This window comes from Lepisma saccharinum, unplaced genomic scaffold (genome assembly GCF_977018435.1).
Source record: "Lepisma saccharinum unplaced genomic scaffold, izLepSacc3.1 HAP1_SCAFFOLD_770, whole genome shotgun sequence".
Classification (NCBI taxonomy): Eukaryota; Metazoa; Arthropoda; class Insecta; order Zygentoma; family Lepismatidae; genus Lepisma; species Lepisma saccharinum.
In genome coordinates, this window is record NW_028143433.1 from 1 (window position 1) to 53,926 (window position 53,926).

At 36.9% G+C, this 53,926-nt stretch overlaps 1 protein-coding gene across 1 annotated transcript; it reads left to right on the plus strand.

Moving 5' to 3' along the window:
- The first annotated feature begins 2,633 nt into the window (after positions 1-2,633).
- On the plus strand, positions 2,634-45,312 carry LOC145983312 (uncharacterized protein C05D11.1-like). Its single transcript, XM_083116457.1, has 6 exons — positions 2,634-2,696; positions 3,628-3,882; positions 7,929-8,183; positions 28,637-28,810; positions 33,099-33,335; positions 45,238-45,312. Exons 1-6 carry the CDS (start codon positions 2,634-2,636, stop codon positions 45,310-45,312), a joined length of 1,059 nt encoding a protein of 352 aa, XP_082972583.1.
- The last annotated feature ends 8,614 nt before the right edge of the window (positions 45,313-53,926 follow it).

The following is a 53,926-nucleotide window of genomic DNA, read 5'->3' on the forward strand; positions in this document are numbered from 1 at the left end:
GGAAATGCATCAACAAAACCCCAGTCTTTATGCAATAATATGGTGATATGCATTAATGGAAAAGAAGTCAGGGTTGCTGTCTGGAAAACAGGGAAACTTCAGGGAATTTGACTTGACTCTCCCCTGCTTATACATTTATGAATGCTTAATTTATATAAAGCGAAATATTTCTAATTTTGTCACAAAATAGGATATACGAGGGGCATGTCAAGAAAAGAGCCGATTGGTTATTACAGAGAATAAAATCAAGCGTGAAAATTTTTATTTTGATTCTTTACAATTGCATACCCTGGCTATTTTTTTACATAGTCACCATGACACTCCAAGCATTTTTGGTACCGTGGAACAAGTTTACGTAGACAATCTGCCACTTGGGATCTCAGCCAGTCGAGAACTGATGTCTATGGGAACTTTACTATCATCAAAACGTTGCAAAGCAAGCCACTTTTTGAGGTGAACAGAAAGTAATCACTTGGGGCAAGATTGGCACTGTATAGTGGGTGTTTAAAACGTCCCCATCGGAATTTTTGAATTGTCACAACAGTACGGTCAGCTGTTTCTGGGCGGGCGTTGCCATGAATAAGCAGAATTCCAGACGTTATCGTTCCTCTTCCCTGGTTTTGATGGCACATTGCAGATTAGACAGTGTTTGGCAATACACATCTGCTGTGATGGATCGTCCTGGTTCCAGGAATTCCAGGAGGATTACACATTTTTGGTTCCAAATCACGGTTGCCATGATTTTGTGATGTGATGGTGTTTGCTTGAATTTCTTCGGTTTCAGTGAACCATTGCATGGATTGATTGCTGCTTCAACTCACCAGTAATGTACAATATCCAGGTTTCGTCTCCAGTCACTATGTGAGAAAACAGGTCATCCCCATCCTTCTCCCAGCAGGCTGATTTCATTCTTTCATCTTTGTTTTTGTCAAAATTTTTGGCACCCACCTCACGCACAGTTTACGATAACCCAGATTGTCCATTACAATTCAGTGCAATGTTTTATCAGACACTTCAGGAAACTCCTTGCCTAGATCAGTAATGGTGAAACGGCGATTGGATCGCACTTTCTCATCAACACGTTGAACACTAAGCCTGCCGCTCCGCTCGTCATCATGAACATTTGAACGTCCCTCCCAAAAAGCATGGCACCATTGTCTTACCTTTCCTTCACTCATTATTGTTGGTCTGTAAATGGCACACAATTCCTGATGAATGTCAGCTGCACTCAGCCCTTTTGCGTTGAGAAATCTAATCACCAACCACCTCGCATTTGGCGGGATTTTCTATTACAGCAGCCATTTCAACTTCCTGCTATTCGCACATACGCACCTCCACACTGAGAAATATACCTCTGTTGCAGGCACAGAATACTAAGGCATGCTTCTGTGAACGTGCAGCTTCATCAGTGTTGCCATTCCCAAGGGAAAAAAGTATCGGCTTTTTTTTTTTTTTTTTAACATGTGCCTTGTACATTGCCTAAACACAAGAAATAAGAACAAACTTCACATAAAACACCATTGCCTTAACTTACATGAGAAAGGTCCCTTGGTCTCTATAATAAACTACCACAAGATGTGAGGAAAGAACCAAAATTGAAATGTATTTTGTATTTGCCTGTGTAATATAGTCGTAACTAGCAGGGGGGGAGGGTCCAGACCCCCCCTCCTTGGTAAGTTTCGGACTGTCCCTACATTCAAAGGCGGGCTAACAAAATCTAGCCAAGGAAATAACCTGAAGAAGGGAGCAGTTTACTCCCGTAGTTTGGTAAACTGTGTATACTCACAAATCGTAATTAAATTAATTACTTTTGGTATTTTTAAATATTTTTTAAATACATATTACACATGCCTGCATGGGTTTGGATGACTCACAGATGACTGTTGCCCCTGAATAATTTGCTGATTACAAAACTGAAATCCATTTTTACCCAGCATGTGTAGTTTTTTCAGAAAATAGCAATATATTAACTGCCTTAATTTCACAATAAAATGTGTAGTTCCATGATTTCCTCAATAGATGGCTCTGTTTAGATGATGGGAAAATATTGGCTTTCTACAATACAAATCCTACAATTTCAAACTATAAATGCACCTAGAATAGTAAGCATTTAATCCACCTTCCATCTTCACAAGACACATTGATATGAAAATTGTAAACTTTGATTACGTAAATTCCATTTTTGAAATCCCTCATAAAAAGTTCCTTCACAAAATGTCCAAAACTCGATGTTATAATGTAGAGTGTTGATTGAATGTAATGACGTGGAGAAAAAGCTTGATCTAGGGAGAAATCCTGACGTGATGGGAAGAAATATATGTCATGTGCATGATCAGCATTCAAAATACTTCCAGAATCACCTAATGGTTTGTAAACATTCGAAATTTCCTTTGTTTAAATTTTTTTTTGCATTCTGTAATGGACGTGATGGAATTGCGTATATGATAATTTTCATTGTAAAATTGTGAAAAATCCTGACGTGGTGGGGGAAAATGGATATCATTTGCATGATCAGCATTGTAAACATCCAAAATTTCCTTTGTTTAAATTTATTTTATTGCATTCTGTAATATACGTAATGGAATGGAGAATATAAGAATTTTAGTTGTGAAATTGTGAAAAATCCTGACGTGATGGGGAAAAAAGAATATCATGTGCATGATCAGCAAGCAAAATACTTCCAGAATCACTTATTGGTTTGTAAGCAACCTAAATTTTGCTTGCTTAAATTTATTTTCTTGTGTTTTGTAATAGGTGTAATGGAATGGCGAATATGATAATTTTGATTGTGAAATTGTGAAAAACCCTGACGTGATTGGAAAAAAAGGATGTAATTTTCGTGATCAGCACTAAAAATACTTCCAGCATCACCTATTGATTTCAGATCATCTGATTTTTTTTTTAAAAAAATGCAGGGTGGTGATCAAACTTTTTATTTCAGTTTCATCAACCAAAATATTGTTAGTTTTGCATGGGTAAAAATTGATAAAATTGTGTAAATACCTGCTCTATAACAGAGAAAGAAATGTGTTTGGGAATATGCATAAGCGTAGCAATTGTTTACCAAGCAAAAATGAACATAATAACAAATAAACATAACCGACCTCAATGGCAGAGTTGTAGCATTGTGTGCTACGATGCCAGGGACCCAGAGTTATAATCCCATCCTGGGCATGTGTGTTCTCTGTAAGTGTCCCTTCATCAGTTTCATTATATCATCACTCATCCTCATCGTAGCAATCAATCATGTTTAGTTTTCTTAAAAAGGAAAAGCCAGATGTGGTTCACAACAAATATTGTGGGATCCCAAATGTTGAATCCAGCAAGTTTTCCTAGGGGGGAGGGGATATCAAACTTCCCGGGGGGGAATGTCATAGGCTCCAAATTATAACACTATTTAAAAAATACTAATATTATTAAATTGCTGCGTACTTGTGATATGTAATTAAATTTTATTTTCCCTTCATCCATCTTATCCTACAACCTTTCATTGTTCCCCTTCCCCTTCATTGAATGAGAAGGGGAAGGGGATTCCTCCACACTCTTCTGCAAACATCTCGGTTCTGTATGCTTATGCTCTCCCAGTGTTACAGTGGAATTTTTTATTGACACTGCATTTTCTTACAGGTGGAGTCTTCAATTTTTCAGTATTCAGAGTCATTATTGAAACTGAAGTTCTCACATGTTCCTGTCCAGAAGCTGGCTCTCGTAAAACCAAGTTTTGTAAACTTTATAAGGTCTCATGATATAGACATGTCACAGATAACAAGAGTTCTCCATCAAATGATTTTGGAAAACATAAACAGGCTAGAAATAAATCCCTATAAGACAATTGCGGAAGATGTTATAGTTGACATGCTATATGGAAACTCAAGTGATGACGTAAGTAGCTCATTATTTGTTTGAATATTATATCTTATGGCAGAGATGAGACAGTTTATATACAGTAGAACCTCGATTTTACATTTTTCAAGACAGAGTTAAACAATAACTTAAAACGTGAGAAAATATAGAACCAAGAAATTTTTTTTAATGTATTACTTGATTGCCAATGTTCAATGGTAATTGTTCTGATAATTATACCACTCTCAATGTAATTCATATTTTATAGAAATAGAAATTTGTGCTGAATAAATTAACTTTTCAGTGCAAAAACAGTGTAATCTTGTGCTTTACCACTGGTTGATCAATCTTGAAACACACTTGAAACGCACACTGCACCATAATTACAGACTGAGTCTTGCTGAATTGGAGAACACAAAATGCCTTCTGTTGCATATATGCCATCTTGTGAACAACTAAGGTTACCATCTATTTGGGTGCTACTAGTGGTATCTAGCAGCAGTCATTTAAAACTTTAGACCATGGTGATTCAAGTAGTGCAAGTTTCATTCACTGGCACCCTGGTTGCAGAGATATAAAGTTTTAAAACTGGGTCATTCTTTTCGAAATGCACTGTATTTTATTCACTTTTGCGTTCTTGCACATTTCACAGCTATTAAATGAAGCTAATTGTGATGTACAGTATATTAGAATGTAGAACCTTCTATACAAGAAGCATGTTTCGGTTGAAGGGCTGCTCTTGTCAATTACATATTGCAATTGATCTTTTACACAATACTCTGAAAATCAGTTTTGCCGTTGAAAAGTTAAAATATAGAAAAATGATAGATATATACAGGCCCGTGGCCAGGAATTCTTTGTAGGGGGGGCGAATTCAATCCTAGAGGGGGCAAATTTTTAATATATTGTCTCGCATTGGCAGATATAGCAGAGTACACAGAGACACTTGCTCCCTCCCCGAAAAGAGATAAGTAACAGAAAAGGGATGATATCTTGAAACTGCAACGAACAAAAAAAAACTTCAAGCAACATCAAATAGCAATATTTTGATAATGACCTTTCCAGATTGCCAAAGAATATATAGTTTAACATAAATAGGGTAATAGGGACTGTATCTATATGATATTTTCAGATCAATAATGTTAATAGACGATTAATATGTACCAACAGCTTTGGGTGTGTGTGCAGAACTGATTAAGGGAGCTATTTACAAATCATGCTTCATAATGATTCCCTCTACTTTCCAGTATGTAAGATTTTTACACACAAAGGAATCTAACGAGAATCCAACAACACCATTGTGTTGTGTTATGCAAGAAAAATCAAATTAATTACATAATAATGGTTACACATTATCTACACTTCGAATTGTGTAAAAATTTGTAATACACTTTTTTGTACTTGCTAGAACATTAAAACGTGGGTCCCTTAGTCCACCACGGATTCTAATTGCTTCAAATGAAAGACTTGCACCACTACAGACAATGTTTGCCTACTGGTTACGTTAACCAAGTTGCAAAATATTGTGTTGTTGAAATACATGTTTGATACCCGGCAATCAAATAGGAATCCCTTGATTGATCAATGACTTCTTGGATTAGTGTCTCATCATTAATATTTCATATTAAGTTTCATAGAATTAAATTGTTTTAATAGGACACAAATAATTCTAAGGGGCGCCATGGCATCCTCTTTATTTTTTCTTTTCTTTTCTTCATATAGATTGTTTGGCTCCAAGGGCTAACTCCCGCCGCCCCATAGCTATGGCTCTTAACTTTGACTATAAGAAATTTTACGAAAAGTATTTTTATTTGTATAAAATTGGAAATCTAGTGGGGCCAATTGCCCGTCTGTGCCCCTTGCAAGTGCCCTTGGCTGTCTGGAAGAAAAATGCAAGGAACACCTGAAAACTAATTCCATTAAGAGTATCCAATTGTCCTGCTATTCTTAGATTCTCCTAGTCTTGTTTTTTACTTCAATGTTTGCTTCCCCTAGAATGGACTTCGTCCAAGGTTGGTGAGGGGGGGGGGGGGGGCAATGCCCCCTGCTGTTGAGGCACTGTTTATGAGTGTCTCTTCATCAGTTTCACGTCATCACTCATTGTTGCGATTAGTTAGAAGTGGCACAAAAGCAATGCTAAGAAACAAAAATCAAATATCCAGCCCCTCTCTCTACCACATGTATCACTATTACCAAAAGGTAGACTTGGGGAACAAAAATTCAAGCAGTTCCAAGTTCATAGCAACACATCCAAGAAAAACATCCGAACACATTAGGTACCTTTAATACAAGACTATCTACTCAAAATGTCAACTGTTCTAGATACTGGAAATTGCGAAATCATTTCCTGAAGTCTGAATCTGGAAGGGAACCCCCCCCCCCCCCAATCCTGATACAACATCATACAGAATCCCATACACCCTAATAAATCACAAAATCAATAAGTGTCTTTGTTATGTTGCTAGAGTAACACGTAATATAATTGTAAAGATTAGTGAGAATTCCAGGTAGGAATGTGTTCCGTATTTTTCTCAATGGGGGCAAATCTGTCACTCAGGGGGCAGTTTCCCCCTGCCCCTCCTCTAGCTACAGGCCTGGATATATACTTAGAAATATAAATTGTTAATGTACTGATTACACAGAGAAAAATATAAAGCCACAATTACTGTAATATTATTACAAAGGGAAAATTAAAATTAAAGCCAATACCTCATTCCTGCACCTTACAGGAAAGACAAAGCCAGGCACTATTGTTTGGACAGTAGATGTTTCTTTAAGTTTATTTTATGTTCTAGGTTGGAGCTCCCCTGAGGTCAGTGGTGGGGGAAATCCCTTCCATTCTTTTATCACAGTGATTGTGAAAGAGTTTCTGTGAAGTGCTGTTTTGTGTATGGGAATCGTGAATTTAGTTTTCTGACAAAGGTTTATCGTTCTTCCTGTATGGGGCAATTTGGTCATATAAATAATTAGGTTCCTTGGTGTTCATAATCCTGTATAGTAAAGATAATGCCAAAAATGTTCTATTTTTAACGAATTAGGTCCTTCAAGTATGGGGAAATAGGTTTTTCTGGACACTGAAAAAAAAACAAAAAAAAAACAGCAACCTGTTGCTGCAGACACACACTCTGTGTGATTGATGCATATGAACTCCTACGCACTTCCAAGGGGACACTGACCACACCGAAACCGGTCCTTCCCTTTACCCCCGCACCCCATCTTCCCTCGTTTGGGGATCTTCTCGCGAGCTGACTGCTGTACTTATTATCTAGTTGTGCAAAGTTTTCTTCTGTGTATTAGTTTAAAAGAGGCAGCTTGAGACTAGTGCAAACACACTTCATATGGATGTTAAGATGTCAGATCCTAGCAGTAGTGCCAACTCCCTTACTTTGAATATACATTGTCACAGACTACTTACCTTGACCCTTTTGTACATTAGAAAATACTTTTTTTAATGTAAATTTATACATAACTGGTTGTAATGCAAAATGTTAATTAAAAAATGACTTTTGTTACATTGACAAACATGAGTTTAATTTATGTAGCTTAGAAAAAATATTCACTTAAGAAGCATCAACTAGGCTATGACATCATGTTTTTCAGACTTTTTTGTATGGAGAGTTTGTAACACTTGCGGTCACCTAAACTGAATTCAGAATTAAATGTAAAGCTGCTGTAACCACTTTTTTGTAGCAAAAAATTATCTGAACTTAAAAGTAAGCAGTTTTCACCTGAAAATGGTGGAAATTACCAAAATTGTCTCCCGTAAAACAAGCAAATTGAAAACTAGAATTCTCGATATTAAATTTTCATTTTCACCTCAGCCATTGAACACTGTCAATAGATTAATTGAGCATAAAACTTCTATCTCTTGGACCATAGCACCAATATTGAAGAAATTTTGGATTTATATGTTTCATAACATGACAAACGAGATGAAATATGACTTCTTACAAAAATCAAGATTAATCACTAGCTAAATAAATACTATACCTTATGACTGTGATACAATGGTCACACTAGCACAGAGTTCACAATTTGTTGCACTTTATACTCCTTAAAAATTACATCTTATTTTTGTTTTTCAGTTCAATAAGAGAGTGAATTCCATACAACTATTGGAGGAGATGCAAACTGAAGAGAGAAAATTTTGGCAAGAGTTATTGCAAAGGTATATAGTTGATTCACCATCGGTTACAGTACGAGGGTTGCCAAGCCTTGAGTTAGGTAAGAAAGTATCCGATGTTGAAGAGGCCCGTGTAAAAGAACAGAGGAAAAAACTGGGACAAACTGGCTTGCAGAGGAAAGCAGCAGAACTGAAGGAAGCAATTATGGAAAATGAGGTTTGTCTTAACAAAATTAATAATTGTGAATTTACTTCATGGTTATCAGATAATAATAATATTCAGGGTGGCGACAGACCTGGAAAACCTGGAAAACCGGGAAATGTCAGGGGATTGGAGGTGAGAAAAAAAGTCAGGGAAATGTCAGGGAATATCGTCTTCATTGACTTCAAACACTCTTTTGACGAAAATTGTTATAACTCGGGCACTATGGGAACAATCTACTTCGGATAACTTTTGTTTTGCAGCTAAAACATCAACGCATGCAACGTGTACAATTTAGAACACCGGACCGAGGAAGGGGGCTTGGGGGGGGCACGTCCCCCGAATTTCAATGGAAAAACAAAAATCTGGAGTTTGCCCCCTCTTCTCCCGCTATTTTGGGGAGAAGGCGCAAACGTTAGTATTCTTTTCAAACAATGGACATTTCTCAAGAGAATGAAACATGTTTCATGTTCTTAGGTGCCATACAAGTTGAATAATAAGCCAAAATGTGTTTTTTTTATTTTTAAAAAAAAATAGGTAATTAGCATTTTTGGAGGAAAATTGTTAGAACTCGGGCACTATGGGAACAATCTACTTCGGATAAGTTTTGTTTTTCAGCTAAAACATCATAGCATGCAACCGTGTACAATTCAGAACGCCGAACCGAGGAAGGGGGTTTGGGGGGCGCGACCCCCAAATTTCAATAAAAAAAACATAAAAATCTGGAGGTTGCCACGTCTTCTCCCACTATTTGGGAAGGAGGCGCGAACTTTAGTATTCTTTTCAAAGAATGGACATTTCTGAAGAGAATGAAACATGTTTCATGTTCTTAGGTGCCATACAAGTTGAATAATAAGCCAAAATGTGTTTTTTTATTTTTAAAGAAAAATAGGTAATTTGCATTTTTGGAGGAAAATTGTTATAACTCGGGCACTATGGGAACAATCTACTTCGGATAAGTTTTGTTTTGCAGCTAAAACATCATAGCATCAAACCATGTACAATTCAGAACGCCGAACCGAGGAAGGGGGTTTGGGGGGCGCGACCCCCGAATTTCAATGAAAAAACCATAAAAATCTGGAGGTTGCCACGTCTTCTCCCATTATTTGGGAAGGAGGCGCGAACTTTAGTATTCTTTTCAAAGAATGGACATTTCTGAAGAGAATGAAACATGTTTCATGTTCTTAGGTGCCATACAAGTTGAATAATAAGCCAAAATGTGTTTTTTTATTTTTAAAGAAAAATAGGTAATTTGCATTTTTGGAGGAAAATTGTTATAACTCGGGCACTATGGGAGAAATCTACTTCGGATAAGTTTTGTTTTGCAGCTAAAACATCATAGCATGCAACCGTGTACAATTAGGATCGCCAAACCGAGGAAGGGGGTTTTGGGGCGTGACCACCGAATTTCAATAAAAAAAAACAACATAAAAATCTGGAGTTTGCCCCCCTCTTCTCTCGCTATTTTCGGGAGAAGGCGCAAACCTTAATATTATCTTCAATGAAGATTGAAACTTGTTTCCAAACGATTCCAAAGAGATTGAAACTTGTTTCATGTTCCTGGGTGCCATACAAGTTGAATAATGAGCCAAAATGTGAAACTATTCGGAAATGTGTCATGGATATGTTGCGGAGAGGGGGGAGGTTGGTCATCAATATGAAGTTCCCAGGCTTGCTCCAGACCTGTGTCAGAATTTCCACCCAAACATAAGAGTATGAAGGTCCAAAAAGCACATTCATATCGTAATCAGCACTATGATACCATATGGTATCATCGGGCGAGTACGACCTTACTCTGATGATACCATATGGTATCATCGGGGGAGTAAAGGTTAAGCCTCTAAATATTATTTTTTCTTGTCCGTATGGGAGTAGTAAGGAGACAGAACTGTCAACAGATGGAGGGGATAAGAGCGGGTGACGCCGTCCGATAGTTGTCGGACGTAGTAAGGCATTTTGTTGGGCAAACTGAAGGAACATGGAAACAAATAGGTTCCATTGATACATACGATTTTTGTCTAATATCGCCACCCGACAAAGTATCTATCTCACTACAACATGTGACAGAATCGCCACCCGACAAAGTATCTATCTCACTACAACATGTGACAGAAATTGCATGCATGGGACTCTTATGATTTTTGTTGGATGTCTTCGGACTGCAACATTCAACAAAAATCGTATGCATAAACAAGAAGAGCTTTAGACTGCAAATATGCTGCTGGAATTTTATTATTATTCTGGCTCACTTCACCTCATTTAATGTAGCAGTGCTTACGAAGGTTTTCTTTCATCATCCTGACGTATTACTGGTTTTGCACAAGTTAACATACGTTTACAATGACATTGCACTATTCTTAGATATCAAGAAGAATCCATCAAAACTGGATATATATTGAATACTATCACGAAAAAGTGAAACATAAATCTGCATTGGTGAACGTTATAAAAATTGGCAAGTGCATGCTCCCAACCTCAAATTTACTGCAACACTAGTATTGCAATGAAATTAACACCACTCTCTGTCCTGTCTGTTTAAACTCGTGAGAGATGGTCATTAATCTTTCACTGAGTAAGGTTAATGTCCAATATTATGAAATAAAATACTAATAATAAATACGTAAATATTTTAATGTCATATTTACTCGAATCATTCAATCATAAAAGCAAATCACTTTCTTCAAGAATTGACTTTTTTCTGCCAGCCCTGCTAAATTTTCACTTTCCATCTACTGATTTATACGAGGGGTGGCCAGAAAGTAATTTCCGATTGATTTTTCGCAAACGCCAAAACCGTGAAAAATGGTAATTGCTACGAAGTTATGTTTAGAAATGTGCAGTGATGTCTGGACACATTTTTCGCCCTTTCTAAATACCGAAATAATGCGAATTTGGCATAAAATGTGAATTGTTGGCGTTTTTAGCGATTTTTTTTTAAAGAAATGACCTAAAACAACGGAAAATTTCCATGAAATCCAACATTCTTGTCTTTTCTAGGCCTGTTTGTGTACATAGAACAAGAGTAAACTATAGAGTTATACGTACATGGAATAATTCCGACAGCCACATTAAATCATGTATTTCCCACGATTTTTTCAACTTCTATCAAAACCATTTGCATCACAGAGCAAAGTGGCAGGGTTCTAACAGGAGATCGAGTGCGTATCTACCGTCACATGGGAGCCACCACATCTTCGTATTTGTCGCACGAGATATGTTTTGAATTACCAAGCTAAGTGCGCTCCATCGGCATTTGTCGAGCGAGTAATAATGGAGCCCAGTCGCTAGGGCGTCTGACTACTATGCAAGAGACTGGGGTCGATTCCCTGCGGGGGAGAACCAGGATCTTTTCCACCAATTCAAACTGCTCCGGCACCCACCCAGCATCATATGAAGCGGGTACCTTAAAGAAACTTTGAGGGATAAAGGTAGCCAGGAGCGTGGTGCTGATCACATCACCCCCACCTTTAGCCGTGATCCACACCCTTATACACCTTCATGGAAAAGTGCAGGGGAGCACTTTACTTTTACTTCCTCAAAAATCTGTTCCAACATATCAAACTGTCACGAAAATACGTAGACCATGTGATCTACAATTTAAAATAATAGTTTAAAAGCACAATGGAGTATTAAGTTTTGGTATATTTGGCATATAAATGTTCTAAAACAAAAACGCGAATATTGGGAAACGTAATACTGACAAGTCAAAAAAAGTTAATGCTAATTTTTGGTGCCATAATATATCGGTATCTGTCACGTGAGATTGATTGATTTTAATTTTTTGGGTATGTCGCCACTTATGGTCATTATGCACCCTTCAGTATATACGGGGAAAATTCCATTATCTAAAATCCTTACCTTAAAATTAAAAAAAAGGGGTATGGAAAATAACTTTCCCAAAAGAACTTTCAAGATAACAAACTCTCACGAAGAGGCGTATGCCATGTGACTTACAATTTGAAACAGTAGTTTAAAAACATCATGAAGGAATAATTTCAGATATTTGCTCGAAAATGCGCTAAAATGAAAATGTGAATTTTGAGAAAAATAACACCGTATAGTAAGAAATAAAAAAATACACCAATTTGAAAAAAAAATAACATAATATCAAGGTCCCTACCGATTAGGCATACATAAAACATGAATATCAGTTGTAATTTATTGAGTTAGTAACAGTGAGTCTTAACCTAATTTTCGGCATAATCACCACCGTTATTCTGGCATTTGTAGTAGCATGGCACTAAATTTTGTATGCCCATGGTATATGTGTCGGACACAAAGACTGGAACTATCTCTACCGCAGTGTAGCTGTCAAATCCTTGCCCTGCCAGAAACCGCTTCAGTTAAACAAAGAGATGAAAGTCGGTACATGCAAGGCCAGGGCTGTACAGGGAGTGGGCCAAGATTTCTCACCTGAAGTGATGCAAAGGGCCCTTCATGTACTCAGCTGTATGGGGTTGTGCACTAGGGTGATGACTTTTTCATTTTTTTTCTCAAAAAATATTTCCTGTAGCACAAATGGATGAACTTTTGCCTATTAATGACTAAAATGAGGTATATTCCACTGAAATATTAAAAAAGGTCACGCACAAACCATTTTTAAATTTTATGTATGCCATTTTACCATTTCATAAAATTGTATTAACAATATTTATATATAATATAATTCAGCAAACAGAGTTGTACAATAATTTATGCACCAGAGAATTGTATGGAATATTCCAGAAAATCATAGAACGCTGTGCGCCGTCTGGCCGGATTCCGACGTCACGGTGACGTAATTACATGGGAAGCTTCTGTACAGTACTAAAATTTTCTTCAGCTGTTTCGCAGTGTGGTATAAACTGCTATATAAGCGAAGTGTTCAAAGCGGGTAGTTGAGTTTTGATTAGATTAATTTGGTGTCAACATTATTATTGCCTTATAACTATTGCGCAATGTGCAATTTTGCATTATCCAGAGTATATTATAAAGAAATCCTTGTATTATTTGGTGAGCTACATTGAACTCTCTCGCTAATTATAATTGAGCATCTAATATATTATTAGTGTCTTTTTTTTATTTTCTATAATTCTTTTTTGCTTGTTTTTAAATAAAATATATGGAAACTCAATAACAGTTTCTTTAATTTGTTACGTATTAAATATTTACGTTAAGGTCTTTTCTATTTCTGTTGCTGAGTAGAAGACATGTCATTCAAGAAGACCTCTTCTAACACGGAGAAGAACAAGGAAACCTGGACAAAGAACTTAGTCCAGTTTCAAGCGCCATCAAGAAGAGGCAACGTGGCAATTTATGAAGCACCCTTGAGTGAACGGAGTCGCATGCCCCTGAAAAGCCACGTCATTGGATGCTTCAAATTTCTTGAATCCACTGCCAAAGAATGGAGAGAGAGGATCAGTCTAATTGCTGTGGAGCTTAAAGCCCTATGGAGCAAAACACTGGACTTCCCGCATGTATCTGATCAAGCCATTTGTGCAAAACTAGCAAACCTTCTGAAAGACTATGAGCGATGCAGAAAGAACCAAAACTTTGATTCATTGAATGAACTTTTTGACGTGACCAAGGTGAAAGGCGAATGGATGTGCAAAGAGGATGAGAAAACCTCTACAAACTGCAAATTGAGAGCAAGGGCCAGGTTGGTTATTCCAGTTGCAAACATGCTAGTGCAAAGACCATCCACCCATCCAAGCGAAAGAAGGCAATGGAAGCGATTGTGTCAACACTTACCAGCTCAGCGTCACCTGATTGTTCCGACAGTTACACGGACTCATCCGACAACAGCAAAGACAGTCCTTGGGAGGATGAGAATGAAGCATCAACGAGAACAAGGAAGCATAACCCAACAGGCATTGCAAGATGCCTTGTTACAAGCTCAAATCTGTTGTCCCATGGAGCAGCAAAGGTGTGCCGCCAGCTTTCTGGTGAGGGCATTGAAATCCCAACACCATGTCAGTCAGCAATCCACAAGGCTATCTACATGAGAGCTGCTCAGATGAAGAAGCACTTGGTGAGCACGCTTCATCTGGATAAGTGGAGCATACACTTTGACGGCTTTGAATATCAGGCCGTGGTCCTCAAGAATGAAGCAAAAGAAATTAAGTTGTCTGTACTCAAATTGAAAGATGGGAAAGCTCAAACAATCGCAGAAGGACTCCAGGATGTGTTAGAGGAGTTCAGCCTGTGGGGATCAAGTGTGATGATTGTTGCTGACACATCAAGCGTGAATACCGGCAAGAATACGGGCGTTGTTGTTCGGCTGCAGCAAATGTTCGAAGAGAAAGGTCACCCCAAACCAAAGTTCATCAGTTGCCAGCACCATGTGCTGGATCGAGTTCTTCGCGTTGTCATGGACGATGAGCTCCATGGTTCGACTAAATCACCAAACATCGAGTACTTCTTTGTGCAGGATTTGATGAGCAATTATGATAAATTGAAAGCAGCCTTCAGCAACGGTAAAACTGAGATAAAGGAAACAGGCAGCTGGAGAGACGACATGAAGTTTCTCTACCACCTCACTCGTGTCTTCCGTCATTTCACTGACAGGAATGAGATCCCCTTCATGAAGTTTCAACAGATCCCAAACATCAGCAATGCACGATGGAACTCTCGTGCCATTCTAGCCCTTCTTGAGTTTATTCTGATGCCTGAAACCCGGAACAGACTGTGTAAAATTTGTTCATTCATTTCCTACTCATGGGCTGACCATTGGTTCAGCAGTCAATTGTTCAGTGCTGAAGATTTTGATGAACTATGTGCAGTTCTGAATGACTACCCAACAGGTCTCAAATTCTTGAAATCCCACTGGAAAACAGATGAATCTCCAATCAACATTGCCAGAAGCAACCAGTGCTGTGAGCGTGCGATGAAAGTTATGCAAGACTTGCACGACTCCTGCCGCAACAAGGACAACCTCCCACTGAGATTCATCCTGTCCAATGACATCATCGTGAATAATTTACTTCCTCGTGTGTTTGATGACCCTATATAATGTTGTATATATGTGACTCTAAAGCTTGTGTTCAATTTTATATCTCCTTACAGTGACTTCAAAAAATGGGCAAAAAAACTGATAAATAAAATTTTTTAAATCATTTTGTGCGTGAGGTTTTTTTATCTAATCACCTTGAAAGTAAGATTTTATGTAATTTTTAATGAAAGCTCATCAAATTATGATACAGGGAAATGAGGTTGTAAAAAAGTCATCACCCTATTGTGCACATTCGATTGGCCTTCCGTGAATTGTCTGCACCATCGTCTGACCATACTATCACTCACGACGTCCGGTCTGCACACCTCACACGATTGCTGGTGGCTCTGATTACTACACGTAGGCTACATCGCAGTCAGTGGGAGACTGTATCAGAGCTGCAATCTTTAACCTAGAACTGTCCTAAAACGGCTGCATTGCAACTGTACCAGATTACTGCTACATCCCACTTCTTCCTGCCTGCATGGGTGTGTGTATCTCTGACCACCAGTGCTGCGTATAGGCACCATTGGAGCTTTTTTCAGGATGCCCCTCGTATATGAACTTTCAGAAGCTTTTATTATTAGAGTGTTTCTGTTTTAGTGTTTGGTTAGCTAAATCAGGTACCTATACAATGAAATTCTATAAATTCCTTGCGTTAAATTTTTAATACCTACATACCCTTTTCGACAGCATTAATGGTATAACTGCATGTTGTCAGTTTCACAGTACTTGGGTATACTGTACTGAAGCAGAAATCCCATTGATAATGTAAGGAAATATTACACTTTATTTTGTTCGATTCAATTGTTTCACTTATATGAAAGAGTTAAGTTGTTTGCTTTACAGAGAAGAGAGCTTTATGCATTGAAAAATGAGTCCGCACTCATGGTTCTTGCAAGCAGAGGGTTCCAAACCTCAGTGGAAATATCAACATATAATACCGAGAATGTATAAGGAGACTGATAAATTACAAATTGTATTTCTTAATCACTCTTCATTCTAATTTCATAACTTTCAAGTCGTAACTTTAAAAATAATCAAGTATTTTACTTTAAACTTACTGCGTATGACAAAATTCCGTAATCCTTCCCTAGCTTGTGAATTGTAATAATTTTCCAAATTCACTATTTTGCAGTTTGAATTCAAATCATAGAGAATAGAGAAATTGAGTCAATTTCATAGAAGATAATATTGGTACTTAACAAATCCATACCTTGATCTGTATGAGTTTATTATTTCAATTTGCAAAAACATGGATTTAGTTTAATTTGTAATTGTCAGGGAAAAATGTAAATTTTGTCCTGGAAAACCTGGAAAAGTCAGGGAATTTCATTTCTGCTTGTTTGTAGCCACCCTGAATATTGTTTTTAATTTGGTGTATATAATGAATGTAGAATGTTATGTAGGCACAGTTCTGATACTCTTGATTCCCAACAATATTTGAAAATTATAATGAATCAAAGTAATTCAAAACAATTATAAATTTTAATTTCTATTGAAACTATACCATACCAATTGACCAGAGTTTTGCTTCAAAATATTCATATTCACGTGAGATAATAATTTAATAACAAAATTCCTGTCCTCACAGTACTGCTGCAAAAAATTATGAACATTGCACATTTTGTGTAATTTGCCAAAGTGTCAATGTGACATTTTTCCCTCTATAAGATACTTTCAGCTGATGCTTATCAATGTCAATACCTTGGTTATTAGTATTGGCTCACACCTAGTTGTTGTTGTTTTTGTGTGCATGCATGTATGCACCTGGGTTTTGTTGAGCAAATTTCTAATTATACATTTTCATTTTCTTAGGCAAAACCTATTCCAATCATGTGGTTGTATGTAATAGGGAAATTGTCTACTCATATAACATTAAATTGATAGAATATTGTTTGTCAGTAGGGCTGAAACGATGCTAGTACATCGGTATCAGAATGTATCAGTTCAACTTTAATCACCAGTACCGGCTGATACTTTCCAGTCTGGGTATTTTGCAAGGTGTGCAAAAAAACAATGCAACACTTGGCACAGTCTAATTATTATAAAAATTATGCAAAATACATAATTTTATTTAATTGTTCTCCAACATTGTGTGGCAAAAGTGAATTTTATAATTAGACAACAATAGCAGTTTTAATATTCTAATTATATGTGATATAATTGATGGAATATTTTTTAAAGCCCTGTTAGGTTAATGTGGAATCCTTCTAAATTTCAGCACTTGGTGGTTTAGAAAGGAAATGTACAAAATTCACCAGTAGAACTTTATTTACATTTACACTCGTGTAAATTACTAGTTGAGCACACTAACAGTTGGGAGCTGAGAAGACTGCGAGTGCAGGGTGAGGTTCGGGGAGAATGGGGTGGAAGTGTGGGGAGAGGAGCTTAGACTTGGTGTTCAATTTTTCAGTGTTGCCAGACATGCAGAAGTCCCTGTAGGAAAGGGTGAGAATCTGATAATGGAATCGGGACTTACAGTGCGAGGTGCAGTCTGGCATTCGGAAAAGTTCGGAACCATTCGTGAACATCCACGGATGACGTCAGCCACGGGACATCTCAAAGACCAGCAACAGCATAGGGATTCACACTTCTTCCGTGTTTTTGGAAATAAATTTGTTTTAAAAATCGAATGAATGTTCTGGCGTGTGTGTATAAGTAAATGTATATGTATAGAGCAGACTATATCTAGTAAACTGGTTGCTGAAGGTTAACTATCAATAGAATTAACATGCAACGAAAAGCGGGAAAGCTGGTTCAGGGGTTGTGCAAAGGTTTATTCAGATTTTTTTATTTGAGGGGTGTAAGTTTGTGTTTGAGTATGAAAAGGTATACTTAGATCCAAAATGACCATAAATTTCTCCTTTTATAAAAATTGTGTGGGGTGTTAGGGTGTAGTTGGTGGTTAAATCACTAGGGCCGAGACATTACAACTTCATGTTCCATAATCCGAAAGTTGCAGAAAAGCGATGTTACATTCCAAAATGTAAATACACACGAGAGAGAAAATGTATTACCCTGCATAAGTTAAAATGAATTGATCCACTTCCACGAAAGAAGAGTTAACAAGACACTAGGAAATACACAAAAAGCACACACACACCTTTACTTTCTTAGTCACGTTGGAAGCAGATTGCTTTGATTTGTGAAGTTTTACTACATTATTAGTATTGCTTTCACTTGTTACATGTAATACCAGGCTGTCCCAGAAGTCCTGAACCATCCAAGGGCGAAAATGAAACAGAATATCAGAAACAAAGACAGACTTTATTCAGCAAAGTACAGGCCTCCATGTTCAATTACCTTTATCCATCTCTGCGACAAGAGTTCAATCTGATGGCGATACCAGGTGGCAGCTTTAGAATTGAAAAACTCACGACAGGCAGAATTCACCTTATCATATGAATTGAAGTGCCGACCACACAGGAAATGTGAGAGAGCGAAACAAACCATAATCCGATGGTGCAACTTCCAGACTACAGCTCAAATCCGTCAAGCTCAGATAGTGTGTTGGTCACTCTTCGAGACTGGTGACTGGGAGCATTGTCATTTTGCAGCAATAACCCCATCCTCCTCGTTAATGCTGGGTATTTCCCCGTTCAGAATGGCATACACGCGGCGTAATTGTTCAGAATACAGTTCACCTGCATGACCTTCTGGAACAAACTCATAATAGACAATCCCGTCAATATTCCACCACACACTCAGCATGAGCTTTTTCCCAAATCTGTCCTGTTTCACATGGGCGATGGCCTCCTGTCTTCTTTTCACTCACTGTTTACGTGTATCAGGGTTTTCAGAAACACTTCTTGCCTCCTGTCACAATTCTCCTCCAAAAACGAAGATCATGCGGGTTTTGTAGCAATGTCTGGCAAATTGCAACTCTGCGCCTCTATCAGCTCTTGCGGACTTTGTCGGGGCTGTTTATTGGTGTAATCCATGTCATGCAAGCAACAGATTACTGTCGATTTGGATGCCCCAACCATTCTTGCTAACCCACATGTGCTGGATTGTGGTGTAGCATGCACAGCATCCTGCAGACACTCGTTAATGTCCATTGGAGGTCACCCCGTGCGGGCCTTGTCCGCTAGGCGTAGATCACCTGAAGCGATTTTTTTTTTAAACCATCGGGAAGCTGTCGATCGATTCACCACTTCTTCATTCTCCACACGAGAAATTTCCTCCGGTGCTGCTTTTGCTGTTAGTCGTTTTTTCCATAAGAAACGTAGCACTGCACAAAGTGCAATTTGGTCCTTCTCTCATCGTGCCCACTTTAACTTCACGGGAACACTCGCTACACATGTTGTGTGTGCCTTCACTTTATCCCACGAACCTGTCCTCTATGCCTGCCAACAACCTTTCACCGGTGGTGCCACATACCCTCGCAAGCTTCACCTCTTGGAGCTCAGTGTGCTGATGGTGCAGGACTTCTGGGACAGGCTGGTATGTTCCATTAATTTGCAATGCATTTTCGTACCATGCCTTTTTTATTTATGCCACTGCCACCTTGAAAGGAAGAAGAGCTGGCTGCACACGGCAACAGGCAGGTAAGTTTCGCATTCCTCAGCCTCGCAGTCTTCTCAGCTCCCAACTGTACACCAGATGACGTTACTGCTTCGAAGGTCTGGAAGATAAGAGAGGGCAGGGACAATCCATTTATTCCTCACAGTGAGGTGCCTGGGGAGGTGAGGGACCAATTTTTAATTTAGGGGCATCAATTGGTGCGTGGAATGAATAGTAGCCTTTGTAGTCATCACATACTGCACTGTCTGAGGACTGACTATCAGTGAAGTTGCCCAGGTGAATTTGCGAGGAATGGGTGGTGGCCCGCATAAGTCGTCCAAGCAATTGTGATAGATGGGCTAGGGGCCTGCGGAATCGCAAAGGTTTGGGGATCAAAGGATGCCACAGTCGCCCAGGTTACTGCTAGAACGGACAGGTCCGCTGATACACCCAGGAGACTTAGGTTTAGGCTGCCACGACCTAAGCACAATGCCCAGCTTGTACGTGGTAGGTAGGTTATCTGCTTCTTTTCCTTCCTTTTTCCTGCTTGGCTATTGGATCCTTGTCAGGGCATCCAGACTAGATCTGGGAACCAGGTCTTTTGCAATAACAAAAAGTGCACAAATTCAGTTTTCTGCATTATTGCCTGCAGCATTGGCAGTACCAACCCCTGTTTCTGCGCTAGTTCTGAGCTCCCAGGCTTGCTGCACTGTTTATATACTGTTTAGTGGCTACATATAGGTGGGTGGTGAAGATCGGAATTAAGTGAGCTGTAGCATTGCAAACTTACTTCAAATTAAGAGTTATACAACCCACGTGCTCTAAATTATCATGTTTTTACCTTGTAAAAATCAATAACTTAAAAGTTACTATAAGCACATAGCAATGTAATCTTAAGCCTTGTGTGCTAAACAAATTAACGTTACAGCAAGAATTTACAAACCGCGCACAAGAAATGAAATACAACAACATGAGTTTCATGATTAGATTCATGATTCGATAAAAACTCAATGTAAAACCGAATGTGTAAGCCTCATAGGGCATTTCACATGCTTCATTATTAATTATCTTTATTTGAAATGTTTCAAAGAACATGGTGACCACATAGGATCGTTAAATGTGCTGACCATGCAGGGTCGTATGTTACTAAGTTCAAACATTGTTATCAGTGTAGGTTATAAGTTGTTCAGCTCAGCCAGTAATTAGCAAATTGTATATCTTAAATTTCATATCCATTGCATGAATATTCAAGACATTATTATTATTATTATTAACCTCTTGATACTCTTTCATAATATGTGCAGTTTATTGTGCGCACTGTCCAGATTAAACAGTAGGAAAATTTTTGCGCTACAGAAAATTAGTTGGCATTGATGCATTCTTGATAAGATGCTTGAGGAGCCTCGACAAATTTTCATGAAAAACACAGTACTGAAGGTCATGCTACATGTCGATTGGCAACTTTGAGGAGCATTCTGTCTGTCTACACAGTTCTCCCCAAATGCACGACTGAAGATTAGTCTTGGGTTCACAATTTCTTAAAATTTAATTCTGACATTGTAATAATCTTTCAAATATTTATATTTTTCTTATTTTGCTTTGTTTTTATGCCACTTTTATAATTAATCGCAACTATTAGGTTGGAAATTATGAAGTAACACTCACAAGGAGAGAGCCACACCCAGACCAGGACTAAAAAGTGGAGAGGTTTGGGATGACTGTCAATGACTCTTGCTCACGAACTGGCTTATAATTATTTGTAAAGAGTATTTTGTTGCCTTCATCAGGGTTGCTACGCGACTGGAAAACCTGGAAAACAGGGAAAAGTCAGGGAATTTGGTTGGTCAGGGAATAGTCAGGGAATTTTGCATATTTTCTGAAATTTACGTGCATTTTGGAGTTGCAGGAGAACCAGTTACAAAATGAATGAACTGTTCATTTCCACTTCCGAATTCGGTTCTTGCGATTCCAGTTTCCCCAAAAGATTCAGTTCAGAAACTTGTTCCTCTCATCATTTGACTTCTAGTCTGTTACGTACAAAATTATGGTTCCTTTACATTTCGATTCTATATTTATTCACTCTAGGATCTAGGTTCTTGGATCCGTTCATTTTGCGACTCGTTCTTGTGAACCTGTTCAAGACCGGAATTTGGAGAGGCCTGAGACTTTTCCCTAGAGAACAAGCTACTCAAGACGAAACCTACGCACCAGCCATCCTCAGAATTTCTTGCGGAGAAAATGTTTCTTTAGCTTTGTGTGTGGTGATTAAATTTCCTTTCTGCAAGAATATACCCGTTCTCTTTTGATACGTGAAGCGGAGCAGGTTGGTGTTCGGACAGTTCATTGTTTTTAGATCTGCAATAACTGTATACTCCTTGAACAAAAGACAGTGTAATACTTTCTGCTTTGAAGAGCAGAATTTCACGTAAACTGGCTGTGGTTGACGTCACACTGGACGGGTGCGGATGTCTAGTAAAAACAAAGGGACTCACTACTTCATCCCCCCTGTGAATTTGAGTCCTTTGTTTGCGACCCGTTCAGATGCAACTTGATCAACTAGTTCATTTGCTCGTTGTCGTAGTTTTTACATTGCAGAGATGTGTTACACCTGAGAAATTAGTAATTTTATGCAGTATCAGTGACGTCATTATTCAAATATGCATGTGTTTATACCTCTTTATCCGTTCCAGATAGTACAATACGCAGATGATTTCTGTTTTTACTGTACTACAGATGATGCAACCCAAGGCGTAATCAAAACGCAGAGATTAATTAGCACCATTAGAGAATGGTTTCATAATGCAGGATTAACCCTTAGTGAAAATAAATCCAAAATCATTTGTTTTAATAACAAACGCACAGACAGTTATCCCAATAATATTTTACAAATTTCTGACATCCCACTGACAGATTCTCACAAATATTTAGGTGTACATTTTGATAGATGTTCTACGTGGAATACACACATTTTATATTTATTAAACGAAGGTCAAAAGTTTTTCACATAATTCGTAGCATGACAACAACAAAATGGGGTGGTCACCCAAAAATTTTACTTCTCTTTTATAAAAATTGCTTTCGCTTATTTTTCGACTATGCAGCTTTCAGCTATGTGGGAGCAAAATCCAGTCTACTCAACAAAATAGATATATTACAAAGAAAAGCATTGAGATTTTGTCTAGGTCTTACGCAATCAAGCCCCAATGTAATTGTTTATATGGAGAGTAAAGAAACTTCTTTGAGTCACAGGTGCTAATACTTTCACTCTCTTACATCCTTTGATTTATCAGCTAGATATTCCATTATACACTCAATGTTCAATCCACTTCAGAGATCTAGGTTTACATACAATGTACAGAGAAAAATGGCCAATGCACGTAATGATTTACACCGATGGTCCTAAGAATAACAATGGTGTAGGATGTGCCTATTACATCCCAGAGAAAAACATTTATCAACAATTTAGATTACCTATAGATTTATCTATTTTTACTGCGGAAAGTTACGCCCTATACAAAGCCTTACAATGTGGAATAGCGGAAGATTTAAAAAAAAATCTTCTCCTTACAGATTCTCTGAATGTTCTTCAAGCATTATCTACATCCTATCCCAAATTATGTCATCAATCATATTTTATTATTTTAATTATTCAACAAATTCAATTTGCTTGCAAAAGAAACATTGACATACAATTCAGTTATGTTAAAGCACATAATATTAACGTAGGAAATGATCGAGTAGACAGATATGCTAAACAGGCCAGATATTTACAACTCATAAGTTTCAATAGGTTAATGTATACTGATTTATTACCACGAGTGAAAATAAAAATTATGGAACAATGGAACGAATGGTGCAAAGATCAATTTAAGGTTGTGGGCAACACATATAGATGGATTGCAGAATTTAAATCTAAGGTCCCTTGGTTCAATTCATACACACTCCCACGGCAAGTCATAGTTTTTATTAATAGATTAAGAACAGGACATGTACGTTCACCAGCACATTAAGCAAAAATAAAAATTAAAACTCAAGGAAATTGTAAATGTGGCAATAATAATCCCGATGCTCAACATTTAATTCTAGAATGTCCAATTTTTTCAGATCAACAAATCATACTCTACAAAGGTTTACAACGATTAAAAATTCCATTTCCAATATCACTCTAATCCATTTTAACAGATTTATCCACTTCATTAATATGGTTGCTATATGCATATTCTCGGAAATGTAAACTCTAAATATAAAGTGATTTTTATATATACATATATATAGTTTAAAAAATAAGAAGAAGAAACAGAAAAAGGACAACAAAGTGAATTATTTATAATTGTTTTATATTTGTGATTATGATTAATTTATGAAACTAACTATAAACTTGAGAAGAAAACATTAAAACAAATACAAAACAATTACGATGTCCAAAGTCGACAAGATAATGCTGACAGGGACAAAAAAAGAAGAAGAAGAATGCACGTGTTTTGTGCATGTAGAACGAATTTATTTTTTAAAAACTGGTGCGAAATAGAGGAATTAAACGTATGCTGGTCACACATCGTTGTTAGACTAGAAATGTTGGTTTGATGCCGATAGTAATTTTTGTATTTTTTGCGTGTAGAATGAAATTATGCTGAAAAGTGGTGAAAATGGGCCCAAGTTCCTTTTGTTTTATTAAGATTTCATCATATTACAAATGCAACTTTTACATGGTTCGATTTCAATTTAGTATGTCTATTAACGCATACTGCAGAGTTTTAGCGATTACTTAAGATTTTGTCAATATATCCTTTTGTGGTTAGGTTAGGAATGTCAGGTTTGGTTGTCTTAGAATTAAAATAAAGACCCTGAAGGCACTCTACTAAGGTTCCGATTTATTTCTACATTCATTCCCACTAGTTTACGATACTTACTGTCGCTTGTCAACCGGAGAATACCTTGTCCGTGGGAAGTGTGTAAGGTCATTTTGAAGTTTTCTTTTCAACATAAATAACTTTCTTCGAATCCAAACAGTGCTCATTATTTTAAGGAAGGTTCAAATTTTGTGTCACAATGGTATGATAATTAGTCTTCCTGCTAGGAAAATTTGATAAATCATAAGACATTCGGAACTGTTACCTTTTAATAGACAGATTTCGATGTTTTCCGTAATATAAAATTGATTCCAGCATGTGGAAAACTCAAATAATGGAGATATTTGATTCCAATGTATGGCCCGCGTATATATTTTTTTTAGGTGTATAGTGGTTCACCAGCTCCATTCACGTTCTGAATTTCCGAAATATGTACTATTTTCAATGAATTAAAAAATATAATCATTAAACTTATTGCATATTTTCTAAAGGTACATGACCTAATTTTCTGTTTCTCATTTGTATTGATATAATTGAGGTTGTGTTGTATACAGGTTACATTGTACAGCTTTGATATATGCCACATTTTTTTATTATTTTTTTTACACCACTTTAAATGTAATGACAGTGAAAATGCGGAAGTACAATAGTTTTTATTTTTTCATTGAATAGCATCATATTAATCTCTTGGTAAATTTTCAGCTAATAAAAAAAGGTAAAAAAGAAAGTAAAGTGCTCCCCTGTGCTTAGCACCATGCCATGAAGGCGTATAGGGGGTGTGGGGGTAACGCCCCATACTTCTTGATCCTGTCGTGAGTAGGGGTGATGTGATCAGCATCATGCCCCTGACCACCTTTACCCCCCCAGGGTTTCCCCCAGGTACCCATGTCATTCGACACTTCCAATGTTAGAAAAGTTCCCGGATTTGAACCGGCCGGGGATCGAACCTGGGACCTTTAGCATGGTAGTCAGATGCTAATAACTTTTCAACTAATAACTGTGTATATTCATATTCATAATAATTAACGTGCCTGCATATTTTATTGAAAGACATGACATTCAAAAGCAAAAATCATGACAACAAACATGTCTGGAAAAATTTCATTTCTGGTCTGGAAAACCTGGAAAAGTCAGGGAATTTCATAATCAAAAAATCGTAGAGGCTTTTTTTTTTAATTTTTTTTTTTTTTTAAACTTTCTGAGTGACATTAGATCCAAAATTCGTTCTCCTCGAGCTTGGTTGACATCCGTGTTGTGTATGGGGAGGGGGACACCTAATTAACATCCCAGAAACAATCATGGTCCTTAGTTGAAGTGTAACATGCTAAACACTACATACGGAGGAGGTCAGTTGGGCAGTTGTGATCTGCAAGTTGCATTTTCCATACTCAGATTCGTTATGTCCAAATTTCATCCTACTGGATAATCTTAGAAACAAGCAAAATGTTTATTCACAATGACTAATCTATATTGGACCCACATTTTTTTAATTTATAAAATCTAGGTGATGGAATTTGTCTCAACAAGACATGAATGAAATTCTCATTCACTACAAAGCGATAGCTGTAAATATTAGCTTAACTTAAAACAAATAAAGTAGTAGAAAAGCAAAATAATAATAAAAAATTTCACAGTATTATAAAATACACTAATACTAAGACTTCAACATCAACCACTCAACTTAAGTTATGGTTTTAACATGGAAGTCAACAAATTTAGCAAATTTCGCACAAATTATATTACAAAAAATTGATTTCATTAGGAACCCATTACCTTCCCATTATGAAATTTTACACATAAATAGTCAACTGTCTTATACATTTTTTTCAAAGAAAATAAAAATGGTGTATTTGAGATTTTCAAAAATTACAAAATTCAAATACCAGAGTCATGTTGCATTTCAAATTAAAGCTCATTAAAAGAGAAGAGAATAATACTAATTTGTGCTGTCTAGGTCAAATAGTTTTTGATCTACAGCTGCTTAAAGATTTCAAAATGTCTTCAAATTTTTGGGATATTTGCTTTTTTGAAAGTCAATAACTCAAAAAATAAGAGTGGAAAGAAATATGAAATAGGCAGTTTTCATCAACTTTACTGGTACTACCACTGTGCCAAAAATTATCAATTTCTGAGTTGTCAAGGTTCAGACTGTGGTTGATTTGGCATGGAATAATCCAATAAGAAATGTGTACTTCTGTGACATGGTTAGGTACAAATCAACTATATATTTTTAAAAATTAGTATGTATAACCCCAAATTATATACAAATACATTACATGCAAATAAGGTTTAATTAAGATAACTTTAAATTATATTTTTGCAGGAACCTACATTAATTTACGTGCAAAACAGAATTACGCAGAATTGAATTTCAACTGTAATTATCAGTTATATGTACGGATATGGGTTTGAATCCTGGTCTTGAGATTCATGTTTGTGAGTGCCCGCTCATCAATTTCATCATATCACTCGTCCCCATGTTCACAATTAGCCAAAAGTGGCAAAAATCGAAGTAAAATATAGCAAATAATCAATCAGTTATATATATTATTTTCTCTTCACCTTGACATATGTTTAGCTCAGGTTCAACTGTAATTAGAACACACTTCCATTCCAGGAAATTGGCACAGATTTGAAATGATAATTAACAGGGTATCTACCAGTCAACAATGACAAGAAAGTCAAGAACTTTTGATATCTTTTACAGTAAAGAGAATTTACATTCTTCTATACCTGTACTGGGATTTCATAAAATTGAATATTTGGTAATCTTAAATTGTTTTGAGTTGTGGTTTAGATTTGTTCACCTTGTTTCTTAAGAATTACATTCTTGTATGTGTGAAGTTTTGTAAAAATATTAAATAAAGAAATGTGGCCATTCCCAGTCCAGGATGAAGCCTGAAGCATTAATTGTTACATGCATTAATATAATTTAAGCAAGTCTAAATCTTTTGTTAAAATACAGCCTCAGTTTTCATCTTAACCAGCCTTGTGATAAAAAAGGTTTTTCAATGAATAAAAATATCTTATTTTTCTTATTGTCTTAATTTTTAACTATACCTAAGTAGTGGGTGATTAAATAAATGTTAAGAAAAGGGTCAAGGAAAAAGAAAGAAATTTCAAGAAAATCAAGAATTTTGGAATTTTTATTTCGGTAGATACCCTGATCAAGAATAGTAGAGGATTACCTATCCCTCATCCCATGTTTCTATTGCCTTCATAATAAGAGGCATTTCATTTTATTGCCATATCCTATTGTTGCTGGCCTCCTTGATGGTGCAGTGGTAGCGCCCTTGCCTTGTAATCAAGGAGTCCCGGGTTCAATACCCGGTGGAGGCATGTAGTGGTTCGTATCCCACTTTAAACTGTAGGTCCAGTCCCGATTAGCCTGCCTTACTGTGCATAAAGTGAACTTAAAACACCAACTCAAACCAAACCTATTGTTACTGTTGACTGAAGAAACAATACTTGAAACTGAAGCAGATACCACAGGTTCTGGGCAGATCTGTATTTTGTTACATTATTATTTTCCTACTCCTCTTATTGTTAATTTGTCACTGTTGTATCCCTATCTTTAAATGGCAATGATGAGGATACAAGACGAGATGCAATAGATAGTGGGACTGGGATAATTACAATGGCACTTTCATGTTTTGCAGCTCACGTTTTAAAATCTGATATCGGACTTTGAAGCACCTTACGTTGGCCAAATAACTCCATGATGCAGTGGTTAGTACAGCATGCTACGATGCCAGGAGTCCTGTGTTTGAATCCCAGGCTGGGCATGGTTGTTCTCTGTGAGTGTTCCTTGATGAATTTCATCCTATTATCACTTCGTCTCATAAAAAAAAAAAAAAAAAGCATGAAAAGGTATCCCGTTTCCTAGTTCAACTGGAGCCAATTCAGATGCGTTATGAAAGCTACCCTTGAGCATGCAGGATTTGTAACCTTCGCCGCAGATCTGTTGTTGTCCCTACTGATATGGTTGCGCTTGATCATACACAGTGTGCACAATGTGTAAAATCCAAGGAAATTTTATAACATGTTGTATTTGTATCATGAAATTGAATGTGTAATATAATAAAAATGTTATAAATCGTGGTTAGACTGTATGTACATAAGTTGTACCTCTTTCATTCCAGAAACCTGTCAACAAGGAATTTGTGATGTCATGGCCAGTTCCCAAGTTGGAAGACGTCAATTTCCACCCAGTTCAGACCTTCACATCAAACTCTGAGAGAACCCATAATCTCTTTGATTTATCCAAGGTCCCAGTTTTCTGTCAGTTAAATGAAATTAAAACAAATTTTGTTTATGTGAGTAATTCAGTTTTAAGAATGTCCCTGAAACAGTGTTGCTTAGGTTTATCATTTTATTCTGATTTCTATTTTGTGCATGGTGATCCAATTTGGTAATTTTTAAGGATAGGACAGATTGATTGGTACTCAATTGGTATTGTACAATATAGGCATATTGGTTTTTATTTTACGATCTGCGGTCCGTCTTTCTCCTAACACTGATGATGCAGCGCTAGAGTCTGCGAAAATTCGATTTCTTTCATTGTCTGGTGAGTGTTTCCTTTTTCCTTATTTGCTTTTTATTTAGCCCCCTCTGGCATTCATTTTCCAGGAAAGCTGTTCATACCTCCCCTCCCCCTTTCCCCTTTCTCTGGACATCCATGATGATATGTATGAAGTCACATACTCCCAAGAAAGTGGCCATACAGTGTAAACATTCAGATACATGTTGCAGTCTTATTGAACTATGTAGTGAAATCCAAAATGAAATTTCAGTGGTATCGTCTTTGCCTTGCAATCAAGGGGTCCCGGGTTCGATACCGGTGGAGGCACATAGTGGTTTGGATCCCACTTTAAACTGTAGGTCCTGTCCCAATTAGCCTTACTGTGCATAAAGTGGACTTAAAACACCAAATCAATCCAATCCAATCCAATCCAATCCTAAATTAAATTTGTAATCGTGGGGTCCCAGGTTCGATACCCAGTGGAGGCACATAGTGGTTCGGATCCCACTTTAAACTGTAGGTTAGTCCCAATTAGCCTTACTGTGCATAAAGGGGACTTAAAAACACCAACTCAGTCAATCAATCAATCAAACAAAATGAAATTATCCTTGCATTAGAAACAATTTTTGAACCTTTTCAATGTAACAAATTGAGATACAAAATACATAGTACATTATACCTTCAGTCTGCCATTTCAAAATGCAAAGTGCACAGCAACTTCATCTTCATTAAAATCCAGTGAGCCGCACTATCGCCAACATCGAAAATTTCTTCATAAACGTTGGGCCTCTTCCCAAGAGTTTAAGAATCCTGCCGAAATTGTATGTTTACTAGACATATTACTTGGAACAAATATATAGAACGTAGTAACAAGAAAACTACCCTTCACGTTACAAATGAAATAATTTTCCGAGCACAATTTAGTGATACCTTGAAAGCAGCTCAAATATAAGCTTCAGTGTGAGTAAAAACAAGTAGGCAGAAAATAAACCGTTTAGTAAAAAGAACCATTTAACCAGTGGTTCTCAAACTGTGGTATGTGTACCCTCAGGGGTATGTGAACGACTTGAAGGGGGTGCGCGATCAGCTCTGAAGAGAAATGTTGAGAGTATCCACACGATATTTGACTTCATTGTTTCAGACTTCATAGCTTCAACACTCAACAAGATAATAAGGCTACTTACTATCTACGGTGGGGGTACATTGGATGTTTAGGTATGACTAAAGGGTACAATGAGAAAAAAGTTTGAGAACCACTGCATTAAACTAGGCAATTATCGAAAACCACAAACAGACCACTTGAAGAAACAAGAGAAGAAAAATTCATAACAGAAAATGCTGATTGAGGAAATAAAACAGCCGCTGATCTTTATAGAGGCTGCCGCCAGTACAAGAAAGTATGTATATCAGCATCACTTTCAGTGCTTACCTGTTGCATACAATATTGACTGTCTTCCTTCAGTACCTAACATTCGGCACTCAATATGACACTGTAAGGGTTTGTGTTTTCAATTGAACGTAGGGGGTGCGGAAGAAAATTAAGGGGTGTGTAAGCACCCCTTCGTGCTTACACACCCCTTAATTAACTGATTGTTCTGTTAAAAATGAAGGGATGAAAGGAAGGAAGCTTGTGTTCTACTGAAATGTCACAACGAAAAACTGTGTTTTTATGTTTGTAATAAGACTACAAGAGAAATAATTACTGAAAATGTTAGTGAAATACGTGTTGTCCAACCAATGATCAAATATTATTGTTTGTATTTCCATGCTAATGCTTAGCACTGAGCTAATAAGTAAACCTGTACCTTCTCACAGCTGTTGCTGCTTTGAACTCAACGTATGCTTTGCCCATATTTATAACTATTTTTGCCAAGTTTTATGTTTAAGATCTTTGAAGAAATGACAACTTGTCATACCATTCCTTGCTGCATGTTCTGCACCTAAAGTATTTATTCCTTGGCTTATCCTTTCAATGTTGACAAATTAGGAAATGTTAAACATTCCTTGTTATTTGGATTTTGATGGTTACTTTCTGTTTTTATATACAACAGGTTTCAAGACTTCAGATTGTCTCAGTTTTTTTACTACATGGCCATTTGCTGCTGTGTTTCATCACATACATAGTAAAGTATTGGACATACATTAAACACTACAAAAACATAATGATTGTTAATGTTTCGAAGAATGGAAAACATGGCAAGACTTGACTACTATCCTGAAGACAACTACTGTTATTGCTAGGGTAACCAACTTTCGTCATTGAATTTATGGTAGATTTAGTCGTTCGTTGCAAAGTGACATCACTCAAGAAAATGTTTATGGAATGGATAATATTAAAACAAAGAATTAATTAAAATTTTATATAATATACAGATCAAAATAGAAAATAATAATTTACATGTTTCTTAGTTCTTAGTCCTAATCCACATGTATTTGTCCACTACTGCTGCAGAACTAAGCATCAGTCAACTACTGCAAGATATGTAGTCACTTCTGCCTGTGAAAGATTAAACGTGCAAGATAATGCAGTCGACTTGAGTTTTGTATGACTCTCCGAACTCAGAAAGATTTGAAAATTTGTGAACTTGGTTGTTAATGAAAAATGCATGAGAAGTAGAATGTCAATTGGGAGCCAGGTGGTTCCAAAATATTAGCTCTAATACGGGAGATCCTGGGAAACACTGGAGAGTTGGTCACCCTAGTTACCGCAACAATAAAAATTCAATGCCAACATCAGTGCAATCTGGTAGTAAAAAAGTTCCTAGATGGATATTGGCAGTAGCCAACAAAAGTGATAGAACAAAATTAAAAAGATTGATGGATTTTTTTAGTACTTGTTTTGGGCATATTAATAAAATTATTTGTCATAAATACTGTATTTACGCATGTATAGTGTGGGTGCATGGATAATGCGCAACCTGGTTTTTCATGGGTAAAAGTTACAAAAAATTATATTTCGTATATAATGCACAGTACAATCCAGTTTCAAAAAATGGCTTTCTTAGTTGTAGGTCGTTGCTATGCTGATCAAGAGTGAATAACATCACCTATTCAATAAGTCACCTATTGCTATGTGGACCAATCCTCTTGTGTAAACAATAAGTCTCCAACTTATGCCACTTCCCCCTCTCCCTCCACTGTGTTTAGCATCCCAAAGCTTTCACTCTTTAACCACCTTATTTATTCTGTAATAATAGAAAGTGAGATGAAAATTACATTATGGATTTGCAGTGCTCGGGAAGTTATTTTCTATTATTTCTCACCCTACAAATATTGCTGATATGCATCCCATGTGACGGAAGGTGCATGCTCGAATTCCGCCCGAGTTGCACTGCTTTTCTGGTGTCGCAGAACATTACATTACAAAGTGAAAAATCGTGTGAAATGGCCCTCAAACTTTTATACGTGGTTTTGCTCATTCCTTCTTTACTTTTTCTAAAAGAACTTCAAAATATATACTTTTTTCCGTGACTAATGTAACATATATAAGAGGCACCTTCAGGACCTTCAAACTAGCAGTTAGCAGCACAAGATTTCTTCAGTTAAGGCATTTACACACTCCATATATATATTATTATTTAGCCAGTAATACATTTTAATTATTTTTTTCTTTTTCCTTTTTTTTTCAAAGCACCATAGAAATCAGAATGTTCTTTCATTTGGTGTTGAACGTATTTCAACTGCATTTCACATTAGTGTTATTATCTTGAATGGAATACTGTTGCCATATTCAGAATCTGCAGGATTTAAGCTTTCCAAAGATATATAACATGATAGGGTTCCGTAAACATGAAATATCAATGCAAGTGTCCCAAAATCATGGAATGACCCTGTACAGTTTCATGTTGGCTGTTCGAATTATTCCGTGCATAATACGCACCACAGTTTTTGGGAGCAAAAATTTTGGAAATAAGTGTGCATTATACATGAGTAAATACGGTACTAATGTAGTGCTCATCTACTTTTGAAATAGAATGGTTGTAAACAAGCCTCTGATCTCGGTGAGTTTACAATTCTTTAGTCATATGTATACGTACATGTAAAGCATCAAAATTAAATTTTATCTTCTAAACTCATTTCAGGTTGCCGTAGTGATGGATACTTCTTCAGTTATGCTCAAATTAAGATCATATATACCTATCTTGTTGGAGGCATTATTGGAGTCACCGGTCAAACGAGGTGAAATAGTTGTGCCCTATGAGGATGTTGCGGCTGAAAGAGAATTGGATATTTTGAGCATAAGTTCTGGATTAGGTCTGAATTCTGAAGCTAAATTCAGCTGTGGGCAATTTGCCCAAACTGCAGTCCTCTACATTCAGGTAAGTCATGCACATTATTGATTTTTTGTAATTCTTCGTGCTTTTGTTGCATTGCATACGTAAAATATCCATTCCCTTGTTATAGCATCTAAACACCAGTTTGTTTGTTTAGCTTAAGGAATCATTGATAGGCTATGTGAAAGCCTGCTACTCGAAGTTAATTGGCTGCGAGAGGTGTATCGTAAGAGGGGGGAATTGCTCTGAGGACCTACGTCAACACTCAACCAAGCAAGGGGCTTACCCCCATGAGCCTTTCAGCCACTTCTTGAAAGAAGTTCTATCCTGTGCCAGTCTTTTCACTTCGTCCGGTGTCTTCCCTCTCTTCTGTGCCAGTCCATAAATGTACTGGTTCCAGTTCAACCTGGGTCGTCCCCTTCCTCTCTTTCCTTCTGGTCGGGCCTCAAATATTTGTTTCGGTTTACGCTCTTCCTCCATCCTAATAAGATGTCCCAACCAGCCTAATTCCCTCTTCTCGATGATTTCAATCAGTGGTTCTTGATTCAGGCATTCTCTTCTTATTGTTGTGTTTCGTATCATATCTCTTCTTGTCTTTCCTACAGTTTTTCTTAAGAATTTCATTTCAGTAGCAGTAAGTCTGCTCTCCAATTTAGTTTGCATTATCCAGCTTTCTGATCCATATAATAGCGTGGGGAGATAGACTGTTTTATATATTTTCATTTTTGTTTCTTTACTAATCTCCTCTTTACCTATAATGGAGTTACTAATATTATAGTACAGATTACTTACTTTCTGAATTCTGTGATTAATTTCAGAGTCCATTTTCCCGTCCGCAGTTAGTATGGTTCCTAAATATTCAAACTGTTCTACTTGTTCTAAGGTCTTATTATTCCAATGAATGTGCATCCTTGCTGGTTCTTGTTTAGTGAAGTGCATGACTTTCGTCTTGTTAACATTGATTTCCATCTTTCGTTCTTTGAATGCACGGCCCCACTCTAGGACAGCATTTTGTAGGCTGTTGCTATCTTTTGCTAGGAGAACAATATCATCAGCATATACTAATGTTTGTACCCATACCGGTTTCATCTTATAATTTCCAATTTTACATTTTCTTGTTCTTCTTTTGCATTGCTTTATAATTTGATCCATGAATAATATGAAAAGAAGAGGACTAAGTCCATCACCTTGTTTTACACCTTTTCCCATATTAAATTCCTTGGAGGATTGTCCATTTATTCTAACAGTTCCTTTAACGTTCTTATATAGACTTTGAATTATTCTAGTCAGTTTTGACGTTACTTGGAACTGATGAAGGGCCTTCCATATTTGTCCTCTTGGTACTCTGTCGAAGGCAGACTTTAAGTCAATAAAAGCTGTAAATATTTCCCCTCCTCTGCTTAGTATCTTCTCTATTGCGTTCCTCAGGGAGAAGATTAGATCTTGAGTTTGACGATGAGGCCTGAAACCGGCTTGCTCTTCTTCCAATTTATCTTCCACTTGTTGCCTTAATCTTTTTTCTATAATGTGTGAATATAGTTTCTGGGCCACTGGCGCTAAGCATATTGCTCTATAGTTTGAGCAATCGAGGGTACTTCCTTTTTTATGTATAGGAATTATTACATTCTGTTCCCAATCTTTTGGTATTCTCTCTGTTGCCCATATTAGTCTGTATAAGTCCCATATCCATTTTTCTATTTCCTTTCCTCCATATTTTATAAATTCTGGATGTATATTATCCCAACCGGGTGCTTTACCAGTTTTTAAGGATTTAATTGCCTCTTGTACTTCTTTTAGTTGGATTTCTTCCTCAGCTTCCACGTTCTCATTTTCTTCCCTCATGGGTCTTTCCTCATACAATTCCTCTTCTTCTTCTCTAAAGGTTTCTGCATAATATTCATTCCACGTATCTAAAATTTCCTTCATATTGGTTTTCACCTCGTTATTCTTGTTTTTGATATTCCTTATTTTCTTTCCTCGTTTTCCTTCCAGATTTTTCAACACATGCCAAAATTTTCTTGGATTATTTTTATGATTTTCTTCTATTTCCTTTCCAAATTGTTCCCAGGTTTCCTTCTTCGCTGTTCTCACTATCTGTTTTGCTGTATCTCTTGCCTGTATATAAGCTTCTTTGTCCTCCATTCTTTTGGTCTTTAAGTATTTTAGCCATGCTTTCTTTTTAATTGCAACTTTTTCTTTCACATTATCGCTCCACCATCTTGTCTGCTTATTTTTATTTGTTATCTTTACTATTCCACATATTTCTGTTGCAACTTCATTGAGGCTTTCTTTCATTACTTTCCATTTATTTTCCACATTCCATTCTTGTCCATGGTTTTGTTCTTTTTCTTTCAGTTTCCTCTGAAACTCCTTTATTTTATTTTGGGTTTCTAATGTTAATATTTTAAGTTTAGTAAGGTTTATCTTAATTGGTGCAGATAGTGGTTTGAATCGGGTCGTCATTACTAATAGTCTGTGTTGAGTACTGAGCTCAGCGTTGCGAACAACTCTTACATCCATGCATCATAATGGGTGTTCTTTGTATATACGCAGTAATCTATTGTGCTCTGTGCTCCTCTGCCAATTGCTTCAAAGGTAATTTGATGTATTCTTTTATGCGGGAAGAAGGAGTTTCCGATGCGGAGCTCGTTATAAATACAGAACTCCAGCATTTTATCTCCATTGCTGTTTCGGGTCTTTTCGGCACCATACCTTCCCAAACTTCCATGTCCTCGTCTAATTTCATTTCCCACTCTAGCATTCCAAAATCCCATTATAATAACGTTTTCAGTTACATTTCTAGCCTCATCTAATATTTGTTGGAGGGAGTTGTAATATAGTTCTTTTTCTAGTTCATCTGTATCCTCTGTAGGAGCGTATACTTGTATAATGGCAATCCTACGGTTTAATTCCAATTCCAAATTCAGTCTTATTATCCTAGAGTTAACTGCTTTCCAGTCAGTTACTGTAGTGTTCAGTCTTTCGCTAATAATAATTCCCACACCTTCTTTTGCTCTATTCCTTCTTTCTACTCCTGAATACCTGAGAACATATCCTTTTTCCATGTCAACCTCTCCTGATCCTTTCTTTTTGACTTCACTAATTAGTAATATTTCTAGTTTGTATTTCTCCATTTCCTTTACTATCTCCACTTCCTTTCCTGAGAGGGAGGTGATGTTCCAGGTTCCAAATCTCATAGTCCGTTTTACCTTGCATTGTCGTCGTTGTTTACTCTGTTCGGCTTCTATTCCTGTGTTTCTCTGAATATGTATTATTTCACTTCATGTGGGTTATTAGCCCTACGATGAAGCTAGGGCAGTGGGAGGAGTGCTCCCTTTAAGCCTCTGCCCTTGCTTGGTTTTCTTTCTGGGTTTGCTCCCATAGCCTTCGGGTCAAAACCCTTACCACAAGGCAGTGGGGTTGTAGCTCTTCCGCCTCTTAGGATGTTGGGACTCTACAATCTTTTCCATCTCTAGAGCCGTTGGCCGGTTTTCTGTTAGGGTTCCTTCCCTTAGCCTTTGGGGATCCCTCCCCTCCCTACAAGGCAGTAGGGGCAGTGCTTATTTAATTGCGGCACTTCCTCGCCACGTCACAATGCTGTCATTGGCCATTTCTGGGTTTTTATTGAGTATGGACTTGCCAAAGACCATCCTCCCCAGGCCCTGTTAGCATTGTCGCCTCGGTCTGAGACTGCTTATATGGCATTGCCTTATTCGCAGCTAACCACCATATCTGGTAGCCGTTCGCTATCCGCCACCTGCGACCTGCCCAGTTGCTGAGGCTCGCATCGGAAAAAAGCTTCATAGAGGCTTCTACTGCTGGGCTTTTTTACCAAAACTTTTTGTCTCGTATTCCTACATTGAGCATATTTTATATATATATATAACCAGCACGCTAGTGGTTCTGAAGAAAAGCGGGGATTATATGGCTTTGCGAGATTCAAAACAATGACGCTTATTCCTTCGCACTGGATGAGTCATTGCAGTTATCGGCAAGCGACAGCTTTCCAGACGCTAGACTAAACACTGGCGCCAGCTGCAGCGTAAACACAGTGAGACCGGCTGGAAGTTAGAGCAGCAGGTGGCAAAAGGGAAATCATCAGCATTTTGAAGATAACGCAGTTGTCGAAGACCAAACTTTTATCAGCAGTGTGAAAAAGAAAAATGATCCTTGCATTACCTTTTACCATGCAACAGACAATAATACGGGCAATATTTCCTATCCAGACAGCTGCATTCAAACAAGAAAGAGGGACCTGAATTCTGCAATTATCACATTACCATGCACACCAGTGGCGGATAATGAGCTGTTGTAGGAGAAGGAAGGGGGTCACTTTTCTTTTACTTATCATGAGGTTTTTGTTTTTTAGACACCAAAGGAAAGGAACCCATGTGTGCACACGAGCAAGAAAATAGTGGCCGTAACAATTAGCAACGGACCCCCCCCCCCCCTTGCTGATAGAAAAAGGGGAGAAGTCACTCGGACAACAAAATACTGTTTTGGCAAATTTTATGACTGGCACAGTTGGGAAACGTATGAAGCAGGAAACTAAAGTTGCAACATACGTAAGATCGACGTCAACTTTTGCGGGAAACCTAGATGACAATGCGTTAAGCGGGTTGATGATCTTTAATTGGCCTATGCAGCTTTGATTATCTGTAACAGTTTCCTTTTTTTTTTATGGAGTTCTACAGGGCACAAAGAACACACTTTTAATGAAAGTGGTTACCGGAAGTTCTCGGCTACCAGGCCAAAAGTTGCTCGCTCACGGGAAATTGCTGTATCTCGAGCTCAGAGCTAGACAGATGGGTGAGACTTCCAGGCACCACGCATCTTGTATTTTGGAACATTCCTGCGATCTTCTCGCATTTCTCATCTAACACTGGTGAATATTTCCAAGGTGGAAATTTTTGCGGAAGGGTCTTGTAAACAACTTCGTATTAAAAATTATCCATATTTCGATTTATCCATACTGAAATACATTATAAATCCTATCTTATCGGCTGGGGAATGGGAAGAACTTCGGATTAAAGGGTACTTCGTATTAACCAATATCGTATTAACGAGGTTTTCCTGTATTATAAACGGACTATGATAATCAAATTCTCAGAGAAAAGTTACATGTAAAGAATTATGTTGTATAATTACTATAGGCATTCATATTTAGTTTTTGACGAAAACAAGAAATGTGAAATAATACATTATAATGTTAATTTTTCATGTTTCTGAAAGGTGTGAGGTGCATTTTCCCACCAGTTTTGTCACGAAATAATGCGAAATGAACTGCAAAATGTGAAATAGATTTCTAAACACAAAATTTATAGTTTATTTATTTATACCAGGTGGTTATAATTAAAGTGACGGTGTTCAGAGTGGTACAGCACTGGCTGTAATGAGAGTAGCAGTCTGAAACTTCGTAGATATGCTAATGAAACAATGCGCTTGCGAATTATGCAAAAAAAATAGTTCCAATTCTTGCGACCAGGGTAAAAAAATGGCACTATAAGCAGTCAAAACTTGGTATAGTTACAGGAAAAACACTATAAATCGCAGAAAACAATACTCTTTGTAATAAAATATCGCTACAATTTCACTATTCGAATTACATGAACATTACTAAAGGAAAAAGCAACAAGCGTCACCAACCACAACCAGGGAGCTCACACAATGGTTAGGCAATGTCACCGACTTTGACGTCAGAGTTACGAAAAATTCCACGTTTTGACTGCTTACAGCGCCATTTTTACCCTGGTGGCAAGAATTGGAACTTTTTTTTTTTTTTTTTTTTTTTTGCATAATTCGTGAGGGCATTGCTTCATTAGCATATCTACGAAGTTTCAGACTGCTACTCTCATTACAGCCCGTCCTGTGCCACTCTGAACACAGTCACTTTAATTATAACCACCTGGTATAATATATAATATACACCGTGCGTCCATTTCGATCTGCAGCCGAGAGATCGGGAGAAGCGTGGCGGGCGGCGCTGGCGGTGATGCCGACATTTGCGGCCTGTAATGTCCGCTTATTTTTATGGACATATGCAGACATTTATATAAATATTGCAAAACGAGCACTAACCTGTGTTATAAGAGTTGTTCAAACTGATATCCGCCAAGTGTGGAGACTTTCGGGGAGAATACGTTGAATAGCCTGAAACTTTCGTGCCTGTAGGTAAAGTCGTTCTGGGTCGGGCCGAGAACTTATCAGCCCTCCTCGTAACGTGAACCTTGCAGCTGGCATTGCAATCCTCTCACTGACACAACACACACACACACTGCAATAACACAAACAACTAACGGCAAGTAACCAATAATAACACTCTTGCGCACAGTACGAAATTAACTCGCTCGCCACTATATTCACAGCTCTGTCGCGAAGGAACAAAAAACTCGAGCTCGGAGATTTCGGATTTCAAGAAAGCTCACGAACACCATTGACTTTTAACGGTTTCATCTACAGCGTAATCTTGATACAGTGTTGCACATTCGAAACTTCCAAACGATCCCCATCGGCACAAAACTCTTTCAAGGATATGAACTTAAGCAGGACGTTACTGGTCAAAACTATGATTAAAATGTTTTATTATCTGTGGCTCTTAACATCGTTTCTAAAGCGTATTTTTTTGTGTATATAAGGGCAGAACTTGGATGAATTACAGATGATAAATTATAACACAGGTTAGTGCTCGTTTTGCAATATTTATATCATTGTCTGCATATGTCCATAAACATAAGCGGGCATTACAGGCCGCAAATGTCTGCATCCCCGCCAGCGCTGCCCGCCACGCTTCTCCCGATCTCTCGGCTGCAGATCGAAATGGACGCACGGTATATGTGTGTGTATATATATTCACAGTGGCCATAAACACCAACAGCTACAATACCCCCTTCAACAACTGTTTCGGTGTTGCCATAATCCATCTTTACCCCCCTCCCCCTCAGACACGTCTTTCCGCAGGCGAGGGGAACGGGCCTATCAGGCATGCATGCCACTATACCCCCCAGACTTAATCTAGCCAACCAATAACGTTTTTCCTTCTACCACCCACCCTATGCAGTTTCTTCTCCAATGAAAATGTGGCCTAGGTCACGAAATATCACACTTTTTCCTTTAATGTGGTGTTTACTGTCTCCTTCATTTGTGTGTGCGATCTGAGTCGCATTTTCAAGGTAAAAGGACCTATATAGCAGGAATGTACGCCACTATACCCCCCGGACTCAACCTAGCCAACCAGTAACCCTTTCCTCTGCTCCGCGAAACTATTCACCCACTTTACAGTAAACACTGGTTAAAGTATTTTTCGTTATCTATCAACTGTTTCTGGCAACACTGATCGTAGAGACGCTATGGTCAGTATTCTGTGCCTCTACTCCATGTGACGCCGATCTTTCTTTCTTCTACCTTGAAAATGCAACTCAGATCGCGAAATATAGAATTATTTCTCTTTGTGTGGTAAGTGTTTACTGTCTCCTTAATCATTTTTTTTTATCCACCCTTCTGGCACCTTTTCTGATCCTATATGTGTTCTATATATATATCAGGAGTTGACCCTCATACTCACCGATTTTGATGATATTTGGTGCACAGCTTTGCTTTGCTCCAAAACCGATACCTGTGAAAGGATTTTGCTGAAATATGATTATTATGAATTATATGAGAGTGGTTCAAAATGTCATTTTTTAGCAACATGCTATTTTCAATTAAGTATATCTCAGGAACGAATGAAGATAGAGAAGCGTTCTTGAGCTCATTGCAAAGAGGAGAAACGGTTGCATATTATGAGATGATCAAATGTTGAAACTTAATAAAATTTGAACACACTGTTCAAATTTCAAGTTTGAACCGCTCAAAATGCCCCCCAATCGATTTTTCTCATATTTTAATATTTTTATCCACCATCCTTCCTCTTCATACTGAGAAAATTTTATCAAGATGTTTTTTTGATATAAGGGAGAAAAATGATTTAAATTTGTCCTGCATCAACAATGAACTGAGCTGCAGAGTCCCTATGATGAGACTTCATTTGTGTAATGCTAAAGGATATATATACTTACTGTTCAGGGACAGATGATATTCCACTTGATAATTGGCTTCATTTTGTGCTGGTATTGCTAATTTATAAGTTACTGTTTCCATATTTTTAGCCGCTTTCATGGGGACGAGATGTGGGCATATTGTGAAAACTTATGTGTTAGCCAAAAGGATGAAGGGGGAAAAACTACTAATGTCGGGAGTAATTCCGTAAAAGATGGATTTTGGTCAGTTGTTATAGGACGCACGGTTTTAGAAGTGATATCGGGCGGAGCTACGCAGAGGGTGTGCGTCGCGACCAGCCAATGACAGAAGTGCAACGTTTTACAGTTAGGAGACTGCGGCGCACGAGTTAAATGCCTTGTTCTGTATTTTTCTTGCGCGCAAGACGTTTTCATAAAATTTGCCACTTAAGGTTTATCATAAGATGGGGCACGACATTTTGAACCTGACTGTCCAAGTCCCATGAATTTCCGTTGCCTACAGCCGGAGTTATAGTTTGTGGAAGAAATTTGTGGAAGAAACACAGGAAACAACATGTCTCCACACACACACACACACACACACACACACACACACACACACACACACACACACACACACCATGGTTTGTAAGTGTGAAAATTTGGGGAACATGACAAATTTCCGCCTTTTGGGAACTCTCTTATTTTGAGGGTTTTTAAGATTTCTGGACTTCCATGGGATTCAGAAATGACACTAGATGGTGAGAATGAGCTGAAAAAGTTAAATTTTCATCAAAATCAATAACCAGAATTTTCCCCCTATTTCGGGGAACTAACCTGGAACATATGCGCATTTCGGGAAACTCTGAATGTGTGTGAAAATGTTATCCGCCAAACGGGGATATTAAACCTATTTGGGGAACTTTGTGTCATTTGAAGATGCACACAAGTTCCTCACATCACATAAAGGTCCCCATTAAGATGATGTAAAGCAACGTCGTGCACACAGCAGTCTATGTATGAAATTCGTCCAGAATTTGTATTTTAGGAAGTGAAAATAGTTTTAGGAGTGTATATAAGTAAATTTTATGCCAATGTAGCAAGTCAGTAACAAAGAGAATCGAGTATGAGAGCTGGCACTCAGCCCCTAATGTGGAAATCGTACGTCGCCTCTGGTCCCCAAAATGAAACCCACGAACTAACGCAGCTCTCTACTGTTAACAAGTGAAGGAAGCATTGCGTGTAAGTAACCGTCGATGTTGCTCGCGTCGGTGGAACGCCGAAATTTGTTCTGCTCCGTGCTTGGCGTGGTGTTTAGATGTTTTTTAGGCGATTAGCAACAATTGAAGTGCAATTAAAAGCACACCACGCCTCGTAGATATAATTTACGAGTTCGTCTGATTTAAGGGGAAAATCGACGACATCTGAAGCTTGGATAAATTCACGTTTCAGAATTCCGAAGGCTCCAGAACGTCAGGTATGTACAATAAATCTTACGAGACATTAAGAAAATGTAGTTAGAAAATTCTTAGTTTTTTAATAAATAATGCCACATTAAGAAAATGTAGTTAGAAAATTCGTTGGTTGTAAATGTCCAGGTAAAAATCTGATATAACGGAACCACATTTGATCAAAATTACAGGAGAAATGAAGAGAATGTACTTACGAAATTGTGCTTCTGTATTATTTTCGAAGTTTCTTGATGTAGAGTGTATTGTGATTAACACGAAAATCTGTAAATTTGTGTTCTTTTTATGCTAATGGAACCTAACCTAACAGGCCTAAGCTAACCTCGTAGGCATACCTCAAACCCGTGAATGGTGCATGGACTAGCCGTGAATGGTTTCTGGGATGCCAATGGTGCATGGGGCTATCGCCAATGGTTTTTTGGGCTAACGGGCATTTTTTGTAGTGAAAAAACAAAAAGCACACCCCACACAATGTTCAGCGATGCATAATACACAAGTATAAAATGAAAAACAACCAGAAAATAGCGTTTTTCATGTGGTTCCAGTATATCCGAGTTTTAATAATGTCCATTCAACAGTTCTGTATATCGGAGACACTTTTCTTCGGCGTGTTCTGGATAAATTTGTTTTGTATGTATGCTAATGGAACCTAACCTAACAGGCCTAACCCAACCTCGTAGGCATACCTCGTATCCGTGAATGGTGCGTGAGGCTACTCATGGATGATCTGTGGGGCTAACGCCAATGGTGATTAAAAAGTGTGTCCGATATACGGAACTGTGACCGAATAAACTAAATCAATCATTCATGACACACATGCATGATACTTAGGTACACCCTGTATTTTCACGAAATTTCACACTTTTGACCTAAAAAAGTTCAAGGGAGCCAAAAAGAACAGATATCCGGTGATTCGGAGTCCACCATCGAATTTGTGATTTTCCCCCCTATCTAAAGGAGGCCTTTAAGAATACTCTGGTAAAATCCGGTTATACTGGAAATGGATGAAAATCGTTACTTTCTGTTTTTATCACATTCTGACTTACCTAATATGCATTCCTGAATATTATTTAACGTGTCATTTTCCTTTTTTCACTAAAATAATTTCCATTTCGGACAATATTGTTCGTTCCTTTTTCGCTTGCATCTCGCACGGTGTGGCAGGCAAATCTTGACTACCGTTGTCTATCATGAGTGGGTATGCAGTGTTTCCAAACTTCCGAACTCAAAAAAATACTACTTTCGTGTTTGTGAAGTTTTTGTTCCAGGGATCGAAATTATGCTCCACGAACCATTCGCAATAGCCACTCAAACCATTGGCGATAGCCCCACAAACCATTCCCGCATAGACCCTTGAACCATTCACAGATAGGCCCACGAACCATGCAAGGTTAGGTTAGGGTTGACAAACATAGTTAAAAAAAAAAAAAATATGCACATTCACGTACGTTCTCTTACGTTAACATAGTTACAAATACGCATGTTTGGAAACACTGACCAAGGGTTACGTCATCTAATGAACACAATATCTGACTCACGTACTGGAAGTTCATGGAGGGAACAGCTTACATGCACCAGAGAAACTACTCTTTAAAAAAATATCATTTCCAGGCCAAATAAATTCAACGATTGGAAAGAACACTTCCGCGAACTTCATAAAGCCTTCGGAAACTCAGTTCAGTAAGAACTTTCTCCTGTAAATTTGAAGAAAAGCGTTTCCAGTATAACCGAGTTTTACCAATTCTTTTAAGATGCCAAGCCCCTTTGGAGGCAAAATTGTCAGTTGGACACCCAAGAAGCTCAGCATGTGAAGCAGGTTTTTCTGCTTCACTGTACCATCATTTGTAACTAAATAAATGTTATATATACATATAAAACTTCCAGGGAAGAAGGAAATATAGTACATCTCTGTATAGTACATACAGGTAGTATGGCCCAAGTTCCTTTTTTTATGGTTATTTTATCATGCTACGAATGCAATTTTTACATGGTTCGATTTCGATTTACGTCTGTTAACACATACTGTGGGGTTTTAGCGATTACTTAAGATTTTGTTCAATATATGCTTTTGTGGTTAGGTTTGGTTCTGTTAGCATTAAAATAAAATTTCTAAATACATTCTATTAAGATTCGATTTACTTCTACATTAATTCCCACTAGTCTACGATGCTTATAGTCGGTTTTCAGTGGAAAATACATTGTCCATGGGAAGCATGATTGCTTGTGTAAGGTAATTTTTAAGTTATTTTTTCAACATAAATATTTTTTTTTTCGAAATCCAAACAATGCTCATTTCTGTAATGAAGGTTCCAATTTCGTGAGCCAATGATTACCAAAATTCTACGATAATTAGTCTTCCTGCTAGGAGAATTTGAAAAAAATCATAAAACAATCTGAACTGTTGCCTGCATGTGATGTTTGTACATGGAACTGTCAATTATGAATAGAATCAAGGCAATTTTAACTTGTGTTTTTGTATTACAGATGTTGCCAGTGATTGAGTGCAGTTGGAAGACCAGTCCTGGAAGTACAAAATGTGAAGAAAGTGATTTCTGCTAAGATTTAGTGACAAGTGTGAAATGTGATAAAAATGTATTTTTACTGCCTCACTGTGAACTAACAGCTCACCAATAATGTCATTAGTATATATTTCAATGTTCCAAAATCTTCTGTTATTGAAATATTTTCATGGTGCATAGTTTACCTCAAGAAAAAAGTAATTGGTGAATGCTTTGATTCTTAAAAAGTTTAGTTGTTCTTGTTGTAATTTGTTCATTTGTGTGCAGGTGTATATAAGTGAGAAAAACTTGTGATACACTGTGAGATATTCCAAATGTAGTGCCTTTTGCCCGTTTTCGTTATGAGATGTAATGAATCTTTATTGAAAAAGGAAAGACGAGAAGACTATATTCGGATCAGTACATGAAAAACAAGGGAGTATGTGTTTTGTGATTAATAGTGACAGTGTTATGAAGAAAATTGCATGGATTCAAGTGAAGTGCTTGTTTTGACAACCATATTTTCATACCTTCATGCAACTTTGGGTATGGATTACATCCTTGATGGTAAGAAACCACATTCAAATTTTAACTCCGCTATATCACTCTTCTGGTTCCACACGTTTTCAGGCAATTCTTGCTTCTTTCTGATTTAATAACCAAAAAACAATGACTGCAATTGAATCATTTTAGTAATCTAGATTGTGAATTAAACCCAGGGTATTTTAGGAAGAAATATATAGTGACAATGCTCTGCATTTGTGTTAGTCCACTAGTAAACTTACTAAAGTATTTCTAGTTCTCACTAGCACATTTGCTTGTGTGCAGGACCAAGTACTTATTGCATTTGGACAGCTACTAGAAATAATGCTCCACTCCAACACAGTGTAGATACAACACATGTTAGTCACTAAAATAGGTACTTTAGTATTATACGGACTACCTCATTTCAGACCGTGCATTTAGGAACTTTATTTTAATGCTAAAAGGACCAAACCTGGCCTGCCTGACCTAACCACGAAAGAATAGATTGAACAAAATGTGGTTAGGTTAGGCAGGCCAGGTTTGGTTCTCTTAGCATAAAAATTAAGTCCCTAAATGCACAGTGTGAAATGAGGTAGTCCGCATAATACTAAAGTACCCTAAAATATAAGGGTTTTATACAACCTTAACATTATTTTTTTACAATATTTTTAGCGCTACCTCAGTGTCTGAACACATGAGATAATCTCATAACCAAAGGTTTAAGTTCAAGTCTGGGCCAAGGGTTGTGACAGTCCCTTTTATGTCAGAGAAGTGACCCAGAATTAGAAAAGCTTTTAGTACAGATGTTTCGGCTAACATAGGAATAAGTAATGAATCATTATAATTTTTCTCAACCACCCCCACCTTCAACCGTGCTCAAGAAAGTTTGGGGCCCTATCTCCACACCCCCTATATGCCTTCATGGGAGCACCTTACTTTTTTTTTAATATATAGGCTCAATTGTCATACTAATCCCATGTAATAGGGTAAAATGTCATCTCAGTCTTCATTATAAAATTAAATGAAGTTTTATTCCTGGAACTTTTGTTATGTTTACAAAGAGAAACAATTTCACCTATGTAAAAATAATAATTTACATAGTTTTTCGTTACATAGTTTTTCATTACATGTCTGTACTGTTATAATTTAGAGACAATAATGAAAAAAATTGAGCATCTGTCTTTGTTTATATTATCCTTTCTTTACTTGCCTATTGTTACTGCCTTTCTCTATAAAATACTTACATTTCAGAGTCTTCAGATATTAGAGGTTGAGTGTTCTGCAGAAGTGTGCCAAATGAAAAGTGCTACTCATTCATGTAGAAATGGCTGTGTGTTCAATTTGTTTACATAGTTCAGTCTCATTTATATATTGTTGAAAATACTTTCTTCTACATGCATAATTGTCTTGCTGGTTATCATTATGGATAACGACTCAATTAAATTTCTTCTTTTTTTTTAAAAGGTTTCCTTGGGTTAAAAGCCAGGTTAAATTGGAATTGGCTTCCAATGTTTGTATGCCCTCGAAACATTGGAAGCCAACTCCAATTTAACCTGGATGGTAACCCGAGAACACCTGTTTAAATCACGTCACCAGGAAAACTACAACTCCTATTTTCATTTTTTCTTTGTTTAGTGAAGATGTGAACATGCGAGTCATGATGAATGGGATTTATTTTTAATTGAATTGAGTTTAGGTTTTTTTTCCATGGATGATGATTAATGATGCTTTTTGTCCTATCATTGAGTTTAGATCAGTGGTGAATTCATCCATATTATCTGGTCTACCATTGTTAAACAAACTTTTTGCGTACATGTGAAAATTGCCTCAAAATTTGAAGTTGTCGTAATTCAATATTTGTTTTACTTGCATGCCTGCATTGGTGTTTTATTTCTTTCATATCTAATATATATATATATATATATATATATATATATATATATATATATATATATATATATATATATATATATATATATACACATACATACAATAATAAAGAATTGTTCCGGTAAACCAGGTAAAATATTACGAATACACACTGGTTTAGAATTGCCTCTTGCTATGTGCCACAGGAAAAAGCATTTTATATTGCCTGGTGAATGGAATATTTAGATCCTATATGGGTCAAGGAGGTAATGTAAAGCAAAGTTCAATCCTAGGCAGTGCTTTCTTTCTGGTGGTATGCAAACGGTATGCCATACCGGTATCTTTTTACATGCGAAAATCAAAAATAACATCATTTTATTTTAATTTTAGAAACTTGTGTTTGTGTGTAACTGTATGAATTAAGGATCACATGTGAACATACCTTAATATTCTGGGTAGTTCTTAAGATGAACACAAGAACAATTTTTTTGGAAAGTACTGGTCCTAAGTAAGACCAGATGATTCTGTGCCAAAGTTTGGGTTTAAGCCCACATTATGTTCAGATAGGCTAATTTTGAATTTAAAAATGAATCCGAACCACGGCATTAAGCCTCCACCCACAACTTCTCCTGATTACAAGTCAACATCATCAGAGAAGCCCAGATTATCCTTCAGATCACTAATGTAACTATCCAGGGTGCGAAACCATTGAAAACTGGTAGGGGAAGAAAGTTCATCTACAAACCCCCTCCCCCACAAACATATGCATAAATTATATGATACATATTTGTAATGTTATTAAAAGTAAAAATAGTAGTAGATTTGTTAATGATCTCTTGAGAGAGAATGCATTCAATACTCACAACTACACTGATTTGTGTGTGTTTTTTTATTATTATTCTTAGTAAAGTATATTTGAAATTAAAATTAATTGTTTGTCATAACAAAAACTCTCCCTGCCTGGAAGGGGATTTTTCAGGCCAAGATTGTTGGTGGGGGGGATTTCACACTATGTAACTACCAAATTTATTCTAGAGAGCGATGAAATTATTCATTTATGGAACTATTTACACATTTTCAGAAAGTAATGTGTCAGTTAAGGGTTTCAATTTTCTTAATGTTTAGTTTTGAATAAATTCTTACTTTAACTGCACAAGTTAATGTGTGCATTGTCATCAGGAAGGTGGATGCCCCTCTCCCCATGCAGAATGTTAAATTTATATTTCACATGTTATTTCATTTAAGTAACAGCAATATATAATAATTTTTATAAGAACATTACAGGAACACGATAACTTCAAATTGAAGGACTGGTTTTATGGTGTTTACTTTTTTTCTCACCCCCTCCCTCCTGGAAAAATCAAAGCTGTGGCTGCATTATCACTGATGTAATATGGTGTTTGTTTCTTGAAACCACTATGATATGCATATGTTTTTCGTAAAATATTGTTCGCACATGAAGATGCATATACAGAAAGTTGGTGAATGATTGTAAGAATCGCCTTTAGATGGTGTATGCTGAAATATGTAAGTTATTATCTTTTTTTTTACATGTAATATTCAGGAAAAATTCTGATTTACGCTTAAATTTCCACACTTATAAAATAGTCTATAAAGAAAAAGTTAGCAGAAACCTGAATTCCTAAATAGAGTACATTTGTTTAAATTGTAATTTTTTTTCCCTTCGAAAGTTTACTACGTTGGTAATAATTTTCAGCAGTCAGGCAGCTTAATTTAGAGTGTCCATATTTCGCCATGTATTTTTCAAATATAGATGTGTGTTGCGACGTAAAAATGGAATAGCACCTACGCAAAGCGTGTTGCTTCCAGCATTGCTATGGTAACCTCAGTAGTTCAGGGGACTTGCATGTTGCGGCAGCATAATCTCTGCTTGTTCCTGATTGGCCAGTCTCGTTTAAATTTTTCATTCCGGATTGGCTGTCTTGTAAGCTGGCTGCTGAAAAGTTTCCATTGTGGGTATAGGAACTTTCTTCTATCTTTATAACCTATTCTCTTTGCTCAGTAAGGTGTTGGGGACACGGGTTCATTTCTGAGGTAGGAATCTTTCAAGCCTTGCTCCCTGCATGTAGTGATATTGTGGTTAATCCAGTCTCAAATAAATTAAGACTGGTGAGGGGTGCCCCTTAGGAGTAGAGGTGGCCAGAGCATAGAGCTGACAACACATAAAAATTGCTGCAATAGAGAATATGTGGGGTCTTACCTTCACATACCCTCGAGATGTGCCTACTTGGCACGTCTCAATGTGCACTGGAAACTTCTTTACCTTTTACAGTTAGAGATTAGACACTTCTTTATAATGAACATATTTAGGGTTTGGGATTCCAATCATTTGTTCAAAGAATTTTAATTGGGAAAATGTAAACGTTATTAAGGGTCGTAAAAGTAAATTTAATGTCAATGCAGCTAGTCAGTAAGGTATATGATTGCCATGTGATACATCCTGGTACAATTCTGGTCCAGGTAGGAATTTTTCAAGCCTTGTCCATGCAAAAATGGGCCAAGCTCGACCAATCTCAAATAAATGGCACCTTGGGCCAACCATGAGTAAAAGCTTATTGAGCAGGTGCTGATCACAACCATTCAAATATGGCTGATATCGAGAATATATGAGGACCTACCTCCACATCACCCTTAATGGAATAGTGCAATGTTCATGAAGAACACCTTTACTATTACAGCTAAAAAATGGATATTTTCAAAATAATAATAATCATGAGTTCTTGGGATGTGTGTATGAGTAAATCCCAGCATTGACTTCATGTTCAAGTCTCTAAGAACAAATAAAATGTAAACAAAGATGAAATTTAATTTATTGATAAACTTAGTAGCCCCTTGACTTATTATTCTAATTTCTCTGTTCAAATATAAAATTACAAATACCCACAAAATAAACTAAGACTACAATTTCAATAATACGGATGTGTATGTGTAGATTTAATCTGCCAAATGGGGAATTTTAACTGATTTGGGGAACCAGTGCCATTTGAAAATGCACACAAGTTCCCCACTTCACACAAGTATCTTATTTGAATATATTTAAACATATGTATACACAATAATCAGATTTATGCTACCTGATGAATGATTTGAACATCTGAATTGCCTTCTTTCCTCAGACTTGTATAATAATTATTGATTTTTGGTTGCTGAATGTCTGTTTAACACTTCCCATGAAGCTCCCCATTTTAAAGTACTCAGAACAACAATCAGTTTTGTATTCAGCCATCATTTAATTTTTTTCAGAAACACCCCTTGATTCAAATGTGAATGTTGGTTGTTTGATTTGGTGGTTCAAGTCCACTTTATGCGTAGCAAGCCTAAATGTGACGACCTACAGTTTAAAGTGGGATCTGAACTACTACGTGTCTCCATCGGATATCAAATCTTGGACACCTTGAAATGGAAATTAATGCCAAACATGAACTCAATGCAACATTAATTTTACGAAAAATTAAATATTAAGCTCAAACAAAAAAATCGAGTAACATTACTTACATGAAATTTTGAAACTTCGTATTTCCGCATTGCACAATTTAATGGTTAAATCGTATTAATTTCGAAGACCCTCTGTCTTCATTCACTAAGGTTACATAAGTGATTTTAAACCCTGTTTACCGCATCTATCATGAATTGTGTAACATGTCCCATACAAATGGTACATATGGAGAAAAACACACTTAAAAGCATATTTGTGTATTCTCTTCACCATTTTTGTGTGGAATTAGTTGATGCCAATATATATATATATATATATATATATATATATATATATATATATAAACAGGTTTTATTGGAAATTAATTAACAGTTGCATACAAAGCTGCGTATTTGCACACAGTAAAAAAATATGTTAAAAATGTTGATGTAAACCAATTGGATTTTGTGAATTTCACAAAAAATTTCATGAAAAAATATACATTATACTTGTATAATCAAGTTGATTTCTTTTTGAATTACAATTTTTCCTTTTGTTATATTGCATGGGTGTCATGTCCAACAAGAGCAATTTCCATTTCAAATATAACTAGATCCTTGAAAAGATGCTAAAATTTGGAAATGTACCAAATTAAGAAATTTGTATCATCTTTGAAATTCCTGTCCACAATTCTGGTTGGTTGGTTGGTTGATTTGGCGATTCAAGTCCACTTTATGCATAGCAAGCCTAATTGCGACTGGACCTACAGTTTAAAGTGGGATCTAAACCTCTATTTGCCTCCATCGGTTTCAAACCTGGGACACCTCAATTAAAAGGTGACGAGGCTACCACTGCACCATCGGGAGGCCCTTACGATGCTGGATATTAACGTGTACATGGTGATAAAGTATTTTTGACATATCTCTTTCAGTACTTCTTGATGTTAAATTACCAAGGGTCATTACGAGCAGGTGAATTTTCTGATCAATGGAAATTAAGATAGAGAGAAGGCTTGGGAAGAAGTAAGTTTATGCCATACACTCCACCCTTGGGCCTGCCATAGACACTGAGTGATATAAATTAAGCTATATCCTATCCCATTTAATTTTAATTAATATAAGAACTTTATCTTAATTTATTTTATTTTAAAGATATGACACTACAGGCAAATTCCCATTTAGTGTCTTGAATTTACAAAATGTTTGTTACACAGAATATATCAAAGAATTGATAAGATACCATAATATGAAAATATATGTTAAAGTAATATGAAAAAGAAATTGGAAGTAGCAACCTGACAATTGAAGTTAAATCTTACACAGGATGTGACAATAGAAAACATAAAAACAAAACAAAAAAATATATATATATGAGCCAAGCATTACATATACATGTCTGAACTGCTGAATAATGTCACCTTTAGTTTTGAAAGTAAGTTTTGATATCCCTTTTGAACTTGCGCATGTTTTGAAAGATGTCCACCTTACCATATGATTTTGCAATTTCATTATACAACTTACACATTCCCCAAGTGGGTGCCGCATTGGCTGACTTTGTTTGAGCTCTTGGTACTTGAAACAACTCTCTCGTGGTCTTACCTTATTATATGGAATATAGAAAGGGATTTCTAAGAACGGGTTTAGAAGTTTATGTAAAAAATAGCAACATGTATATTTCTTCGATAGCATAGGGATTGTAAGTGGAAATATTCTTTAGGGTCTCATAAGGAGTATACTCGTGATAAACAGAGTCTGTTTTCATTTTTAGGAATCAAAGGATACATTTTGAATTCTGGTGGCTTCGTTTATGTTTTGTTGGGGGGGGGGGGGGGGCAGGCAATAAACACACATTCCAATTTTGGCCTTACGTAGTAATTATACAGCATTCGGAATGTTTGTCGTAGTTTCCCATTCTAATTATAAACCCAAGGTTTCTGTTTCCTTCTGCCACAATTTGGTCAATGTCTCTTTGGAAACTTATTTTCTTCAAACTGAACACTTAGGTATATCTAGGTGTATAGAGTACCATGCTAAACAGAAACAGTGATATTCATATTTCTATATATGTAAAGCACAAACAATGCCAAAAATAAAAAATGGTGGAGATGTGCACATCTTTACAGATATACAAATTTTGAAAATGCTTGCTTACATTATAATTTATTATATTCTCATGCATAATTCATGTAATCTAATATGTTTGGAATGAAAAATGTGCACAAATGACAAAATCATAAGTTAAAAATGATTCACAAAAACAGCTTTATTAATGGCATTGAAGGTAATTAATCATAAGAGACACAACTACATAAGGTGGACTATGCCTCTAAATGTGGACACTTTCACTGTATATTTTGCTTGCATTTGTATAAATACAGAATAAAATTGTAACACATAACTGTGTGTATGGGCATGAAAAATTATGAGCCTCTGTGGCAGAACTGTTAACACACTGTGGTACACACAACGGCATAAGAAACAGCAGGCAAATCATCCATCACCATTTTCATTTTGTCGGAATTACATAATTCATTATAATGAATTGAAATAAAGGTAACAGTTCCATACAGTGGAGACACATTAATATTGGATATTTTCTGTTTCGTGTGGTTCATTACCAATTGTGTATTGCGGAACATAGCTGAACGTGCCATTATGCTTTTTCCACTAAAACAAGCACTTTTTCTACTAAAGTAAGCCATTTTTCATAGTGCTACTGAACGCAAGTAACATTGTGATATAGCTTGCGCAAATCTTGACTAGCGTGGTCCATCAGTGGGTATGCAGTGTTTCCAACATTCCTAAGTGAGAAACCACTACTTTCGTGTTACTCATGTATTTCTTCC

Excerpts from the sequence above, each read along its gene's own strand:
- LOC145983312 (XM_083116457.1), top strand. The coding sequence starts at position 2,634 with ATGGGGAAAAAAGAATATCATGTGCATGATCAGCAAGCAAAATACTTC. Across the intron at positions 3,883-7,928 it reads ATGGAAACTCAAGTGATGAC|TTCAATAAGAGAGTGAATTC; the intron begins GTAAGTAGCTCA and ends TTTGTTTTTCAG. Across the intron at positions 28,811-33,098 it reads TTAAAACAAATTTTGTTTAT|GTTGCCGTAGTGATGGATAC; the intron begins GTGAGTAATTCA and ends AACTCATTTCAG.